A 65,941-nucleotide genomic window follows, 5' to 3' on the forward strand; every position below is an offset into this window, starting at 1 on the left:
TGCATCCGCATTTCATTAAGAGCTTGTCTTTGTTGCAAGCTGCATAAATTAGAGTTTCTACACAATTTTGGTTCTCATTTCATAATTTTGAATATTTTTTTCTGGCCGCATGTGACTTGAACACAACCAGCAACAGGCCACTGTCAGCCGCTATTTGGTGGCAACTTGTTGCTGTGTCAGCTGTCAGGCGGCAACAAAATGAAATTATGGCGCACGCTAAGGCTTCATGCCACTTCGAAAATACACACACTCAAAAATAGATATGTACATACAAAAACTACTGTAATTGCTGTTCTGCGCCAGTGCGACCGTTGCAATTATAAAGTTACGCTTGGCTTTAAGCTCATAGACTTCTTGTCAGCTGACAATTGAATTTTCATTATACTTTATGTATTTCAATTTATTTTTCAGTTTGCATTATGAAATTTGCTGTCTATTTTTTGTAGATTTGTTGTTGTTATCTATGAGCTTCCATTTAATTAAAGCGCAAATTGCTGACGACAAGCTACAAAGAGCTACCAGCAGCCGCCTCGCTGAACAGCAGCAATCAGTAGCGGCATGGCGTGGCAAATGCGCACGCGCCTTCCAATGCGCAGCTCTTCGTTTACCGTTTGTGCTTTTGCACGCGCCTATTATTTACTTATTCTCCCTACTAAGCTAACTATTTAGGCTGCTGCCTAACCTCTGACTCTACCCGGCCTAAGTGGGCGTTTGTGAAAGAACTATTTTCAATTGATAATTATAGGGAAGCTTGTTAGGCATGGCAGGTTGCCATTTGCGCAAGCTCTGGCTTTGTGTTGGTGGCGCATGCGCAGTTACCAGCAGTGCGCTGCTGCATAATTAGACTGAGGTTTAGTAAGTGCTGGCAGTTTTTGTAATAAATTTCGAAAAAGCGTTTATTTTGCGGGGTTATTAGGTGCGGAATTCTATTGTAATTTAGTGGAGATTATAGTTTTGAAAATTAAAAATAAATGAGAGTGCTTATTTTGAATAATGAGTTGATATTCCCTAGAATATCTGGAGCGAACTGATGAACTATTAATTGATGATTTATTGTGGATAAAAAGCTTATTTATTGAAACTGATTTTTCAGGAATCATTTAGAGAAGTACTGGAAGAATATAAAAGGTAAGCCATAAAGCTTTAGGGAAGTACTTGGACTATTAACCAATATCGGTCGAAAAACCCCTAAAAATTGAGTCAACCCCATTTTCAAACCTTTATTAATCATAATTCCATATTGAATCCAAAGATTAATTCCTTAAAAAGGAGAAAGAAAACGATCTCAACAATATGGTAAAAGACTTAAGAAATGAACCCGATCAAGAATGGATATAAAAGACTTAAGCAACGAACTTGATGGCTGTACACAAAGAACCTAAGAAAAAATTTCATCGGAACATAATGTAGGGGAAAAGCAAAAAACGTAAAAGCCTAGGACACGGTCCTCAAATAAGATAAGTTTAAGTAAGAAATCGGATTTGCTTTAAAATATTTGAGAACCTAGCTCTATGAAGGTTAAGTGCAAAAGACTTTGGAAACGAACCTGATCAATAGTCAATTAAAAGACTTAACCCTCTCATGCCCGTATTAAAACGGGCGGAGCTAACATTTTTTTACGAAAGATATATATTAGTCTTAACTCCAATATGAAGTGATAAAAATTTCAAAGTCCTATGTATCCTGGTTCATTAGTTACAGGATGTTGCTTATAGGCACAAATTAAATTATTCTAAATAAACTAAACACTTTTCTCATGATTTTTTTTTTAAATAACTCTCTTATCTTTACTTATTTATATAGTACACTTTGTCTTAAAAGAAAACAAATGTGTTTTACGTTTTTTAACTCTTTTTTTATAACTTCTTTAGTATGACTTTTTCCCGAAACCGATTTTGACAATTCCACTCCGCGGAATTGCCTATAGGCAACATTGGGTATGAAAGGGTTAAGGGGCACACCAATTTTTTTGGTTCATATTTCAGTATATTACACCTTTAAAAATAACATATTAAAATTTCAAATCGATATCTCAAATAGTTTTTGAGTTATAGCAATTTAAAGAGCAGCCGCTCGGTAACAGTGAATACGATCATTTTATTTTTAAACGCGTTTTTCTCGAAACATCATTTTCCGAATTTGCTGCAGTGATTACTCAAAAACAAATGATCCGATCACTATCGAGTTTTTTTTTACATGTTCTTTATATAGTTCTCCGTACAATGACCTATCAATTTTTGATCTGATCAAAAAATCGAATTTTGGCAGGCCAAAAACGACCAAAATTTTGGGTAAAATTCGACTATTTTTTTTTAAAAGCCGCCATATTGTCAATTTTTGATTTTCTTTTTATCGTAGGTCATTGTACAGACAATATTATCTAGTTTAACGAAATTTTTTATTTTTATTTCATCCACGGAGAAGTCCGGAATTACTGCAGCAGTGAAGGACCTTTTTTTCGCGCCGTTGGAGTTCGACTATAACTTAAAAAATATTTAATTTTTTTTTTCAAAAATTTCACTATATATTCTTGAAACATGTATAAATATATTCTTAAAATTTTGAAATAATTGATAAAGTAGTTTTTTTAATAAAAATTCCCAAAAACCACCTTTTTTTAGGCCATTACACTAGGTGTGCCCCTTAAGAAATTCACTTCATCCAAATTTAATTCAAGATTTGAGATATGAGCTAAAGATGAATATAAAGACTTAGGACACGAACCTCGATAAAAAATACTTAAGTAAAGAATCGGATCTTCAGTAAATTTCTTAAGAAACGAACTCTATAGAAGGTGAATATAAAAGTATTTGAAAGCGAACCGATCAAGTGAGAATATGAAAGATTCAAGAAACGAACTTGATAAAAGTTGGAATGAAAAGACTTAAGAAGCAAACCTTATCAGAGAAGGATTAAGATACGAATATAACATGGATATGTACTGCTAGAAAATACTTAAGCTGTAAACTTGTTTCAATAAACTATTTTTTTAGACAAAAAATATTTAAAATTGAACACATAATTTGTTGTGCGTCTTAATAGTAGTAGTAGAAATAAAAAATAGTAATGCTTTGGAAGCTTAATCAAAAATGTTGTTTTATGTAGACACCTTAGATTAATATTCGATTATTAAAAAATTTTCCGCAAAGCATACCTTCATTCATAATTTTATTTTTTTTATGATTTGTCATACGAAACCTCATCGGTAAAGCTTCTCTAACAACTTTGTAATCAACAAAACACTATCTCAGTCCAAATGTATTAAAACAGCCTAAGCTTAAGTCTGAGTTATGTTAACACATATGTAGTTACCTCAGATGTGTTGCCTTTTCTGCGTTATTTGACTGTTTGTTTACATATGCAACAGGTGTAAATAGCTATCTATGTTACTTCGCAAAAATGCTTCTTCTGCACACAAGAAGCAATGCATGTGTGCCTGTGTGTCTTCATGGTCAACGCAATTGTAATAATTGTGGTCAGTGAAGATTAATTATATTTTTACGACTCGCAATTCTTAAGTGACTTGTATTAATGGCGATGAGTTGCCGTTTATACAAAAACAAATATTGTTTTTGCACTTGAATGAATTTAATTTTTAATTTTTTGTGTGAACTTCTGCTTTAAATAAGACATAAATGTTAAGGTGAAGTGACCGAAGTATTTGTTGTCGGCGGTTTGAGGTAATTAAAATTGTAGAATTTTGGTTTAGAATTACAAGCATAGAACTCTGTTTTATAAGTTAATGAAGTTGTTATTATGAATATATTTCCTTGGTGATGCTGAAAAAAGAGGAAATTAAAAAAATGTGTTAAAAAAAATTAAAATAAATAATATTTTTTACAAACATAGTATAAAAAGTTTAAGTCACTAAAGCTGGAAGGTTGCCACGTATTGAACATTTTTAAGTAAATAAAATCGATAAGACAAAAAATACTATAACAAAGATCCAAGTGAGATGAGGAGATCAAGGAAATATTACAGTTAAAAATATTTTTTTAGAAAGGTTGCCACCCGTTTGAAATATATAATTCAATTAAATTCGTAAAAAATATGATATGATTATGGTATTATGATATGAACATTAAACTAAATGTTTTTAATTGGTTTCTAAGTTAAAAAATTTTAAGGAAAGGTTGCCACTTGTTTGAAAAATATTATTATAATAAATTGGTAAGAATAAATAATTGCTATAATATGGATTTCAAACTGAACCTATTTAAAGGATTGCTCAGCTGAAACATCAAAATAAGTTTAAGTGGCTTCCAAGTTGAAAATTTTGAAATGAAATGTTGCCACCTGTTTAATTGTTTTAATTCAAATTTATAAATTAAACGAATTATTACAATATGGATAGTAATTTAAAGTGCTTTTTGAAGGCTTATAATTAAAAATAATTTTGTGTGGAGTTGCCAGATGTTTAAATTTTGTTATTAAAATAAATAAAATAAATAATTATGTTCAATTAAATAACAGTTAGGACACTTGAAATTACAAATTTTATTTAAAAAAAAAGTTGTTGACAAAAGGTTGCCACCTCTTTAATTTTTTTATTAATTTAAATTATTAAATTAATCGAATTACGACAATATGGATATCAAATTAAAGAGTTTTTAGAAGGCTTTCAAATTAAAATAATTTCGCCAGGGTTGCCAAATGCTAAACTTTTTTTATTAAATTAATTAAGTTAATTTATAAGTTAAATGATTATATTCTAAATGCTAAGATTAAATGCATGTACCAGTATGTGGGAGAATGCTCCTCATCTCAGCATGTATGAAATGCTTTGCCCATAAATAATCTCAAGTAAGCACATGAGGACTTAACTCATTCCTATTTTTAACTGTTTCGAAATCAATTCGCTTTCTAAAACTTGTGCATAAATATTACATTAATATGTCCATAAAAAACACGCATAAAACTTATAATTTACAAAGTAATTAATAAAAAAAAATTGCTCATCACTTTTCATGCACCCACACACACACAGACACACATACACCCTCAATTGCTTATATTTATTTCGAAAGCGTGCAATGCAGCGTGTAATTAGAACGTTGCAGGGCAACTGGGCAAATGATTTATTATCCGCAGCAAAGTGCAAATAAATGTAATTAAATGGAACTTAACATAAATACAAATTGCTTACATGCTTACCAAGTTTACATACATTCCAACACTTCAACTGAAGTGTGCTTATGTTTCAAAGATGTTTTTTTGTTGGGAGTATATGCCGAGTAACTTGCATTCGCTACGATTTTTTGTTAATAAAAATGTTGTAATTATTTTATTTATTTTTTGTTGTTTTTCTTTTTTGATTAATTTATCATTTCCACAGCACTTGTGCTTATTCCACATATAAAACTCACAATTTGCTGTAAAACATATAAATTTAAACTAAACAATTACGGAAAAATTACATATCTACATATGTACATATGTATGTGTGTATTCATATGTGCTTCTCTTGTTGAAATGTGTGCGTGTTTCGCTCTGCGCATGCCTGACATGTGTGTGTGTGCGCAACTATTGTACGTATGTGGCCGTGCGACATGGTCAATTAGCGGAGCTTTGTATGGCTGTGCAAAAAAGCTTTTAAAAATTACGCGCCAATAAATTTATTTTAAATTTTTCGGTTTTCCCATTACCATTTTTCGTGTGTTAAGCGGAAAACAATAACGTGTGCTTCGGCATTTGTATGGGTGTGAGATGTTCTTCGTAACTATGCAACAAAAGCAACTAAAAGGAAATATTGTGTTACTTTTAACATTTGACGAAATTTTTTGGTTTTACTAAAAATATGAATTTATAAAAAAATTAAAAAAAAAACTTCAAAAAGACTATGAAAGATATCTCAAGCAAAAGGGATAAAATCAATTCCTACATAGTTTTATCTCGTCCTCAAATTACTTATAAAAAGTGTGTATAATTGTTTCTTAACTGAAAGCTTTCTAGTGTGCATTTCGAAAAGCTCTTTGAACTCATTCCACTGTTGGTAGTAATTTTTTTAAATTAAATTGTAAAAGAAAAAACTCAAGAAATATATTTTATTTATTATATTGCTTGTCGCATTTTTCTTCCTCTTTCTCTTTTTTCATGCATCATTCATTATTACAACTTTTCATTGTTTCAGTCTTCATGAGCTTTTCAATGATGTTCACGTCCTTCCTAAAGCGTTTTTAGACAGCCAAATTTATCAATTTAAATTTTTATTGAGAAGCCCGTTTTTGCCTTTTATACTGCCGGCTACTCGATAACCGATCAGCTGTTATACATTTTTTTTTTGTTTTTCGGTTTAAGTTAGTATGTTTCATTAGCTGATATATATTTTTCAGCAGCGACATCTACCGTAGCTTTTTTATCAAAAAATTAAGCCAATCGCACACACGTACGTCTTTGTCGCAGAGTTGCATTTGATTTTCAAGTCGATTTAAATTCAATTTAAAACAAGAGAAAACGTAAACTTCGGCTGTACCGAAGCTAATATACCCTTCACAGCTGCATTTCTTTTAGTAACTATGTGTTTAAGCAAATCTAAAGACGTAAGAAAAAGTAAGTAAAAAAACAAGCCCTTGATGCCGATCGTTCAGTTTGTATGACAGCTATATGTTGTAGTGAACCGATCTGAACAATTTTTTCGGAGATTAAATTATTTCTATGAGCAATAACTCACACCAAATTTCGTGAAGATATGTAGTAAAATGCGGAAGTTTTCCATACAAGCCCTTGTTTCCAATCGTTCAGTTTGGATGGCAGCTATATGATATAGTGGTCCGATATCGGCAGTTCCGACAAATGAGCAGCTTCTTGAAGAGAAAATAACATCTGCAAAATTTCAAAAAGATATCTTAAAAACTGAAGGACTAGTTCGTATATATACAGACAGACGGACAGACGGACAGACGGACTGACATAGCTAAATCAGCTCAACATACTGATCATTTATATATATACTTTATAGGGCCTCCGACGCTTCCTTCTGGCTGTTACAAACTTCGTGACAAACATAATATACCCTGTTCAGGGTATAATAAATGGAGATTTTATTTTGTATGGAAAATCGATCTTAATAGGCTCCTGTCTAAAAACGCTATTAAATTCTCATAATCCTATGAAGGCATATCTACTAACACAGCTCATTTCAAGTTTATTCTTTCGTTAACTTGTTGTAGTTCAATATCAAGTTTTTCACACTTTGGGCTATAAACAATCGCTGTAAGCATCTCGGACTTCCAAGCAAAGACAAGAACTTCTTAATATTACTACTGATCTTGTGGGCTATATAATTTTGGATTTAAGTAAGTTCGATCCCAATCTTTTGGTTTCACAGTGTACTATAATTGACCAAAAGAGTTGGCGTTCATGTGTTTGCTCGCGTGAAGATACTTGCAGCGCGTTGCCGGGTTGAGGGTCAATGTGTGCGCATGCGCATGAGCGCAACAAAGTCAACGAGCAGCTGCTACATGTTTGCGGCCTAAACGCGAGGACAAGCTGGCGGTCGCTGTGGCAAAGTTGTGGCATAATGAACGGATATGTCAACGCCGAGCGTCAGCTGATGAATGAGGAGAAGCTGCAAGCAGCCAAAGTGAAGAAGAAGAAGACCAAATGATGTTGCCAAAAAATTGGTTGAAGGTGGCAATGAAGTATTGTTGTTTTTGCCACTGCAAAGCAGCTTGCAATAATAATAACAATAACACTAACAACAACAACAATGTAAGAGTGTCTATAGCATAACCACAACAAAAGACGCTGAAATTGTAGCGAGCGCGTGCAATGCTCAATTTGTCGGAAAATATTTGTATTTGTATATGTGTGGGTCGGCGCTTGAGAGCTGGCTTGGAGAAACGCTTAAGCGCTGCTAACGCACTATCCACTGGGCGCGGGGTGCGCTGGCAATTAATTGCACTGCTAGTACAACTGCAGAGAATTCACTAATCAATTTTGCTATTGTTGTTGTTGCTGTTCATAGTAACCATATTTAGGCGTATTGTTGTTGTTGTTGTGGTGGTCGTTTAAACATTTCTGTTGGCTACGGTTTGGTTCAATTGTGCCATTTTATAAGAATAGAATTTGTATTTTCAACATTTTGTAAATGCAACTACAATAACAACAATAGCAACAACAACATAAACCATTGTTACAACAATAAGGAATACTAATTTATGTAAACGCTTTACTTTGGCGCATATAAATAGTTGTGTCTTAGTGCTATGGAGGATTAGTTGTGGCAGAACCACAGTTAACAACAGTAGTCTAGCTCCAACAACAAATCGCTAATAGTGATCCATAGAGCAAGTGTTCGTTAGAAGTGTAGAACGGTGCCCACGAAATCCTTTCCGAAATGCAACGCATTTGCTTAGTGTTGCTCAGTCTGAGCGCAGTCGCCATGGCCGGCTTCCTGGGCGGCGGCGGCGGCAGTGGCTGGAGCTCCGGTGGAGGTGGCGGTAGTCGCGGCTGGAGTTCAGGTGGCGGCGGCGGTGGTTGGAATGCTGGAGGCGGTGGTGGTTGGAGTGGTGGTGGCGGTGGCATCTCCTTATGGCCCGGCAAGTCTTCTTACAGCGGCGGTGGAGGCGGCAGTGGTTGGCGTTCTTCAGGCGGCTGGTCCGGCGGCGGCGGTGGTGGTTGGCCGAGTAAGACCAGCTACAGCAGCGGTTGGTCGAGTGGTGGTGGCGGCGGTGCCGGCTGGGCTCAAGCTCTTTCCGGTTGGAAATCTGGACTCGGGGGTGGCGGCGGCAGCGGCTGGAAGTCAGGTGGTGGCGGCGGTGGTTGGAAGTCCGGCGGCGGTGGTGGTTGGTCCCTAGGCGGTGGAGGCAGCAGTGGTGGTGTTTGGAAGAGCAGTGGCGGTAGCGGTGGTTATGGCGGCGGTTGGCCATCAGGCGGTAGCAGTGGTTGGTCATCGGGCGGTGGTGGCGGCGGTTGGAAGTGGTAAATCCATAATTTGTCACGTGTTGTGTTGTGTATTTTCCCGAAATGTGTATTTAAGTTAATGTGATGAAAGAAATATTAAATTTAAGCATATATATTTTTCACACGCACTTACATACAATACATATGTACATATTTGTAAATAAAGTCAAATGCATTTAAAATCAAAAACTATATTTTCTGAAGAGAGTTAGCTTCTTGGTGGCTTAAAAAAGAAATTTGAAGTCTGGAACCATAATACTTAAGATGGGAAAATATGAGAACAGGAAAAATAGAAAAGAAATGAGAAATCATTGTACTAATGCGAAGTAGAAAGATTCTGGGTACCAGTAATGGAACGCTAAAATCTTCCGATTTGCTTTGCTTTTCAGCTTTAAATTTGATGAGGGGAAATGTTCAAAAGTAAATCATAAATGCCATAGCAAATCTATCGATAATATAAATTTGAAGAGCCGTAATTAAATGAAAATTGAGATACAAGCGTTCTCACGACTGTCTGAAATCCTGTTTTCGACAGAAAAGGTGATGAAATTGTGCATGACTACTAAAATTCTACCTATAGATCTGTATTTCAAAACACTTTTAATTCTTCCAGAAATTTCTCTTGCACGGACGGACAGACGGACGGACAGACAGACATATAATAATATATATAACCCTATAACACCAACAATGTCAGCTTTGAAATCCAACGCAGAATCACTCTTGCCTACAGGTGCTACTTTGGACTGAGTAGGCAATTGAAAAGTAAAGTCCTCTCTCGATGAACAAAAATCAAACTCTACAAGTCGTTCATTATTCCCGTCCTGATGTATGGCGCCGAAGCGTGGACGATGACAACATCCGATGAGACGGCACTTGGAGTTTTCGAGAGGAAGGTTTTGCGGAAGATTTATGGTCCCTTAAGAATTGGAAACGGCGAATACCGCAGACGATGGAATGATGAGCTGTATGTGTTATTCGACGACATAAACATAGTTCAGCGAATAAAAAGACAGCGGCTACGCTGGCTAGGTCATGTTGTTCGAATGGACGAAAGTGCCCCAGCTCTGAAAGTTTTCGATGCAGTACCCGCTACAGTCACCTTAGCCGCATTCAGTTTAGTTTGGGACCGATGCGAGAAGTATTCGGTTATCATAGATCATAATATAATATGACTAAGCATCGGGAGGGTATTTAGCATATGTCAGATATAGAAAAAGGTCTTGCGACTCTACATCTTCACCAAAAATTGGGGGATATTACATGTACAGATAGAAGAGACATATAAGACGTCTCGATAGGCAACCGATTAATAAAATAAAATCAAAATAATTTGTATTGTTAGGAAGTACTTAAATGGAGGACAATAATTTTACCACAGAAATAATAATATTTTGTTTTGAGTAGGGTTGCCACCTTAAAACATTTATAATTTAAATAAATAAATTATATAAAATCATCTCTTGGAACATTAAATAGGAATACAGCTGAAATAATATTTGTAAAGGGTTGTCACATATTTTGTTTTGCTTTTTTTAAATTAAATACAAAAGGAGCAATTATACACATAATAGGAACAAAGAGCTTGAATATATTCAGCTTGCAGGAAACTTTGTAATGTGTTTTGATTTCAAAATAAAATCTTATTGAATTCAATGTCAACATCACCAGGGAAGATTGTTTTGTATTTCTCTCGGTTCTACGATAAAAATTAAACAGAAATTGCAACTAATATAAATTCAACCACCATTAATGAATTACCAGAAAATTTGTTCTTTAAAATGCCATTTTATATTTATAATTTTTTACTTTATTATAAAGTTATAAACCAGCATAGTTATGTGAGTCGAAAGCAAATGTTCTAGCAAAGTTTTAATTTTATGTTTTTTTTTCTTCCTTTTTCAAGACGAGCGAAAGAGTCCAGTTGGTTGAGGCAGAGCATATATCCTTGAAGCAAATCCAGTTCTGTATACCGTTGATGTTTGATGTGGCCGAGTGATGACTTACCACTTTTTACCGCCACCACCACCACCACCATATCCACCGCCGCCGCCACCATGACCACCACCACCGTAGCCACCGCCGCCACCACCTCCTTTGCCGCCACCATAACCGCCTGAACCACCACCGGATTGCCAGCCTCCTCCACCACCACCTTTACCGCCAAAACCACCGCCTCCACCATAGCTGCCACCACCGCCGCCGCCTCGTTTGCCACCACCATAACCACCACCACCGCCGCCACTGTAACCTCCACCGCCACCATAACCGCCTTTGCTGCCACCACCGTATCCACCGCCGCCGCCTCTACCACCACCACCACCGCCTCCTTGCCAGCCGCCACCGCCTGCCACGGCTAAGGCGACCAAGGCCAACAACAATACAATGACGAAAGCGCGCATCTTTCAAATGTCTTTGGTCGCGGTTCGTCGAGGACTTCAAAAATCACGGTTCTGCTTTGCTGGTTCGCTGTTTTGTTGATACTCGTATCTTTGCTGTTCTGCTGTGTATTATCCACCACTGGTGGTTGGCTTCACTGATGCCGCTGACAGTTGCCACATCGCTTTTATACACGCGAGCCCTGTTGCAACTCACACTTGCCGCTTGTCGCTATTTTGTTCCTTTTTTGCGCACTCACGACTTTTTTCTTTTATTACAACAATTTTATTTATATTACAATTTGTTTATTGTTTAATTTTAAGTACAATGTTTTTGTTTTTGTAATGCAGTAATAATTACAAGCATTTTTTTTTTGTTTTGCCGGCAATTAGAGAAGTTCACATCGACGCGCTCATCTCAAGCATAAATTAACGAAATCGGTTTGTTGGCAAATGCATAACAAATCTCAATGAACATATAGACGGATAAACATACATATGTAAGTATGTATGTATTTTTATAAGTACATATGTATATTTCGCAACAAGACAACATTCGAGTTCACACTTGCAGTGTCATGACTTTGGCGTACTGAACCGTAACTTTGTGGCAAAAAAGGCGGGAAAGAACATATTAGAATATTTATGCGCATCACTGTATGTCCGTTTTCAATACACAAAATTCACCCTAAGTGGAAAGGCGAAAGTTTATAAATATCTTTATATATATAAATCTTCTGTACGTGTGTTAGGCATTGAACTCCTCCTAAACGGCTGGACCGATTTCACTAATTCTTTTTCGTGTGTATTCCAGGGGGATTCCATGGGGATTGAGGATGGTTCTTACGGAGAGAAAAATTAAAAAAAAAATGCCTGAAAAAGTCTAAAATTCACATTTTTCTAATCCCCCATAAAAACAATTTGTATTCTATATATATAAAAACGAATTGCTGTTTGTTAGTCTCGCAAAAAGTTGAGAACTGCCACACCGATCTGGCTAATTTTAGTCTTGAAATATTCGAGCATGGCCAAGAAAGGTTTAGAAAGTAAGTAAATATAGAAAAATTGCGCGGAAGATTGCCATAACAGAACTTTATATGAGTTGACAACAAAATTCAAAAAAAAAATAGAAAACAAAAATAATAATATTTTGAAGGTAGTCATTGTTGCTTTGTTAAACAATTTTTGTCATTGTTCAATTGTATAAGGTTGTAACAAGTAAGGAAAGGCTAAGTTTGGGTGCAACCGAACATTTTATACTCTCGGAATTTATTGATGTAATTTTATTAAGATAACACACAATTTGACCTATATATTCATAAAGAAGAATAAGATAACGAAAATCATCATATATTGTATATGAGGACCGTGGTAATTCCTGAACCGATTTCACACATTTTCACCATCAAAGCATAACGGAAATAGGGGCAACTTGGCAACCTGTTTGTAGGCACACAAACTGTACATTCGGCATTGAAATTACTCATAAATTGCAAATCAGCGAAACACCAGTTTGGAAAATCGCCAAAAATAGCGCTACAGCGAAGATTCTCCAGATATGCAAGTTGATAATTTGCAACAAGATCAAACTGCGATTGTTGAAGCAGTTGCTAGATATTGGAATTGGTAAGGTCACAGTTGACACCTCGATGGATTAATAACATTTCAAACAGATTTCGGTCTCTTCTGTCTCTTTCCGGACATAAAACAACAATATAATACCCATAATTGGCTGAGTGAATGACCAATATTGGTCGCGAAAAAAAAGGATGTCGTCGATATCAATGCGACAATTTAGAATTTCGTTACAGGAGAGCTGACACAGATACAAATTAGGATGACGTAGCCAACTATCCCAAAGGATTTTTATAATCATTGTAATTGCCTGGATTATCACCACTTAATTTTATATTTAAAAGTAGTATCAGTTGTCATCATGCTGTATAACATAAATCAACCTCGACTTTGTAATGAACTTTGTATCGTAATCGAAGCCAAGATTGATTGTATAACTTAGCCACAAAACATGTGGACGGGTGGACGGGCAAAACCTTTCTCTCGATAACCCCAAGAATCGTCTCATCTGATGTTACTATCGTCCACGCTTCAGCGCCATACATCAGGACGGGAATATTGAGCGAGTTTGATTTCGGTTCGTCGAGAGAGGACTTTACTTTTCAATTGCCTACTCAGTCCAAAGTAGCACCTGTTGGCAAAAGTGAGTGAGGAAACTTTCTGATTGCCATTCACTTGGCAGTGGCCAGCAATGATTCTTTTGCATATGACTCAAGCAGCTCACGACTTCCGGTTTTAGACCAAGTATTCTCTGGGCGAGCTAAAGTGAGAAGGCGAAGCACGCTTCGGCGGTTGTGCGTAGGGCTTGGAACCCACCACTTAGAAAAACCTCCCCAATGAAAGCGAAAGTATACAAAATAAAATAATAAATAAAATAAATACAAAATATAATAAAATAAATTGAACGTATTTTTTGATATTTTTTGCATATGGTGGCAACTCTATTCAGAAAAGATGACGGTTTAAATTTGTATACGATTATGGGTTTATACTTTTTTGAAGGTTCTGGGGAACTTTTAATAGACAACACACATTATACAGATTATACAGATACAGTTGAACTTACATAACTCGAACCCTTGATTTGGCAATAGATGTCAAATACCGAATTAAAAATTTTAGTATCGAGGCAGAATTTTATAAGAGTTCCTCTATATCGTATGGAGGCGAAACTCGAAGTTTTTTGTGAATTATGGTGATTTGAGTTAGGACAATTCAACTGTATTTATAATTTTTTATTTGTTGAAAATATGTACGTTAATATGGCAACCCTTCATAAAATATATATATATATTTCAAAAAGGTATATTCTTCTAAAATTATTCTTTATGGGACTATTAATCAGTGTTCGTGGAAAAATCAGCATAAAATCATTACACTTAACGGAAAATTAGTTTAGGGATCTACAAAACATACACAATGTATTCAATTCCGTTATAAAAAGTCTAATAAAATTCAAATCGCCTATTATTTGTTAATTATCTCACATTTACACTACAGTTTACAGCTCTATATAGTACTGCTTTCGGGGACTTTTTAATTGTCTTGAGAGAGTTTCAAGCGTGTGAGTAATAACTTCATTCATGAATTTCGCAAAACCAATTGGTAGTACTCATAAAATTTGCATAATTGCAAAATTACTTTACTTACTACTTAGTATGCAGTATTGTAGCACCATAAACGGATTACAAATTAGATAATAAATTGCTTGAAAAAATACACACAAATTCGAAACTTTAACAGAGCTTTTACCAAAGCTGTGCCTCGCTAAAATCAAATTTTTCGCAACGTTCATTAAAGCTTTTTGTGGAGCTTTGGTGATTACGTTTTATATGCGCTCAGAAACTATTTGCGATATTATTCGACGATTTAGACAGTTTCAACCCATTTCGAGCTACTTGAGAAGCAGTAAATAGTTTCAATTATTCGACGAGCTTCAATGAGCTACTGAGACAGATTTTGTAAATATGTAAATTGTAAATGTGGACCTTATTTTATAAAGATTTGAGTATGATTGAGATTCTGAAAAACGTTGTGAACGAGTTCTAATAAGAAGTACGTATAAAATGCAGATTAAATTGTATTCGATTCAGGTAACCTAACATAACATTTGTAAGGGAAAATCTTTCATCTCCCTAAAGCAAGATCAGAATAGGTCAAAGCAAGAAATTGGGACTACGAAATCATGAGATTAAATTTAATAGAAAATGTGATTTATTGATAGTAAAAACCTCTATTTCCTTACCATTTAGGTCATTATGTTAGTGCAAAGCTCTTTGATCTCAGGTGAAGCCACGATCCAAGGGACGAAAACTAATCGATTAATAAGGGTACAAACAAATTTCAATTTCGAAAAATTTCAAAGACACTCATATGTAGGGAGAATATCTATTTTATAAGACCAAAAGTGATGTTTTTTCGCTTAAATCACATTGATTAACTATAGTTCTGCTACAGGTTGATTCATTATTGAATTTTTTAATAATTTGATTAAAACACGCCACAGCCAGAAATTTCGCAGAAATTTTAATTTCACAACACTAACTGTAGCACCATCTCAAATTCAATGTCACAGTCACTGCACTGTGCACAGCAACAACTTTTACTGCTGCCCACCAGCTGTGATGTTCCCTTTTACGAACAGCTTAATACACAAAATGCCAAGTTGCGCTCGTAAATGTCAGAATCAATCGTTAATTTGTAGAAATCTACACTGCTATATACAAAAAAAAAATTTAGCGTAGCGACAAAATACAGTTCCTGCATGCGTTGCATCATCAACCTTCAGCCGAGCGTTGGTAGTCAGTCCGGCAGTCGGCAGGTAGTCGCCGTTTTGACTTTTACTTTGATGAGCACATAAATAAGCGATTTGATTTGTCTGGGCTGCATTCGTTCCGAGCACTTGTTCGGCGTGAGCTGCACTCATCATTCGCCAAGTGCTTGACTGCAGCTTTTATTACATATTGTGGACTTTTGTGTTCTGTGTGAGTGTGTAAATTAATGAGCATTTGAAGTGTTACGTCTCTAAGTCATCTTCTCATAAATTTTGAATTTGCGCATGCGCACATGAACACCATAAATACTCGAGGCTTTTATTTATGTTTATGCATATTAGAACCTATTTATTACTCGACGGTGGGTAAATATTAGCATTTGGGGGTATTGTGAGTGTATTTGTGCGGGGCATTTGTTTGCGAAAAGGGATGTTGTGGGTTCGAAGCTTACGCGAAGATCAAAAAACGTATTTTAGACAGGAATTTTTTACTCCCTCCCTTTACTATTTTTCTAATTATGGCTTCGAAGAGTTCTCCAGAGTTCAATGAATATCGTTTTAAGATTTTCATATAACACCAGCATCATTTTTCAAGAAATATGCACCGATGATTCTACCGGCCCACACACAACATCAAACCCTTATTTTTTCTGGATGAAATGGCAGCTCTTGCATCCCTTCAGGTTGTTCTTCGTCCCAAATGCAGCAATTACGCATGTTTTCATACCCATTGAGTCAGAAATGGGCCTCATGGCTGAACACAATTTGAGCTGATCGAGCTGATCCAATTTTTGCGTTAAATGCACTAAGCCAGTCCATACGTAAGTCCGAGTTGCTGCGAACGGCCCCGGCTCTCTACGGTCTTCGTGTCACAAACTACGGCTGTATTTCTTCATTGCGACCTGAACGTTATCTATTTGGTCGAACATGATCCAATAATGATTTCTGGGTCTCAAGATGGGTGATGGTGTTGCGAATAGTACTCTCGGTAGTCCGATTATGTTGAACAATAATTTGAGCGAATTGTGTGATTTCTTTACAGATCGTGAATTTTCGAAATAAAGATGAACACCGAGTATTCTTCACAGAATTTTTCTGAAAATCTCATTGGTCGTAAAGGGGAATAGATCATATCAAGTCTCCTGTATACACGTATACCCAAACTTTCATTGTTCACCGACGAGCTCTAGTAGTATCTCAAGCTCACAACTCACGAGAACGGAGATAACAATCCTCTTTGAGTGGTACTCCTGTTTACATAGGGTGTTCATGTCTCCGAAACCACTAGTCGCTGTTAATATTAACACAGATGTTAACCTTCTCTCTTTTATTTTATAGACTCAATAAAATTTTTGTGAAAAAATCATCGCTTTTTTCTTCCGAAAAGTTATCAAAATAGACCTTTCACACAATATATTGATAAAATTAAGCATTATACTGTCCAGCAGATTTCGGTATATTGGAAATCGAAAATCTGAACTACCATTTTAATTTTAGCTCTAAAATTGGCTGCTCGCTCAGTAATTGAACCCACAACCCGTGTGAGTGGCGTTCACATAATATCACACAAGGTACTAAATCCCATCAACTTGAAAAAATCTCAAAATTTTTTAGAAAATTAAACATCGTGAACACACAATTCAGTCTTATTTATTTATGATTATATGAGATTATGGCATTTTCAATATTTGCAGTTTCTAAACAAAGTCTTCTCATGCATTTACCAACAAGTAACGCTCATAAACTATTAATCAGAAGCTGCGAAAACAAAAAAAATCTATGCTTTTTAATAATCACTTGAAAGAGGAATAAAAAGCGTTTAATGCATGCGCGAGTACACAACACTTTTATTATGCTCATAAAGCTGTAATTATATTGAAAACAAAACTGAGAAACGCAAAGCATAAATCAAACAAAATTATAGTACAACAACACATACATACATACATATTATTCATTAAATTTATTTGTATTTGTGTATTTATGACCCATGGCTGTGTAGCTTTCCAATTCACACTGACATTAAGGGGATTATGAATGGCAAAATTTGCTTTATAGTTGTAATAAATCACTTATAGATGTTGGTAATGTATATGTGTGAGTATGTAAAGAGACCTTCAGTAAATTTTGAACTTATTTAGAATGAATATAGCTGGCTGTCACATATGAGATCATCTATGTATGTATGTCTGAATAAGGAAGTAATCTAAGATGGTATCTTTGCCTACCGAAATATTTTGAGCTCATGTGAGAGATTCTCTTCGCGCTTCACACATAATGCAAGCTCTCTAAAGTATAAGTCACTTAAGACACCATTGGTATATATTGCACTATAGCAAACCACCGTCAGAACTCCGAATCTCAACCGCCCAGAAAATTCATTAAAGGAAAAATGCATGGCGAAAGGTCTTGACGGGTAGAACGTCGAGAGTTGCAATACTGAGGTCGCCGTAAAGATCTAGAAAATTTAGAACTTCTATTGAGACACATATTACTTTATCAAATTTTATCGAATCTGTAGTGTAAAATAGTGAGTAAATTTAATAAGAGTGGATACACTGAAAGGTTGAAGGATAGGTTGAGTCAAGTTTCTAAAGGTAAAAAGAAATCCGTTGAATACGTCTAGGTTAAGTGAAATCCGGTTATTAACTAATAGCCAGAGACCATGTACATCTTCCTTATTAGTCCAAAGTTCTTCCGCTTATGTAATGTCCACGTGTTGATAAAGAAACCCCAACGAGAATCAATGATAACTTAGAAGAGATCTTCTATAGCAAGATTTGGTTAATACTAAAACCAAATGATGACCTTTCATGACCCACTCCTTGATACTTTTTTGAACTTTTTGAAGAAACAATGCATCAAGGACAGAGTCAATAGCTCTCCTTTTTTATTGGTGCGAGTTAAAAGTCATGTTCTGAAAATATTTGTATTAACAGAAACTCCGTATTCACTTTTTGTGACTCAGTAGTCCTGATCCGTATATAATATGTCTCATTTGAGGTAAAACTCGCTAACAGTCAAACTTGATATAGTTTCAATGTAGACTACTTCTACATTCTCATATTCTAAAACCAGCGACCTCCGTTCTAGTGTTGATGACATGATAGATTCGGATCCACATAATCCGATACGAATATACGATTGAGTTCTAGAACGGCGATCATTTCCTAAAAATACTGATCTGTTCTGCGTAGAATGAATACAACGGAGGACTGAGATATTTCCATATTTATTTCTATGTCATCCGAGATTTAAGTTTTATCCAATGTTATTTTGATTGACATTGCGCTTGAAGCCAGAGTATCATTTGGGATTCACATTCTATCAACACGTCATATTTAAGAGGTCTTTGAGTACGCTTCTGCTTCAATCAAATGAAAATTTCGCGATTTTTAATTTCACATAAAACAAATTTACTTTATTTCGCAGACAAGTACATATATATGCATAAAAAATTTATATACAAAAAAACAAAATCACAACACACGAAATTCGAAAAGATACAGTACAGTACAGGAAGATTGTCCAGACGATAGTATGCACTTTACCACCAACCGCTGCCGCCGCCATAGCCGCTATTCCAGCCACTGCCGCCCCAACCACTGTTGCCACCCCAGCCGCCGCTACCGTGACCACCACTCCAGCCGCTGCCGCCATAGCCACCACCGCCATAACCACCATAACCGCCGCTGCTGCTTCCAAGGGTAATCACTTTGATGACTTTCGGTGATGAATAGCCGCCGGACCAGCCACCGCCGCTATATCCACCACTACCATAACCACCGCTCCCATAACCGCCACCGCCGTAGCCACCCCAGCCGCTGGAGCCGCCGCCCCAACCGCTGCGTATATAACCGGCAGAGGCAACTGCTACAAGAGCGCACAGGACCACGAGGACCTTCATGCTTTTCAAAATTTGGCGATAAGCTGTTTCTGTAAATATAACCGTAACTGAAGTTGCGTACGTTTGCGCTGCGTCTGCGTTAGGATACACGAGTTCTGATAGCCGAATTTGCACTGATATCGAGATGCAAATCGAAGCCGCTATTTATATTCGACAAAATACTTTTTGTTGGCTTTGTTGTAGTCATTCTTTTTGAATGTCTACATGACGTTCTTTACATACACAAATACACACCTACAACAAAAAAAAAAACTACAACACTGTTGTAGCCCGCTTATTAGCTAAGCTGACCAACCCGTCCGAAGATGAGCAGCAGTCGGCATAGCACTTTAAAACGGTGTATGAGTGAATTGCATATTCGCACGTAGCGTACACGTAATGTGTATTTACTATTTTAGCAGTTGTTGTTGTTGTCATATAAAGAACGCTTGAATGTGCTGGTGAACTATTAAACTGCTAACCAAGTGTTTACTAGCGGCGGCGGCTATGAGAGTCCACCACGGTCAACCACTTGGCCGCGCCATCGCGAACTCGCCAAAAGACCGCACCACAAAGCCACACATACGTATACTAACACAGTGGCGTTGCGCATGCGCGACGGCCTGAACTTCTAGAAGAGTAGTGCGTCTACTGCGGCAGCCGACAGCGTTTGCAGCGCTCAGCCGCTCTGGCGGTTGACAATGCGTCGTTAAAGTGTTCTGGTATGTAATGGAAGGTAAACCCTACGTGCTGGTACCCTCTTTTCATGTGCTCTTCGAGGTGTGTGTGCGTGCAGTCTTCAGCACATAAAGTCACATGGTTAATGTCGACACTTACCGCTGACCGCAAAACCGGGCCCAGGCGCTGTGGCAGATGCGGCAAGCAAACCAGTTCTAGCTTTATTTACAACGCAATTTAGAGCTCTGCGTGTTTTGGGTGTGTTTTGGTCGATCGTATGTTATGTTGTGGCAGTTTTATGTGGCAACCACATACGCACGCATGCGAAATCTTGTAATCTCTGAGTCACAGCGTTGGTAGTTGGTTGCCACCCGCCAGCCGGTAGTCACTTCGCGGACAAGCTGGATTTAATTAAATTTAAATTTAGTTGTCGTCGGACCGCTCACTTTTTGGCGCAGTTTCATGGGACCCAGCAGGAAATAGAACTGAAGCAGGGGTAGATCTTCATATGCAGAGATCAGAGAGGCCTTTGGAACGGCAGCGGCCATAGAATCGATAAGTCAGAAGCCTAGCTCTACAGTGAACTCATCATCAAGTAATATGTAGCTCCAGGAAGAGAATTGACTTGCATATCAATAACACTGCGGCAGAGACGCCAGATAACTTGCTCCTCGAAGACTATGAGAATTCCATCTCTGAAGGGATGTATCCGAAATGGATCGCATTCTCTCTTGTTCCAAAGGTTCTTGGCTAGAATTCTTTGTTAGAATTTCGGTAAACACGTTGAGTGGGAATGAAAGATGTGAAGAGCGAATAATATCGTACATATATTGACCCCACACTTCAAAATTCTAGTTCGATGACAGTTCAGAGTGAAAGGATCTGAAGGCAAAATTATTGTAAAACTTTTAACAGATCCTTTTTCATAGTCCAAGTACCATGAATGTAATCATCACGAATTTTTGAATCTGTGATGTTAAAATATTCTCAATAGATTTTTGGATCTATGGTCTTTCAAGAAAGTAAGCATTTAGAGAACCCGATTTACGCCTTATTTATTTCCTACGGGGTCTTTGCTAACTCACACATATTCTTTAGGCTGATATATATGTATATTTCCGTACTTACAAATCTTACAGGTATGCAAGTCTTAAATCATTATCTCACCTTAGGTTACAATCAGGGCCATTTTGGACTGCCCGCAACTCCAAGAGTTGCCGCATAATTAAAAGCGACGCTTCGGTATGGCGATTAAAGACGACGCACTGTGGTTCTTTTTTACTTTTCGTGGTAAGGAGGAGTAGTTATTTCGGAATACAGGTTTGGTGCGTTAAACCTACACATACATTTACTGTTTATTAGGTTTGTAAAGGACTCATTTTTAATATTACTTTTGTGGACGTGTTGGCATGGAATAAATGAATTCAACGTCGGCCTATGTGTTGTATGTGCATAAAAATTGCTCTAAATATATGAGAGAGATCAACTTACAAGAAAAATAAAACTAAATACGCGAATAACTGTCAGAGAAGGAAGGTGTTAAATCTCAAAAAAATATTGGTTTCAAAAAACTATTTTCAATTATTTTCTGTTTCAGTTATTGCCTCCAGCAACCCACTGTGCCGTCGCGTATTAGCGCTCAGTAGCGGATGTGCATGCACATTTATTTTACAATTGTAATCACTTTGTTATTTCGATTTCAAATAGAATTATGTACGCAAATGTAAAGTGTTAAAATTGAGCAATTTTGCGGCTCTAAAGTATGCGCAAACGCCTGACACCTCCCTGCTGCGAATGCGGCCGATTGCAGCATTTTCATGTTGACCAATGCGGCGGCGCCGCTGACGACAGTAGCGAGTTATTAAGTACGCGCACTGGGTGTGCGACACACGTACTATTTGGAGTGAATTGCAACATTTTCAAAGCTGCGACATTCTCACTTGTTAACCAGCGGATAAACGTAAGCTTTAACGCAAATAAAAATATTTATTTTGAACAAATATTGGTTTAGGCGCATACTAGATGGGTGTTGTAACACTGGATTTGATTTTAGAATCTAAAGGAATTTTGTTTGAAAAAGTGCCGATTTTTTCGATAATAGGATACATGGAAAGGCTTCATCCCAATCTGGGATCCATATTATATAGAACTCTCTACATAGAGGGATAAAGAGAAAATAGATGACATATAATTTATGGCGGCGGCCACAGCCACAGGACCGATAAGAATGAGCTCGTGATCTTCAGCGAACCTACGTATCTGCAAGTGGGAGCACCGGACAGAGGATAGGGTATAAGGCAGCATGATTGGCAGTTGACATTCATTTCTGTAACTCATAGACACCAGATCACTTGCTCCTCGAGGATTATGCAAATGTCATCCATGAAGGACTGTATCCGAAATACGCTCTATTTCTCTCTCTCTCTCTCTCTTGTTCCAAAGGATCTTTCAGAATTTTGATAAACATGTTGAGATGCAGTGAAAGAAGTAGGAGCGGATAACATAAATTATGTTTTCTTGAAAGAAGTCTCCTTAAGGGAAAGAAAATAGTTTGAAAACTGATTTAATAAATACGTGGTGTGTTCAAAAAATAACGGGAATTGTTAAATTTAAACCTGATTTGGAGAATTCAATTGTCAAATTTTTATCAATGCCCCAGCCTCCATATTCGCCATACATGACTCCGTGTGACTTTTTCTAAGTTCCAAAAATGGAAAAAACCTTAAAGGACTGTAGTTTTACAAGCGTAAGAGAAATCGATGAAAGAGCCAAAGCCTATACCAAAAATAGAGTCTAAGAAGTGTATCGACGATTGGAAGAAGCGCTGGCACCTAAATAATATTGAATGGGGACCATTTTTGAGACGAATGAAAAAATATAAACTAAAATTCCCGTTATTTTTTGAACACACTTCTTATATTTTAAAAGTTATTTTTTTAATTATCTCTAGCTGTATGCAGAGAATTACGTACATGTTTGATTGTTTAGCTTTAAATGCTTCTTTATACTAACTATAATCTTTGGTGTCAAAAAAAACTTACTAAAAATTTTAATGTTCTGATTAGCATCACATTACATACAATAAGTTCTTTTACACTTTTACAAATGATTCTCTCTTACTGACAATTCTTTACTACCATTACTAAGTAATTTATGTAAATAAAACCTTTATTTAAAGTATCCCATAAAAGAATCTTCTTGATTACATTACATAAATATCTTATATACTTCCTTATATACTCGTGCATGTTTAAATGTGTTCATAAAAGTGCTTCAAATACATGAAAACACTTTTTTCACACTCAAGGTCAGTCATTAAACGCAACAATATAATTAGCCGATTAATTTTCTGTAAGTACCCACATCATAATAAAAATCCGGGTTATGCATTTGTATGTAAGTATCTATGTATATGCAAACATATTGTATGTGGAACGATTTTATTGCTGCGCTGTTCATATGGTACATTTATAAATGTCGATAGAAAGAGATATAATGAAAAAAACTTAAACTAATAATTTTCAATTAAAAATAGTTACTCGTAAATGAAATCATTTTAGTACGTGAGCTATGCTGATTATAGTTTTAAGCTTAGGCTGTAAACAGAGTATGCACAATGATGAGGAAACAGATGGCGCTTTAGCTGCGAAAAGGTTTTTGAAGAAGTAATCTTTATTGTAAGCCAATAAATAATTCATATATAAATATTTTTTAATTATCTTACGAGATTTGGTAGAAAATCTCTTAAATTAGTGTTCCTTATTTCTATTACAAAGAGCCTAAAAATGTTCTTATCTGTTTCTCAGTTATTCCTTCGAGCAAATTTAATCACTATTGTTCAAGAACTAAACTTAAATTTTAACCGCGTTGTATGTTTTTTTCAAGTAGTAGTAGTTCAAGTAGTAGTCAAAATTCAGTTTGAGTGATTACAATTTATTCAGATCCATGTTTCTTTTGGATCAATACCAAATCATCAAAAATATGATATTAAGAAAAGTTATTATATATATAGCTTAACCTCATGATTCAATTATAAAAGGTTTGATAAGTAAACAGCTTTCTTACTCTTTTTGACAACCCTTCTGCGTTAGCAAAACAATAATGTTTTTTTTCGAAAAATCTTGAAAAAGTTGTTCAAAATCTTGTATTTAGTAGCAGATTTTATCAATACAAGGGGTAGTCAAATACTGTTTCATTTATATCTGTTTTTTTTTTTTCGAATATTTTTGATTGACATTTGATTTTTACATTGCGCAAACGGAAAAATTGTTTGATAAAATGAAATGGTTTAGTAAAAAAATCTTTTATCCGCTTCTGTATTATTCTTAGTCAATTGCATATATCGAATTGCTCATCTCTTTATTTGACTTAATGAATTTAAAACATGTCCCATTCCAGATAAACTAATAAAACTAATCTATAGTCCAAAGAAATTCCAGTCGATGGTCCAGGATGGACTCTGATAAAGACCAATGTGACAGCGAGTTAATTTCAAATAGAAGGCAGAAAAGTGATGAATACAAATTTAAGATAGTTAAAAGGGCATATTATAACAAGAACGTGTTTAAAATAGTGTTTGAAGGAGATAACTAATATAGTTAAATAGGCACAAGTCAACTACTAAATTTCCAATCGTACTTCTTTGTTTTCACAATTGTTTATTTCACAGAAGGAAATTGGGACTATATCCTCAACTCTACCTGTTTTTGTAACTCTCTCGATCAAAGAGCATGTAATCAATCAAAGTTATTTATTCATTGTTAGAATCTTCCTAGCGCTTCAATTGAAGCGAAAGCATAATAGTAGGTCAACTTCTGCCATACTAATCTGTTCGTAGCTGTCTGATGATTTATTATAAATTGTTAATACTAATTTCCGAAAATAAAATTAAATGTTTGTTTCATAGAGAACAATTTTAAATATACTATTATCTATGACTATTAATATTAAATAGGTATTAACTCTTTGCACTGGACGTGACTTACCTATACAAAAAATAAAAATTCAAACCATTATTAGAAGAAAATCTGACATATTTTTATACTACTTATTAATTTTGGATCGAGAATAGTAGTATATTTTACACTACTTAAAATATATTTTTAACTATGTTCACAAAAAAAGCGAATAATTTTTTCCCTTTTTTTCTTTCCTTTGCAATTACAACCTTTTGTAACGCAGTGTCAAATTTTCGATGTCACTACTTACCAAACCTTTTATAATTGAATCATGGCTTCACCCTATTACAATCATTCTGATCACAGTGGATCAGAGCATCAGAAAACCGGCGATATCTGTTGAGAGCGCCACCCTTTAAACCTAAGTCGATCAGGAGCTGCAGAATAAAACAATGATTTCGAAAATAGATCCGTTAGCATAAGGCAGAAATTAAAATCCTCTTGAAATCATTTTTTGTTTTTATATAAATCCCTAAAAGATTCCCTGAGGATTCGCGGAATGATTCATGGACAAAGAGATTTTTTTAATGTGTTTATTTTTTTAAAAGAAGACACTTATGAGGAAATCTGTAAAAAATATCATATATATGAATATAAATTTAACATATATCCTGCTCACTTTGTCTACTAAGATTTCAAGAGACATTTTGAGGTAAAGTATACCTTTCCAACAAGCTGGGTTAATTGACTAATTAAGCTAATAATTTTAAGGGTATACTTTTTTATTTGGTGAACATGAGCTTGAAAAATATATACTATGATTAAAGAGATTTCTTTATAATAGACAGTAAAATAAGTATATGCATTTACATTCTTCACTAATTGCCTTAGGTCATGAACTAATTCTGAATTTACATATGAACATCAGGGTGTTCCTTGTTGAAAATTTTAACTTTGCTTCCGCCGTTTTTTTTTTTGTAAATTTAAGAATTTTTTTTATAAAAACGGTTACAAATGTCGATGAGCCTCAGCCGCACTTTTCTTGGAATTAAAAAAGAAAAGCAAAATTTCCCGCAAATGTCGAGAATTCGGCTCAAAAAGTGACATTTTCAGTTGAGAATAAGTTTGGGATGCAAACAGATCTCTACAATTTACAATATTTCTCTACAATATTTTATTGGGTTAATGTTGACACAAATGTCCAAGATCGATATAAAACGATTAAATCTATTTAATCGACCAGTGCTTGACCCTAGAGACATCTATTGGAAAACGGCGGAAGCAAAGTTGTAGACCTAATAGTTTAATTGTAACATCATATCTCTGCTTACTATAATGAAAAAGAAGCAGAAAATAGTTTATTCAGCCTTAAAATCCGTAGAAGAAACTATTTATTGATGATATTCCATACAAAATAACAAAAGTTGCACAATAGCGCCATCTAGAGTAAGATTTAAGTAAAATTCCAATTTTTCTGATGTTCCACAAGTTCACTGACTTCAGCATTTTACGACACCCCTAACTTACTTTTATATAGATATATTTCATTTTCATTTAAATGTCTTCAAAAGAACAACAATACAATATAAAAGCTTAACAGCCTAACCAAAAAAAAATATCGCAAACCGTCTATTAAACATAAAGCTAACAAATAGCAATCGTAAAACTGCAAAAAGAAAATCCAGCTAATCACCAAACTAGTTCAACCAAGTAGGCTTTTCATAATTAGCAAGCGCATACCTGAAAGGTTGCACCCAAACACCTTCACGTCAGCACTCCATATAGATATGAGAAGACGTTAAACTTCGTCCATATTCTTTGCATATAATTAATGAGCGCCCATTTGACACTGTTACAATTTGTCTCAATACCAACAGTAATAAAGTAAAATTTATGCGATCCCACTTGCCGATAATACCGCTATGAGCTTATAAATTGACGACTAGGACGAGTGTCAGTGTCAGAAACGCGCTAATGCTGGTCCACTGCGCATAGAACTTCTATGGAACTTGGTGTTCGTCTACAAAACAAAATGAAATTCTTTCGATTGTTGTTCGTTGTTGTTGTAATAGAGAAGTCGTGCTTCGCAGATGTGATACCGTTAGATGACACACATGCTTTGGATATATCTTTGTTGGATATTTATAGATCGGCACGCGATATCGCAGCTGGACTCGCGCAAGCTTATGGGAATCAATTGACGGCGGACTATTATTTCAGATATATTACGAATATGGTGCTGGGATTTCCATCGCAAATTAGCTCGGCCGCAACGAACGTAATATGTGAGTAGAAGAGCATGATGAAATTTGGCCAGATGGTTAAGAGAAACTACAAAACCCAAGAATGGCAAGTTCATAAATGGGTTCTTTTTAAACTGCGGTTGAAATCAAAGAACTTCATTTGATTAGGGACCCGAGTTTAACATTTTACCTCAAAAAATCTCAAACCACCGGCCGTTGGGACTAATTTCTTCTTCCCATACCGTTACATAATATTTTCTTGCATTACAGGCTCAGCACTGTTGCAAGAGGATGCCATCAGACCGAGACCGAAGGATATACCGGACGTTGAAGACATATCAATACAGGTGCGCACAGCTTGTGATGTAAGACAGTATCCGATAAAAGAACTGCGAAGAGTACTGGACGATCCCGATTTCGACATTAACAAAAAGGTAGTTATCGCGTCATCGGGTTGGCTCACCAATGCCAACACTTCGAATGATGTGCTTGAGGGCGTCGGCAAAGCCTACCATTGTCGTGGCGATACAAATTTCTTGGTAAGCGAAAAGGAATCGTAATATTTTAAATCTGTTCAAACAAAGATACTCCCCAACCCACAGAGCATCGATGTGGGTCGCTACATACAAACGCTCTACTCGTGGTCTGCGCTTAACACGAACCGCATCGGGCAACTACTTGCAATCGCACTGGTGAATTTTACAGAAGTAGTGCCGTTGGAAAATATACATTTGATGGGTCACAGTTTGGGTGCACAAATCGTTGGCGCCACAGCGAGACATTATACACGCCTAACGGGTAGGCGATTACCGCGTGTCACGGGCTTCGATCCGGCTGGAGCGTGCTTTGATTATGGCCAAAGGCTGTCGACGCTTTCGGCCAGTGATGCTGCGTTCGTTGACATCATATACACTAATGCCGGCATTGCCGGTCAGGCCTCGCCGACGGCGCATGCGAATTTCTTCGTTGATGGCCGTTTTCCCATACAGAATGGTTGCTACGATGCCGTTTGCTCGCATCAACGCTCTTGGCAGTATTACTTGGAGTCCGTGTATCCGGGTAATGAGTACAATTTTCTGGCTAGACCTTGCACCTCGCTTTTACGGCTGGAGCAGGGACGTTGTCAGGGTGCGGAATATCCGATGGGCTTTGCGACACCGACAAATATACAGGGCTTATACGTACTGAAGGTAAATGCGGAGGAGCCGTACGGAATGAATGCTACTTCGACTCATACAAGTCCGCAAAAGTCGTGTGGTGCTTGTGAGTCTTCTAAGGCATAATTTAGAAATTTTTCTAGTTTACATTAAATATTTTATTTGAGAATATATATTTTTTTAAGTTATGTGTGCCTTGAATGGGAATATTTTGGTTTCTAATATTAATATGGATCAAGGTAGTCTCAAATATCAGCGAAGCCCTTTGAGCCTTTCTCAAATAAGTTAAGACAGGTAATATCGATTGCAGCTAGTTCTACAGGTTCCTCGAAAATATGACAATTGGTGTCGTTAAAATTGATCGACTGTCTATATACCAGTTGAAAAGTGAACCGTTAAAACCGCTACATTTCTGGATTCTTGAAGCTTACTGAGAGTAAGTAGTTCCATAGACCTCTTGCGTTCTAAATAGTCCCAGAGGGGTCTCGAAACGGTAGAGTTATTGATTGCTGACCAGCACTAACCGAGATCACTCAGCCCATGGGTATTAGACCGCAAGAGAACAGAGGCGAGCCAACTCGTTTCCAGTCTGATGATATTGGAGCGAGAGCGTTCTTTTTCGATATCTGACTTTATGTGACACATTAAGAAACAGGTTTAATTTAAAAAAATCAAGGCTATTTACCCAAATTATTTCGATTTCTTTCGCATATACATTTGATTTCTAATTCTCACTTAGCTTATGCATATTCTTTATTATCTCTTATGTCGTCAAAAGACCTACAACTTTAGCATCAATGACTCTTTCTGGCTACGATTTAATAGCTACTAAACCCCCATGTGGTCTTCATTTTTGCGAATATTACTTAATGTGTGCGAAATATAACAACAAAAAAAAGTATTGCAATCAACGCAGCGGAACCATCATTCATTTATTGATGCAATCGTCGACCAACTTACCCACTTTTCTTGTGGATTTATAGCGATGCAACGAACCGAAGAGCACGTATAAATTTCAATAATGTGTGCACAAATACTTTTATGACGATTACATTTATGTTTAATTACCCCTTATAACGCGCGAAGAAAATAGAAAAAGTGAAAATTATAAGGGTGGGAAGTTTTTGGAGTTTCTTTAATTTACTCGCGATCAAATGCTTATAGAAGAATTTGGGTTCTTTTGAAAGCAAATTAGAGACAAATACGAGATAAGTGTATAATCAGCTGTTGCTCCAATAGATTAAGACAGACAGCATGTAGATGAAGCTGGCAGAGGAGAAAAACAAAGTACGTTATTTAGAAAGAGCTTTTAATATTTGAAAACCTAAAAGGCGTGGCTTTGGTATTTCTCACAATGAGTTTAACGGTCTCAGAACATAACGAGGTCTCACGAAGTTCATATTACAATCAAATAAGAAGCCATTGTGATTCTCAAAAGACATCTACAACTCCAAAATTTTGTTCAAATCAGTTTATTGCTTTGAAAGAAGGAGGAGATCATAGTAGATAAATACTTTTGGCTCTAAATATCGTCCACAAATTTTTTATAGAAAACCATATTTTCCTCTAAATTTCAGGAACACCCTAACAAATAACACTGCCATATCAAGCGTCTGACGAGAGCATAAATTTCATTTGAAACATTTTCTGTGAATTTCTTTTCATTTTCAACAGATTTTCCATGCGTGGCAAAAACGCTCATATAGACAGAAGCGATGCGGTAATACTTAATGATCGACAAGAAATATTGCTCAATTCTATAAAGAAAGCGAAATGAAATGAAATAAAAATAAAATTAATGTAACAAATTCACTTTTGTTGCTTACTGCTTTACATTGATTTTGTTTTTCTTTGGTGCATCTTAGCTTTGCGAATGAATATGCTCTCTTTGTTGTTGCTATTGTTAACATGTGCATGATGAAGTTGCGTACATTGTTGTTGTATGAGGTGTAAACAGCAGAATTCACTTAAACAATTAGTATGCATGCTTGCGGTTGAAAAATAATAGCAACAATAACAAAAACAACTACAATAATAATAACCACAACACTATTTTTTTATTATTTTTTGATATACTCTTTTCATTTTGGGATTCCCGCTCTGTGATATTTATGTTCATTGCTTTGTGGTTTGCGTTATCTGTTTTGCTACGCCATAGTCGATAAGTAGGTGCACCGGGTCTATGTCTTGTTGTACTTTACTTGTTATAGACGTGCACTAATGTGCCAGTAATGGATCGTTGATGCTATGACCGAAGCGCAAGTAGACATGGTCTTCGTTGTTGTTGATTTTTTCTTTGCTTTTGTTTTTGCGCGAATTTTCGTCTGCTTGAAAATATACAGTGGTGTGTATCGAAATGTGAACACCTCGAAGATAAGGTATTTTAATTTGAAGAAAAAAATGTCTCTTCGCTTTCAAAAACTATTTGAAATGTCACAGTATATTCCTGATACGGAAAAGACTTTCTATTAAATTTATGAGTCTATTTTGAATTTTAGCGAAAGGCATATAATTCTGGTGTCGATGCTTAAAGTGAATCGATATCCTTCTCTACTCCGTAACTTCAATCTATTTTCAAAATTCCTTGTCAGTCTTTCAGTCTGAACGTTTTCAAAGATTCTCCGAATTCTTCGGTGATCAAATTCCATATTATTTTTCCACGCAAATTAAAATCTGATATCTATATATACCGGGGGTATTATTATAAAAGTTTTTAAAGGAAATATATAAGATAGTTTAGCATATTCAATTTCATCTCTTAAACTCAGTTTTCTTAGTTTTCTTTCAAGATTCTGAAGACTGTGTTCATAATTTTGTACTATATATTGACTCCTTATTCAATTCCATGAGCACAAGCAATCAGGCGTTTCAAAGTCGATTCAGAAATGAAATCCGAACATATTTTTATTCGAATTCCGATTAAACTATAATGAGGATTACTTTTAAAACCATTCCGAGACCCATTTAATCTCAACATCTCGATGAATTTCAGCATGGTGCTACCAAAGTGTTGGAACCTGCTTCGACAGGTTCTCGTCCCCCAACTTGGTTGCCACGAAGCGGGATAGTACTTCAACCAGTCCGTTATGTACCAGTGAAAATTCTGTATCCATACTCTTTGTATATGTTCGAACTTACTTCCTCAAAAGTTTATATCCAAGGGCCTAGCCTCTTGAAAAAATATAATTTTCTATACAAAAATATTCTGAAAAGTTTTATTGATCTAATGTCTTAAAGCTCGTAGACCTATTCAAAAGGTGGTCTTATTTCAATACCTACCACTGTAGTGTGGCAGAGAAAATTATGAAATTAATACACATTTTAGCGCCCACTACTATTGGGACGAACATAACTGTGCCAAACCATATATGCATTTGCCATATTCCCGACTATATATATTACTTATATATTTCAATATATAGCATATATCCATATGTTTATGCCAATAGGCGCGCATATTACTCGTACATTAGCAACTCTTTGTCGTATGTAGCTACTTGGCTTTGTCGCCTCTACTGGTTTGTGCGAATTCATAACAGTTTGTTCATTGAATCGTGATTGTTGCAACGGCCGCGTGCAATCTTCCGCATCTGTGTACATAATCCACCAAATGAGCATAAACATACATACATACAAACATACAGTTACTCATAAACTACACACTCGAAACGTACAAGGAAGCGCCGCGTATGATGCGGCTGAAGCGTTTGGCGCTTGTGGCGGCCAGACAGGATTTGTGGCAAACAAACACAATTCGTGTTATTGTGTCAACGAGTCGGCTGAGCCGAGCCGCTGGACAGGTGTTTGCCGCGCATTGAATGCTGATGTTTTGTGCTTTGCTTTATTGTATTCGCCTCCATTTGGCTTGATTATCCATTCGATTTGCTACAATTAATATGCCGAATAAAATTTGTTCAGATAACACACACACACATCTTTGTTTGTTGTTGTTGTTATTGAATGAGTTGGGTAATTTAAGGAAATTGTAATGTAATCAGGCTTTCATACTTTCACTTTTCAGTGTGCAAATGGTTGTCCAAGGATATGTTTTGAAGGACTAATGCAGAATTGGGTATTTTACTATTGATAATACTGCTATGTTGCGTCAGACCTATTATATGAACAGTTCCCTTAGTGTGTGGTAATCTCGTGACAGGTCATTAGAATGTCGAAGGTTCATTATTATATTTCAGAAGTTTCAATAGAAATAGTTGCACTAACTCGAGTTTAAGATTTTGAGGTGAAGTACAATTACTAAGCTCATTAGCACATTTAAACATTCTAAAGCTTAATTAAAATTTTAAATTTTATTGTATGGTAAACTCTGTGTTTATGAATAGGGTTTAACGATAAACTCGAGTTTAGGAAATATGAACAATTACGTATAGTTTTCATTGGCCTGTTTAAACATGTTAGAGTTTAATGATAAACTCGAGTTCAAGAGTTTGAGTTTATGAATAATTAAGATATTTTATATTTTTAAACTTTTTTGTATGGTAAAGTTAACTTTATGAGTAGTGTTTAACCATAAACACTAAAAATAAACTCGAGTTCGTAGTGTAATATTGTCATGTGGTCAAATTTTAAAGGAAGTAAAATTGTATTCAGTTGAAATCCAGAAATTAATTTTCATAAACCGCTAACAAAGTGAAGTTCAAGGCAGGTTGTTGAAGAGTTTTCGAGTTAAACTCCAAAATTATATAATTTTAGCTTAGAACTAATTTTTAGCTGTCTCTAGTAGAGATCTTAATATATTTTATGATATCCACTAACTCTCTAAAGACGACTCAAGCTTCACATGTGTATTTTAAACTTGAAAGACATTAAAAAAATAGGAGACACTCCCAGACGCTTTAAAACCTGTACCTCACACTTCCCCAAATCCAAACAACCAAATCACCCATTGTAAATTGTTCATTGAACTCAAGCGAAAGCATCCGCATTACCCAAGAAATATACATAAAAATTCGGTCATATAATACCCAAAAGGCTGCCACAAGAAACAAGTTCAAACCACAATTGTGGAAATAGGTTAAGTTTTCCTGAAAAAGTAATAAATATCCATATACAATGAACATCTATAAAAATAACAGTAAATCAAAATTTTGGTAGAGCAACTATTTGTTTTAAAACCACAACGCACGCTTGAAATGAAACTCTCTGTGTCAAAAGTTCCTCGGAATAAACTTATGAAAAAAGTTATATTTATAAGTAGATCGAGATGGATGTTCCCAGTGTAGATGAAAGTTTCACTAAAGCTGCTACGGATGGTTTGAATTAAGTCCCTCGAATAGAATAATGATGGGATTAAAGAAAGAAGTATATGAAATGATAAGATTCTGGTTCTACTAGATATTCGATCGAATACGATCTTAAAAAACTCAAGATTAAGCATGTCTCTTCTAAAAAGAATACGACCTTACCTTACTTGGACTGGACAAAGGACCGAATTATTCATGCAATAAAGGTTTCCGTCTATGAAAAAAAAAATTTCGTTGAATTGTGTCTTTCAACTAAATTTCGGGTTCCTTTTTAAACAGAGTGTAGATATTCATACGTCCATAGGCGTATTTTGGTATCTCCACAGGCAAATCGACAATGTCTGCATATCCCAAGAAAGAAAAGAAAGACCGGCGCAACAAAAGTGCAAATGCAAAGAAGTTGTACGCTCCCATATCGATTGGCTACTTTATGGCGGCAAAGCAACTCTCCGCTTTCCATACTATATAAACCACGCCGAGTTGGATGTGAGAAATTAGTTGGATAGCAGCATTACAACCGTTAGCAATAATAAAAAGCGAACAAAGAAAGTGTGTGATAAACGGAAAATTTGAAAATTTAACAGCAATAAGAAAACCCGGTTCCATTAAAGAAAACCAAATGTCTTTGCTGCTCGCCAAAATGTTCGGTTGCGCAATTTTGCTGACCATCAGCTGTGCGACCTCTGCCGCCTCTGCCTTACATGTGCCCTACAGCAACGACTTGGAAGTTCAAGGTATCCAATCGGCGATCTACAATGCTGGACCACTGGGCAATCATGCTGGCCTCTTAAGTGCCGCCAAGGCCGTCAGCCAATTGCAGCTGCCCAAATTGAGTGAAACGGTGGAGCAGCATGACTTCAGCAGCGCTGACGGCCACTTGGAGTCGCTGGGCGCGGCTGGCGATCACCTGGACCCGAAAAATTTCCCTGCTGACTATGCGGAGGATCATGGCGCCACCGCTGAGGAGTACGAGGAGGCTGAGGGTGCTGCTTCAGAGCATCACGAAGAGGTCGCACATGTGGCCGACTTTGGTGGTCATGAGTATTTGGATAAGCTGGACTTCCATGGCGATTATCACGATGACTATCATCACCAGCCCGTCGTGGGTATTGATCATGGCAAAGGCGCGTTCAGTTACAGCACTTTGTATGAACACAAGCACGATGAGCAGAAAGGCTTGTATTGAGTTTGTGCTGAGGAATGGGAAAATGGTGAAAGGTTCGAGTGAGTCTTATATGCGTGTGTCCGCGTATTTTTCTAATTTCGGCGAATTTTAATTAAAAAAGCGATCTGTGTGGTGTATTTGGGACAGTATTATTAGCCTTATATTATATGAAATGGAGTTTGTAATAATCGTAGTATGTAAATATATATTTCTTGTTTTTTTTTTAAATAAAAAATATAAAAATTAATAGAGTTTACTTTAACAAGAATGGGTCGATTAAGACACCACTGCTCATTAGAATTCATCTATGATTATTATTGTCTTGAAAGGTCGCTGTCGAAAGTTTAACCTCTATGTTTAGTTTGACCTCCATTGACCTCTAGTTTGACCTCACTTTATCTAAAGATGGATTTTTAACCTTGTTTGACCTTTCACTTGAACACCGTTGATTCAGAGTTTTTTTTTTAAAGAGTTGCCACTTAACTCAGATTTTAATAATATTTTGAAACAAAATTTAATACCAAAATGTAATTTATTAGAAAATATTGCATAGCGTTGCCATATATTTTTTATATGGAATAAAATGCATAGACACATTTTAAAAGCACTCCCCACTTATCTACCATAAGATGTACGGCGAGTAGCCTTGGCTTTCTCCACGCCAACATCACCAAAATCAAGATTATCACTAATATGAGTCACACCTTTACCGCTACTTATGATTTGAGTATGTAACCCAGTCGATAAAGTGGAGCTGGACTCATCGGAGACGCCACTAACACCGGTACCGCCAGCATGCGGTTGAGGAAAGTGATCCTGATGATTGCTTACATCTGGTACGGCAATCAAATGGAAGTCCGGTTGATGATTTGCGGGAAATTCCAGCCAAACAGTTTGCGCGGCAGGCAATTGATAACTACCTGTGATCGGCCAAGGATGCTCAAGCGTGGTCTCATGGTGCTCCAAACCCAGATTACCTAAAGCGGTGCTGCCCTCCATTGACTTCGACAGCTGTAAGACGCTCGAAGTGATTTTTATAGCTGGACCGTAGTCTATAAATATTTAAGTAAAGAGGAATCAAACTCTTTTGGATGTATCTACATTCTAACCCACCATTTGGTGCGCCACCACCTGATCCGTGAGCTCGTTGGTCGCCTGGTTGCGCGCCATTCTCGCGTACCGTGCCAGCTTGTAGCTCAGTGACTAACAAAATTAGCAGCACCAAAAACCGCAATACTTCAAATTTATTCTGCTGTTGTGTCATCATTTTGTCAGTCGTTTCTTTGAAGTTGTTCTGACCGAATAAAGAAGTCTTTCGGAGTTGTCACATTTATATAAGAGCGGCGCTTAAGTGCAAACCTAACCTCAAATGCAATTATCGCAAATATTCTTCATGATCAATTAAATAACGGATGCAATTTGTTGTGCTTCGACGCTTAATGAGTTCTGTGCACCTTGGCGGTTCAGTTGCTTTGATTGTCACATACTGACCTAGGTACACAGAAGCGTGGTAATCAAGGGTATACCATGTGTGGATTAATAAAACTATTAATGTGAGCTGCCGGATATTGTATAAGGTAATTTAGGTTATATTTAAGCAACTAGAACTCCGCCATAGTCGATACCAAGCTCGCGTTGTAAGAGGAAGAGGGATTAAAGTGTCAGAATGTCGTATCGGGATGGAGGATGATGAAAGATTCTGGAGGCTTAGTTCCGCACACGGACGAACAAAAATGTTCGTCAAATCATACTAAAACTGGGAACGGATATCTATTCGAAGGACTTGGAATCGCTTCAGGACCGCTAGATGAGCACCGCGAAAACATCGGTCGGATCGCTGAAACTTTTTCTCAGATCAGTGGAATTCATCTCGAAGGTAATAAAAATCTCCCGAGTCAGGAAAACGACTCCGTACTCCGGAGGTTCCAAAAATCTTGAAGGATAGGCGATCCGTCCCTTCGCATTCACAGACATTAGGTGGGAGTATGTGAACGGAACAACATACACTATTTGAGGCGGCGTTCATTGATGGTAGACCTAGCTTGCCATCAACTCCGTAGAAATTAAGTTTGTGATAAAACTGCGATTCTCAGAATTTGGATCTCCGGAATACCACGGGTTTATTTGAGCAAGCGAACTAAAATTTGAGTACTTATCGAAAATCTGAAAGCCAATCTAAAGCAAATACTATAATATGAGATGACCAGCAGAGAAAAACGAACTATCACTGTTGACATAAGAATTAGTGTTGCTGTTTTCACCGCAGCTGGATCTAACAATGCAAGCTTTAATTAGCGAGTAACTGATAACTAAACCGCCAAATCGATAATGTGAGCCGAAGGTAAGCAAACAAATTCCAAAAAAGACCCATTCTTCGAAAAGAATATCGAACTTTATTCGTAAACAAACAATCTTTAAGCACTTCGAGAACACAAATGTTTGGTATGACACAGGAAAATTGGGTAGACTATATAAAATTAAAAATATGATCGGTTTTTAACTAAAATGCTATTGGCTAACAGCCGAGTTTCTCCCAGATGCCACCGCTCTTGTAACCATTATTCCAACCGCCCGATGAACTGCTGCTGCTCCAGCTGAGTTGTGGAGCTGGTTGTGGTGCAGGCTGTGGCTGTGGTGGTGGTGGACCATAGGTTTGAGCTGGTACGCCATTGAAATCGGCTTGCTGGCTGTTAGCATCCTCGTCGACAATGATGCGGATGGTTTTCACGACTTCTTGTTGTTGAGCGGGTGGAGCAATGGGCTGTGGTGCAGGTGGTTGCAGCACAACCGAGGGTGGCTGATAGACTTGGGCGGGTTGTGGCGCAGGGATTACACGTACGACGGGACGGGGTGCAGGCGCTGGAATGTAAGTGGTTTGTACTGACGCAGGAGCTGGTGGTGCCTGCACTTGAATTGGAACGGGCTGTGGCGCAGATTGTCTGTACTCATAGGATTGTGCAACGTTTGTGGAATACTGAATTGGTTGAGGTGCAGGTGCAGGAGCTGGAGCTGGTGCCACTTGTACGACAGGTTGTGGTGCGGGCGCTGAGTAATAAGTGGTTTGTACGGGCGCTGGTGCTGGCGCAACTGGTACTACACGTGGCGGCGCTGGAATTGGTGTCCAACCACCAGTGGAGTAACCACCTGTGTAACCACTAGCATAATTCGATGAGGAGCCGACATTCTCATTGGGTACAATGACTTTGATGACACGCACGACTTGTTCACCACTGTTGCCGCTGCTGTAACCACCGCCGTTGCTATAACCACCATAATTATAGTTGCCGGCGTAAGACTGACGTCCATAACCATAACCACCGCCGTAACTACCGCCGTAACCGCCACCGTAGCCTCCACCGTAACCACCATTGTAGACGGGACGATTCTGCTGGCCGTAGTAGCCACCATTGTAGTTGCCGCTGCCATAACCACCACCACCGCCACCGCCATTGTTGCCACCACCACCACTGATTAAATTTCTACCCAAACCCAAAAGTGCCAACTTGGCGCCCAAGAGTGCATGTGTGGGTGGCGCCAGTGTGGCCAGGACACAGACCGCAAGTAACAAGCACAATTTCATCGTACCACACTCTTTTATATAATCACTGGAAGTATCGAATTTAAACCGTTTAACGCGAAAAGAAAAGAAAATTAGACGATCAGCTAAATCAGGCAACTGACCGTGTACCAAACTCGTTGTGAACTGTTAAACTCACTTTGAGTGGCGTACAAATTTATAGGCCAATAAGTCTATGCCGCCCATTGCTAAACACATTTGTAACCATTATTTGCTATGTGCTATATTTCCTATACACAAAAAAATATTTCGGAATCTGCATATGCCCATGATGCTCATAAATAGTTTAACTAGCAATTCTTGAGACCCGAAAATTTCCACAGCGCACACACTTCAGCAGCCCTTCGACCTAGCTAGGTGTAGTGTGACAGTGCGTGAATCTCAAACGACAGGTAGTTCGTACATCTCCCTCAGCACACGATCAGACACACACACACAAAACTCGCGGGCTAATATATTTAGGCAAGCGTAGCCTAAAAAGCTATCTTCCGCTGCCAAGTTCAGTAAATGCTCGATCTGTGATCGGTGATCTGCGCTCTAAACTGATGTTTGCTTAATCAATAAAACAAGTACACACGCTGTGGTGTACTTGTATGTGTGTACAGTACTCAGAGGTCTGTACAGTGGTGGCCATTAAATAATATTAAAAAAAATATATCAATTTTCTTATATAATTTTTATTATATTATAGGTGCCAACACGGAATAATATAAATTTTTTACTTTTGAAATTCTAAATGGAAGAAATAACATATTGCGGTCGCATTAGGTGGCAACCCTATAAAATGGTACTAATAAATACTGTTTACATATGTTAAACGTATTAATTTTGAGCACATGACAACAACTTACAAAAAATTATTTAATTTCTATGAGGTGGCAACTCTAAAAAATATTTTGGTAAAATATTAATTTTTCTTTGACAATAATTTGCTTAATTAACATCTCTACTGTTAAATAACAAGCTTTGGGATTAAAACTTGTAATATAATTTCAAATGGAAACTCTATATATTTGTAAGAAATGTTTAAATGGCAACTCTAATAAAAAACGTATTAAACAATATTCTTGTTTATAACATAAATTGAACTCAGTTAGTCCGCTGTGAAATTATCGCAAGCCATTCAATCTAAAAATATATATAGAATATAAATAGAAGTGGCAACTCTGGTAGTGTTAAATATCTAAATTAAGTGTAAATTGTATGAAATTTCATACATAATTTTTGTTTGCGTTTTTGTTGTAACTGGTATGATACTTTTCAATTAATTAAAAAAAAATTGGCAACCCTTTTTACAAAAAAAAATATTTTTAAAATTTTGCAATATTTTTTCATTTTTTTAGCTCACGCAACTTTTTCCTTAAAATTCTTAAAAGAAAAAATTGTAAACGAAATACTTAATTCCTTCACAATTTCGCGCCCATCACTGTATGAAAATTACAAACTATTCACTAAAGCACATATAATTATTTATAAATATACTTATTTGCACAAACTCATACTTTAGCATAAATATGATCATAATATACATACATACATAAGTCCATACAAAATCTATCACAATGTTGATCATGACAAATTTCCCAAGCTTTTCTTTATTGCCTCAACATATTTTCTCTTGTACTATTTGTATGCCGACCAGATTTGGTACCCAGTTCATGAACTTCTTAAGCAATCTTCAGCAAATACATACAAACTTATTTACATATATACATACTCTTATGTATACATAAGAATGTATGTTTACTTTTGCACGCACTGTTTATCTAAAGACGAATCTCTTCGGATGCGTTGCGTTGACAGTTAATCGATTCGCAAATAGAAAATTTGTTGGATTTCAATTTATGATAATTTGGATTAAATAAATATTTAAGACCAAACAAAAGATTTGTCCGACCTGTAATGATGACAATGAAGGTCACAAAACCGGTGACCGTATCCGGGTAATGTCATGAAAACAGAATGTGAGAATACACGACCTAATTGTGGATTAAAGGATTTCGGATTGGTTAGATACTGCGATTCTTTCAAATCTTTAAGGTTTAAGCCCTGGTTATTCTGAGAAATAGATTCCCAACTGAAATTGTATTTACTTCTCTTACGAGTTCTTTTCTAAGCCGAAGAAAAAAGAGTAAATGAAGAACCTAAATCTGAAATAAACTAAACGAACAGTGAACTGAACTGAAGATACCATAACCTGGTTGCATTCAAGGGGAAAATCTTTTTATTTTGCTATAATCTTGCGTCTGCATTGCATTGAAGTCTGGGTCCTTCAAATAGATTACTCTCATCTCAGAAAACATATAAAAAGAGAGAGTTCTTCAAACAAAGCTGGACTGGAACACCACCTGAAGGATCGCATGAACTCTCTCTTCTATTCTATTAGATAATTGAATTCTGTTCACTATATAGAATTTTCAAAGAACTAAAGAATTAAAAGAATTTATGTTTTTTAATAAATTCCCATCTTTGAACCTCTGGGCAGTCATTAGTAGCACTTTCAAGCAAACAAGTAGTTAATCTTTTGTTGCGGATTAATTTGACATGCAGCGCGTGTATATCGACAAATTGCTGTTACTTTTGGTCTATAGTTTGCATTGGTATTGTGTAAAATCTCATGAATATTTAAGACACATCTTATTTACTACTAGGGTGATCGTACTGAATTAATAAAGCCGGTTCCAAATATCCACAGTCACATAAAAACTGATGAGGAATTTAAAAAGTTGGACAGAACCAGGAAATTATATCTAAAATAGTATCGAAGTTAAGTCTGTCAACTATCATGTCCTTGAGCCCAAACGAGATACCGCGAAGCATGCCACTCTTTCGTAATTATCTTCAAAAATGAAATTTCTTCAAATTGGACTACCACAAGACTACCTAAGGTTATTCTCATAGCTGTAGGCAACATTGACTCTTTAGACTAGTTAAAATTAGAAAGTAAGGACCTCACTAGTATCAAACCTTTCATCGGATTGAGCATTAAAAATGTTCACAATATTGTTAGAACATTAGAATTTGTGTAATTTCAGCTGCTGAATTCATTAGGTCTAAAGATCGTAAAGTTTCGTTTCTCGGTAAATTGGATAGAGAAGCATGCCGAATAGGTTTAAAACCATCGGTTGGACTCCACTAGTAGGACAATAGTTCGAAAGAATGATCTAGGTGAGATTAAAGTTGCCCTAAGAATGAATATATCCAAAGATTTAACAAGAAGCAGCAGTAGTAAGAGAGAGACAGAGAGACCACTTTTAGGTCATAAATGGAGTAGGTTTCTTTCTGCACCTTCATTTAGTAGTTGAATAGAGATTCTCCATAATTTTTATGGGCCTTGGAAATATAAGCGTCTTATGACCAACTGGGTAAATAATCGACCACCTTAACCTGTGCTGTTTGAACCCCTACTAACTTTTGTATATTTTCCTATATATTAATGCGCGCATATTTGCATAAATTTTTATATAATCCGAAACGAGTTGAAGGCGAAAAATGCCGGCAAACAATGGCCACTACACCTGTAGCCACGGCGATTGGGGTTTGGCTCGTTAGAGACTTTTTAGCACGTAAATACGAAAAAGGTGAACGCATGCTAGACCAGCTAATTACCAGTGTCAGCAGGCTTGCAGTGGTGGTGAAGTGCCACAGCATCACCAGCATAAATGTTAACATGAATGGGTGTAAATATATATGTAAGCATATAAATGTATCTATTGCGCTGGTTAACATTAAAATGGGCTTCACGTGAAAATTGTTTTTATTTTAGAAGTCGACTCACTCTCGATTTCATCGCTTCATTGATTCATTGTGCTGCAGAGACACGGACTCTTGACGCCTTTTTGTATCCGAAATTGAAGGTCACCATTGTTTAGCCACTTTAAACGAAGTTGGGGTCGGTTGTGTGAGGGTTTTTAGGCGCTGCGCTCTGCCCGCTCTATTGATTTTTATGATTCTCATATTAATAAGGTGTGAAATTTTGGCAGAAAAACATACCGAATCAATCATCGCTGCACCTTCTGTCAGCACACGCACCCACTTACATACAAATAAAGAAATAAAACAGCAAATATACAAATCTATTTGATTGTTAATGCACATAAAGTTGTTGAGATGCATAGAAAATTTGTGCTCAAGTCATGTCTTCGATAAATAGATTAAAACCATATTGCTCAGTCCAAATCAATACTGCCTACTAATGCTGAATTTGCGAAATATTTCGGTATTCGTAAATTATGGGTTGATTTGTTTACAAAATGTTTTCAAGTTGCTTCTTCTATTAATATACGAAATAGTGTCTCATATATATCAAGTCTGTTCAGGCGCTTTGTTGTTAGAAGTCTGCAGGTCCAAGCGAAGTACTCGACAAAAATGTTTTACAATTCACTGTCCGACTTGCATACGCAATGGAAATAGATTCAGATGTACTTATATAGCCAATAACTGTAGGTCGGTTGCAGGTCTACAACAATAAATACTTAAGACTATTCCTTATTTGAGATACATCATATAAATCTATTGGCTTTAAGTTCGAAATTGGTCGTAGACGATTCCTTATTACAGAGCTAGAATCAATGACAGTTGAAAAGAGGACTTTCTTAAGGTCAAAATTCAAAATTTCTACCAGATTCAGAGTCGTAAATTTCCTGCCTCTTTGAAGTGAAATCTATGTTGATAGGACAGAAGTTGAGTTTCCGACGCACATTGAACCCGAATTCAATTTAGCATCCTTTAATCTGACTTTCAGTCCAGATATAGTGGGAATTTCAAAGATATTGCTTGAATAGTTGAAACAGTTATCGACTTTATAGTTTAAGAGCATTGATCTAAAAAGGACCATATCAGAACTTGAGGAAGTAACTGCATGTCGAAAACTTCTACGCAGCTTTTTTGAGCTTTCCAAAAGGCTTTATGAGTGGAAGAAAATCGTAATGGTCTGATTCTGAAAAATAAATATATATTTATTTGGTGAGATGAAAGATAATAAAAGCATTCGTTACATCTGTGGTCCTAACTGACGTTTGCAGGCGCAATCGTGTCGTATATCAACTCCAGAAGGAGAAGAAAAGGACTTAAAATTACATAATTTAATTGAAAAAAAAAAAATATATATTCATGAAAATCTATATCAGGAAGCGCAGAGATGTGTTTTGCTTGAATGGTGCCTGAAAATATCAACATTTCAACTTTTGGTCTCAAAAAATATTATATTTCAAGTGTTGATGACCTCACTTTGGGCGGGTTTTAACACAATTTCTTTTGTTTACATAAGAAATCTATAATTTTTGCTTACACACGACAAATTCTGGGTATTTTATTTCGGTTTGTTTGTCAACTTATATTTTACACATATGTATCTATGTATATCATTTGCTAATAGATGTTACATAAGAGGTTTTTCATATGTACCCAGCAAGTAGATGTGGATGTGTACTTCCAAACACATATGTATTTGAACAGTGCTAAAAGTAGATGCTAATTGTTTGCTCACACAAATATTCCGGGATTCTATTAAGTTTCAGTATGTACATGTGAGTCCCAAAGTCTTTGAATCAGTCTGAAGGTGCAGCGGGAATCGAGAGATTGGATAAATCAATAGTAAAGGTGAATTGAAGTAGATATAAGAATTGAAAATAAAAAAATATTTGCCTACAAGAACTAATCACTAAAAAATAATTTCCATAGCTGGGTTTTTGAGGTTATGATATGATTTTTAAGTTTAGAAATATTCACAAAAACAACAGTAGTTTATTTCAAAATTAACAATATATGTATTATTCGCTTTAATACTGAATTTATCGTTTCAAATACATATATACAATTCTTCAACATAAAATATGCCTCGTCGATTCATCGTTGCCATCAAGAACACAGCCACAGTTCGTCTTAGCACCAGCCATCTGGACCTAGAGGCCCCAAACCACCAATACTGCCACCGCCAATTGCACCACCACCAACAACTCCAGCGTATCCTAGACCAACACCGCCACCATAGCCATAACCGTTGCCGTAGGTGGCACCATATGAGATAGGAGCTGGAACCGGCGTTGCCACAGCAGTCACAACAGGTGTAACCACCGCCGAAGTGGCCACTGTAGGATAGGCAACACCGCCACTTGCATAACCACCGTTGTAAACGCCACCGCCATAACCATAACCACCATAACCACCAGCGCTGTAACCACCAGCATTGTACCCACTACCGTAGCTGCCACCGGGCACCACAGACACCTTTATCACTTTGACGACATTTTCGCGACTGTAAGGTGTAATGCCGTAACCTCCATAACCACCATTATAGCCACCGCCATAACCATAGCTGCCACCGTAACCACTGCCGTAACCGCCACCATAACCAGGACCGTAGCTACCGCCGCCAACTCCACCACTTAAGCTCGAAAGCAGCGCCAATTTACCGAAAGTCGCCTGACCAGGCACGATAAGTGCGATGAGTGCAAATATAACAACAAATGTCTTCATCTTGTCTTTACTAATTATGTAATCCTTTCTTGCGCTTCTAGTTATGCAACCGATGTGTAGAACTCGACTGTTGCTGTCCACTGACCATCCAAGCTCATTTATACACATATGCCACACGCTCTGCGCAGCGGCCGCGTTGTCTCCATGCCAGAAGAGACAAAGCATGTATTGTTCTATATAAATTTGACCATGTAATAATATTTAACAACGGCATCCAACAGTTTAGCGGCGTTTTTAGTAAATGTGTTTAAATTTTCGCAGGCAAACAGAAAAACAAATAAAAATCTTCGTATGCCAATTGTCTTTGCTTTGGTTCTTAGGCGGTGACTTCCTGTTGTTGTTAACAGTTATTTTTGTTGTTGTTGTTATTTTTATTGTTTTTATGATTTTTTGTATGATCATCACTTTTAAATGGAATTAACACTTTCGCTCGCAGCGAATTGTTTAATTTAGAACTTAACGGTTTTTGCATTTATTTGCTGAGTTAAGTGCGATTTCTTTTTGTGCTATATTTTATTTTCACTATTTGCGTTTCTAAACTAATAGTTAATTTGGAAAAACAAAAAAAAAAAAAATATTTTGGTGCGAATTCTCTTTGGTAAATATGTATGTATGTGTTTTTATCAAAAATCAAAGCATTTGCCATTAGTTTTCTAAATTTAGTCCAAATGCAACTCCCGGTGGTTTTTTGTTCAAAATTCTAATATAATATAGTATATCTACTTAATGAGTAGACTCTGACCTCAAACTGTCATTCCTTCACTGTTCTAAAACACTTTAAGTAGTGTTCAGCGACGTTTGCTGAGATAAGATTACATTTGAAAGTCTTCAAATAACTTTCGATTAAAAATAGTGACATTAGAAGAGTACCGGAATCACTTGTAGCTGCTTATAAAACATCTTCAACTATTCTACAATTGTTTCAAATGAAGAAAGCACAAAATTCGTACGCTCGTACATTTGTGTTGATTAATTGATCTTTTGATTAAAGCTGGATCTTTGCTTTCCTAATGCGACTTCAATTTAGTTCTTAATAAAACCAGAACATTTGATACAATGTAGACCAGCTTACTGGGTCGCAAGACTTAAGATGCAGAATGCAGCAGTCAGCTTCGTCTTGTGGCTTTGCTGTAACTATTTCATATAAGCTGGCATATGTTATTCACAGGTTTTAATTTATATTTATGCATCAAAATGGACTTACCACAACGTTGTTTGTTGAAAACTTAGGTAAATTACAATGTATTCCTTTCCAACATCACTTTATTTAGCATCTTTCAGAACAATACAATTTTCTCATGCACTTCTGCTTTCTTGTAGATAATAAACACGAAATAAACAGATTGAAACACAGCCAACACCCAGTTTTCACTAATTTTCACTAAATTTTTCATAATATGCGATAAAAGATAAATTTGCACAAATTTTAATAGAAATTTCACAATTTCCACTTATTTCGACAAATTTATACACGAACTAACGGATATGGAAGAACAAAGAAGGAAATGGCGGCGGAAATTGACAGCACAAGGGTTGCATTTAAATATGAAATTATTTGTTGGTGAAATATAACTTTTAAGCAAATCCGAAAGCAATAAAGTAATTTTGAAGACATTAATTTTATAGTTAATTTTTAATAGATAATCTTCGATATTAAAAAATATATACACTTGAGATTTAAAACAATATTGGTATTTGAAATTATGTTAATTATTAGTCATACACGTTAAGAATTTCATAGAGTTAAGTAGTAGTACCTTTGATTACATATGAGTGAGCTAATTTTTAAATATTTGGCCTGAATTAATAACAAAATGTTGACGAAAGCTATAAAAATTCCATTACATTAGCTGCACGTACACCAAGCAGCTGTTAATGCTCATGAAACAAAGCTTGCGCGCCATCTGTTATGTTTTTCTGCACATCATATTTCAAATACAACACTGCTAGTAGAAACAGCGCAAAGCAAATGAAAGAAAACGTCACAAGAAATCAGCAGAGCAAGAAAAAACATATTTTATCTAATTAGTTTTGATACAGAAACATTAAGAATTTATAAAAATTAAATATTGTGGTTCATTTGAATATTTTTTCGTGCAAATTCAATAGATTTGAAATTCGCGTGTTAACTGTTGAGCAGTATACGGCATTAAAGTAAGTGCAGAACGACCTTCGTGAGGTGAACGCCTTTACAATTTTTTTTTTCTATAATCAGAATTGTGAAAAAGTGTTATTGCGAAAATACGACACAATTTTTTGTGGCTGAAAAGTTAATGCAAAAGTATTGTGTAAGAAAAAAAGACTAGTGTAAACCTGGAGCAATAATTCTTATATATTGGAAATAATTTGAGTGAATATAAAAACAAGCAAAATGTATAATAACAAAGGCAAAGTACATAACACAGCTGGCAGAACAAAATATAAAAAACAGCAAAAGAGCACGGAACACGTATAGAAAATACTATTACAGGTGTCGATTGGGGGATTTGCAGGAGGTGGCGCACATTAATTGACGCAATGGCGTTAGGGTAGTAGTGGTGCTGATACGAGCTTACGTATGTACGTATATGGGTTGGGGGCATGTGATGCGGAAGAACGTAGTGAATAAGCTGAAATGTTAATTATCCCCGATGTGAATTACACGTCAGTGTATCTGGTCAGCAGTTTATTCTATACTAAAGTGTAGAAGTTAAGCTTATAACTTGCGGGAAAGCAGGAATACAGAACAGCAGACACAAACTAGTTATATATTTGGGTAATTGTAAAGATGAAGCTAATATAAAATGCAAACAATACGAAAGTAGCAGAAAACAACAACTAGAAAGAATCATATCAAAGTTGTTATCACGTTTTTATACTTGCTTATTTGATTGCCGAGTATATTTCAAATGAAAAAGTTGGTTCTTATCTCTCAGAGAACATATAAATCTACGTAATACATATGCACAATATCCGTATATATACATTTAGCATTAAGAAACAAATTTGCAAGACAGGTTCTGATAATACGAATATGTTAGCCGCAAAAAGGAAAAAAACATCGGCACAAGTATGCCGCAATAAAGTGTAAACTGGTTTCGCTGAGAAAACCGAAACAATATATTTGCGGAAAGTGAAATCAGAACTTGTTTACTCAAAAGATTTTTCAGGCCGCATATTCATATGGTTTCTTGTCATAAGTCCAATGTTCATACAGCGTTGTGCACGCGTGTGTAATTCTTTTAAGCCTACTAGCCAAACCTTTTAGTGGTGGCAACTAAATAGGTACATATAGTTTTACGTAGCACGAAGCCAAATTGCATTGCAAAAAATCACGTAGTTCACATTCTAGGCGTTTCCACTTGTTGCATGTGATTGTATTTGATAATTGTTATACGCCGAGTGCAAGTGTTAACCGAATTTTGTTATTTACTTTGTTTATAAACAATTTTTTTCCTACAGTTTATTTGGCAGATTTTGAAACACCAAAAATCGTTCGGCATGTCAACAACGCACGCTCCGTCGGCGCCGGAATTGCCCACAACATCGCATGGTGCAGCGACAGCACCGTCTGATGAACCAATGGGCGAATGGACATATTTCGATAACACAACAAGCGATGGCACAGAGAAAACTGAGACATCGGCAAAGCAAACCGCTACAGCAGCAACAACAACAACCGAAACTGTGAACTCCAACGCGGAAAATGTCGCACCGAAACCTACAACTTCCACAACGTATTCGTTTCCAGGCAGCGCACTGGGCAGCGATTCCACCGCGAATATAAACAGCATTAAAACAGAGAGCAGCACTAGTGGTGATGCTAAAAACAAGAACAACGAAGAGGAAAAAGTCGACGATTCCATGTACGAATGTAATATTTGTCTCGATACCGCTAAGGATGCCGTCGTCAGTCTGTGCGGTCATCTGTTTTGCTGGCCATGTTTGCATCAATGGTTGGAGACACGCCCCAATTGCAAATTATGCCCCGTTTGTAAAGCAGCAATTGGCAAGGATAAAGTAATACCGCTATACGGACGCAATAGCACCAAGCAGGAGGATCCCAGGTAAAGTATTTGTATACCAGCAATTAAAAACTATTATTAATATTCATTTTTTTTTACATAGAAATAAGGTGCCACCACGTCCCGCTGGTCAACGTACTGAACCCGAGCCACAACAAGGTTTCCAGGGTTTCGGTTTTGGTGATGGTTTCCACATGTCTTTCGGTATTGGCGCTTTTCCATTCGGCTATTTCGCTTCGTCCTTCAATTTTGGTGAACCTCGTGCAGCAGGTGAGCTAACTGTTTATTTAAAAAATGTTATAAGCACTGTAAATAACGTTTTTGTTTTTGTCTTTACAGCCGCCAATCGTGGCACAGTCCAATATGAAGATGAACAGCAATTATCTAAATTATTCCTGTATTTGGCTATCTTGTGCATTCTTTGGTTATTGTTCGCATAGCAATACTAAATCGATTATGCTTGCCTAACTAAATATATACTTATGCAAAGAGCCCCACTTTTTAATTTGTTGCTCCGTGCTTGCGATTATTAATAAGAAATTCAATTATGTACATGTGTGCAATTGATTAATGAGACATACATACATACATACAAAAAATTGCAAATACTTTTAACACTGTGGAATTATATATTGTCGAAAGAGCGTGGTAGTAATCTTAATGAGTAAAATTATAAAAAAGTGATAACTTCAAAATAAATGTATGTAATGAATTCAAAACAAAAAACAAATAGTGAATTGTTTAAAAGCTTATTCTTGATATGTATAAACAAGTATTTCGTAACATATATTTCATATTGCTGATTTCTGTGCGGGGATAGCATTGATGTCGGCTAAAATTCCTCTATATTAAATTGAAATATTTTTTCGTTTTTTTTTCTTTTATTCTTATGTGATGTTTACTTTATAACAAATTGTACCTAAAATTCTGCGCTAACATATTTGTGATTAAGCGTTAAGTCGTAGCATGCCACTGATTTTACTTTTCCGCGGTTGTTTGTTTATTTCGAAAATAAAATCCTATAAATTTATTATAATTACATGCATTTTATTATAATTTATTTGGGCAAAATTTATGTTGTTTGTCGGTGCACTGTTTTGGTTTTTGGCATATCGGTATTGGTAAAGATTTAGTTACTCTTGAAGTTATAACAAAGGTCAAAGCGGTCGTGGACGTGTCGCTGACCCCCATAGTCATTTGCATAGTATTATAATGTTCTTCACATATTCAACAACTTTGTTGTTTCACAAAATGTGTAAACAAAGTGAATTTATTCGCACCCTTTAAATAGCACAGTATTTAGAATTAAAATTTAATTCAAATTAAAAATATGCACATATTTTGATTTTATTTCTTTTTTCACATTCCTTTACACATCGAAATTCTTTACTGCAGATAGCTGTTTTAGTTGTCAAATTTCCGCCGCCATTTCGCTCGTTAAGCGTTAAATTCCGTTTTGGTGTGTGAAAAAGATGAAAAATGTAATTTTGTTACAAAATATAGCAGCAAAATTATTTTATAGTGTGAAATAATGAAGCTGTGATTGTGTTTTGAGTTGCAATTAACGAAACATTAAGTTTTTAGTGCATTCAATCGTTTAATAACAAATTGCTTGTAAGCAAGTGCGCGACAGCGCCTGCAATGTTTCTGGTATTTGTGTTATTTCCGATTTGGAAATATCGGCGTAAGTTCCATAATAAGTAAGCAGCTTACGCAGATAACCTGTTGAACCTGTGAGAAATGAGGGTATTTGAGTTATTTCCTATTTGGAAATACCTAATCAGTAAAATCTGTGGGGCTAGTCCTACTTGCTAGTAAGCAATCCTGTGCCAGCGACAACAATGTGAAATTTTGTTTTTATTTTTGCTATAAGGGAATGTTAAATGGGAAGTGGTGCTGATTAAAAACCCACAGATTGCGCAGATAAGGTCTCGTGCTAAAATAGACGAATAATAGATAAGGTTAATTTGATTGTTGCTATTTTAGTTGTTGTTGTTGTAGCGGCATAAAACATTCCCCAAATAATTTTGAGGAATGCTGCCGATTTGACAGTCCTTGGCCGGATAAAAATCCGGGTCCGTTCCGGTTACGTAGAACCGACTGTCGTGGGAACGGTTTTGAATGTCACTAAAATGTCGTGCTTAATATTTTTTAACCCACTTTTGCTACTGATTTGAACACGTGACAAGCAGTGAATGTTTTTCTACGCAATATGGAATTACTAATAATAGTACTGATAATTAAAAAACTGAGATATGAGATATTGAGAAAATGATAATAAAAAAGGTTTTAGTACAGAGCAGCTAACTAACTAACTAATTTGTCGTTTTAACTTCTCAAAATAATTAAACAATCGTTAATTAAATTAAAAATTGAATCAAATGAAAGTTAAATAAATAAATTATTGTTTTTGGTTTTTAAATTAATTAAAGATATTGTTCAATTTTGCTATATTCAAATTAGTAGCAAACTTAATGGTTGGGTTTGACTCTCTATGAAACATATTTATGTAGGATTTTATTGCATTATACTTTTGTAATGCTTTTGGCAACAGGTGTAAACGGTAGAAATGGCAAATATACGACAACGATGATTACAAATATAACATTATAGTCACTACTCCTAATTTAAATACTTCACGGTAAATATTAAATGAGCAAAATTCACAAAGGCCGCACACATAACTTTAAATTACATGATAAATGTCACAAAAGTAGGAATAGAAGCTATTTAAGTATATATTAACACAAACAAACACTTAGACAGGTGTTTACTGTTACGCATACATATCTACATATTGTGCATTTATGTACAAAAAAAAAACACAAAAAAAAGTAATAACCGAAAAGGACCATAACAATGGCAAAGAGAAAAAAGTTCAAAAGGGTTAATAGCATTTCGGGTGATATAGCAAAAAAGATGAACAACAACAAAAAATGGCTAACAAAGCCTTGATAAGCACTCGCTTTTGCAGGTATTAACATATTTGTGGCATTTCTGTGTAAATTTGTACCCACTTATTCCCATTGTGGCCATTGTAATGGGAATTTCAATGCGAATTTCGGTTATTTGAGATTTTTTTTTGTAAATTTATGCAACATATTTGGGTTTATTAAGTGAACAACATACGATGGGGTGTTGGAAATACATTGTACGGGTTTGGTATTAAAAGTACTTAAAGTTAAATTGTTTAAATTTTAGCTCTAAATAAAAATTGTTTAAGATTTCAAAGTGCTTTATTAGTGGGATCAATTATTATCAAAAAAATTAAATTCTAAAATTATATGTAGTTGAATTTAAGCAGTAAAGAAGCTTTATTTAACATTCTAGACGGTCGCATGAAATGTGTCTTCACCACCTGTATAAGTGCTAGTACTAAATTAATCATCATTTGACACATGCTAAATCAGGCATGAGTAATTAATTATGCATTAAAGCTGCTTATCTGGCGCTATTGACTCGGTATTTAACTGAAATAATCTGCTATGACAGTTTGAAATTTAATATTTTATTGCTTTTATACCTTTGCTAATTTGTTTTTGCTTGTGTTTTGCGCTTAATTGGCTTATGTAAAGTGAGGCACTCACCACATAAATATGTTTGTATATGTGCCTCATATTGCAGTTAAGTGCCTTTCAAGCGAAAGTGATGAATTGTTTATGCAAATTCTCACTTAGCAGCGCTATGTTGAGCAGCTTTGTACGAGCTTTGCAATTTTTGCATTTTAAAATTTTACTGAATTTTGACATGTGATAAGCTCTGGAATCGTTCGTCGTCACGTTAAAGTTGTTGACATCAATGCATGCCAACAGCTACTTTACTTTCCCACACGCACAGCAATAAGATTTTGCATATTCCTTTTTATAATAGAAATTCTTCTATGCATAATAAATTTTCTTGGTAAATTCATGAATATCAAAAATGAAAATGAAAAAGCGTTTGTGTGTGAGTTATGCTTGAGTGTGTGTTTGATATACATATGACATTAATCTATATGAATTCACAGTGCTGGGGCTAAAGAGGGTTTTGGTTTCCTCCTTGGAAGCACGAATAGTTGCTCAATACCCCCAAACAATTCTACATACATATATGTATACCAGCTACGCCTTGTAAATTCAAATGCTGTTGCTTTTTATCTGCTGTGTATGCCCTTTCTATTGGCTCGTTTGACTTCTCTCTCAGTCGTTGGGGTTGATTGTTATGACATTTGATGTGTGGTAAACAAAATTTTATTATTTCTCTAGCGAAATTTATTATTTCTTGTTGTTGCTTAATAGAATTTGCGTTGACATAGTCGACACCAATTGGAGGTATGAGTCCCCATGTATTGCTGACATGCGTCAAAGAGTTGGAGATTCTTTTATTAAAGGAAAACTTAGTTAGAATTTTATGTTTTTTTTGTAGTTCGAGCTGCCAAATGCGAGTCTCGATAAAATTACTTCGCTAGTTGAAATTATAACGTCATGTAATCGCGTCATTTTGGAGGATATGGATATTTGATATTTTCGTCAATTGTTAGAATATTTATTTCAGAAGACTTCTCAGCCGTCTCACCGGATGTCGTTGTCATTGTTGTTGTAGCGGCATAAAACATTTCTAAAATAATTTTGAGAAACGCTGCCGATTTGAGAGTCTTTCTTCTTCTTCTTGACTGGCGTAGACACCGCTTACGCGGTTATAGCCGAGTCCAAAACAGCGAGCCACGTATCCCTCCTTCTGGTAGTTTGGCGCCAATTGGTTGTACCAAGCGAAGCCAGGTCCCTCTCCACCTGGTCCTTCCATCGGAGTGGAGGTCTCCCTCTTCCTCGGCTTCCACCAGCGGGTACTGCATCGAATACTTTCAGAGCTGGAGCATTTTCATCCATTCGAACAACATGACCTAGCCAGCGTAGCCGCTGTTTTTTTATTCGCTGGACTATGTTATGTCGTCGAATAACACATACAGCTCATCGTTCCATCGTCTGAGCTATTCGCCGTTGCCATTGTTTAATGGACCATAAATCTTCCGCAAAACCTTTCTCTCGAAAACTCCTAGTGCCGTCTCATCGTATGTTGACATCGTCCACGCTTCTGCACCGTAAAGTAGGACGGGAATGATGAGAGACTTGTAGAGTTTGGTTTTAGTTCGTCGAGAGAGGACTTTACTTTTCAATTGCCTACTCAGTCCAAAGTAGCACCTGTTGGCAAGAGTGACGCTGGTTCCCAAGTAGACGAAACTATCTACTACTTCAAAGGTATGACTGTCAACAGTGACGTGGGAGCCAAGACGCGAATGCGCTGACTGTTTGTTTGATGACAGGAGATATTTCGTCTTGTCCTCGTTCACCACCAGACCCATACCCATTGGCGCAAATTGTGGGGTATCCCTTTTTGTGTATTGGGCAGAGTACACTGAGATTACAATCGTCGGGCATGCTTTCTTCCGACCATATTCTGCAAAGAAGCTGATGCAAGCACCTTATCAGCTCTTCGCCGCCGTATTTGAATAGCTCGGCCGGTAATCCATCGGCCCCCGCCGCCTTATTGTTCTTCAAGCGGGTAATTGCTATTCGAATTTCTTCACGGTCGGGCAATGGAACATCTGCTCCATCGCCGTCGATTGGGGAATCGGGTTCGCCATCTCCTGGTGTTGTACTTTCACAGCCATTCAGCAGGCTGGAGAAGTGTTCCCTCCACAAACTCAGTATACTCTGGTCATCAATAACTAAATCACCAATGGGGGTCCTACAGGAGTGTGCTCCGGTCTTGAAGAGTCTTTGCCCTGATAAAAATCGTGGTTCTTACCGGTTACGTAGAACCGACAGTCGTGGGAATGTCGGCTGTTGACTCTTCCACGCTTCTGCGCCATACATCAGGACGGGAATAATGAGCGATGTTGATTTTGGTTCGTCGAGAGAGGACTTTACTTTTCAACTGTCTACTCAGTCCAAAGTAGTACCCGTTGGCCAGACTGGTTCTATGTTGGATTTCGCTGCTTGATAATGAACGCCACTTCATTAAAAATATGATAAAATAACGAAAGGAAAGCATTTGGTTTACACAAGAGACATGGGCTTCTATAATTTTAATTTTTAATAATTTTTTACCAAAAATTCCTCTTTAAAATAAATAAATTCTTAATATTCATAGAATTGAGATCCGGAGGAACGGAACCTGGGAACCTCTCTGAAAACTATATAAACATATTTATATATTCTTCAACATTTGGAATGTTTCTTATCTTAGCGATTCCGTATGCTCTTCCGGGTCAAATATTCTTCAGAATATTTAAGTAATTTCGAGTCCTATATAGTCGAACTGAAAGGAATTCTGAAAATTTATCCGCTCTTAAATAGTTTATTTTTATTTTTTTTAAATACATTGAGAGAAGAGGTCCAATGTAGACTTTCTTTCGACTTAAGTTGATAACAGGTTGTTTATGGTTAATTATTTACTCTACAATGTGTAGTAAAGTTGATGTTCCTATTACAGTAATAATTTAACCACTTCCAAAAAATTATTAAAGGAAATCGAATCAAATTTAAACTCTTCTAAGCTAACTCTATCCGTCTAATCATATATCCCTCCGGCGAGCCTTATTTATTTACAAGTTTGTCCATTGTGTCCAAGCACACAGACAAGCCACTTCCTGCTAAGTTACAGCTCAATTTCCCATGATATGTTGCCAGAGACAAGAGGCTAATAAATCTACAACAAGAAAGAACAACAGGTAATACAAATTTAGATAATAGTTGTCTGGTAACATACATATATGTACATATATATATATATATATATATATATATTTGTATATGAAGATATGCAACCTGTTTATAGTCACAACTCTAACACAACAATAACAACAACTCGTTTACAACTAAAGTGTACACAAAGCCATGCACAATCCGGTAATTGGAGTCAACGCACAAACAGCAACAATAACAACGTCGCTGCCAAAGCTTCATAGTTAATTGTAAAGGATATTTATCCGAAATTTACTCTAAACACTTGCAAAATACACAAGCTTTGTATTATTATATGCGAAGCACATAAGTGCTTGTTACTCATTATTTATGGACTTGTTTATTCAGTTGCCATGTTAATATTGCTCAGCTCAGCTTGTTGATTCATAACATACTCACACAGTCTCCGACATGAGTGTGTGTATGTGTCCATGGAGTATATATAGTATTCACCAAAATCCCTTTGGTGGGCCATTGTAAAGGCGTTCGGTTGTGAATAATTCCATTAGAGAGTCGACAAATACATATTAGGGTGAACCATTTGTGCTTCATATGTTTTTCAAATAATGGCTTGTACAATCTCTGCTTAGTAGTTGTCTACAATGTCATTTTCTCTGCTTTTAATGGTAATTTTTTTAATTAAAAATTTTTAACAGGTGGCAATGCTGATAATTAATATCTGTTGTCTGTGGCGGAACTCCTCACATTTGTAGCCATATTGTTTTTTTTTATTTTTTCATATTTTTTTTAATGCAAACAGGTGGCAACGCTAAAAATATTTTTAAAATAATTTTTTCACTCTTTTAATTTAATACACATAAAACAACGTTTAATTTATATTACAGTTTAACGGAGAATTTTTATACAAGTTTTTGAAATTTTAACCAGGTGGCAACATTTCCAAAAAATGTTTCTAATATTTCCATCGAGCTTCTTAAACATCCTGCGTTAAAGCAAAACTTAATTTTTATTCTTATACGATTTTTTATTATATTTCACAGGTGGCAACCCTTTTCATCGGAAACTATCCGAAACGAATCTTCAAAAAGTACAATCAAAACGGTTTATCTTTCATTTTGGCTTTGCATTCGATTTATTTTACAATATTCCCTACTGAGGATCCATTTTAAAATTTCCATTAAAATGAAGACACCCTAGTAACCCCCTACGTTTGAGTGTTCAAAGGACCACATTAACTCCACGCATTCAAATTTGAAGTATCAACGCCTAACTGCTCGCAGCATTCTCTGCCTCAATTTGCCAGCCTTTACAACAATGTGAAGTGCTACGGAAAAGGTTGACTGCCTCATTAGTTCGTGTAGTTTGTGCTGAAATGTACAGTTACATGTCCTAATCCAGCCACATACATTTATCGCTAAAGGATAAAATGGATTGATTGTTGTTGGCGTTCGTGTGTGTGTGTTTTGTGGTCTCTATTCAATGCTTTGAATGCCCGAACACCTTCGGTTTATGTGGCTTTGATGAATTTGTTTTGGGTTATCGAGAACGAGGACACACACACACACTCCCGTTTTTGAAAGGGTGTACGAAATTTGCAAATTTAAGCATCGTTGCTGATCGATTGGTCTTGTAGCGGTTCATTATTGTGCGGTTTTGATAAATATGTGAAGGCCGTATGAGGGTCTGTGTCGCTTATGCAAAGCTTTTGTGGGTCAAACAAGTGATTTCTATTGAAAATTTTGATATTGAAGTAAATTTCAGCTCAATTGATTTCGAAGTAGATGGATTGATTAATATAATAGTAGAAGTGATTGGAAGGTAGAAGGTAAGAGAGGCCAGCGGAACTCAAAAGTACTACTAATTAAAAGAAAGGGTTTCGAAAGTATTCTGTAAAGCAGGCTATCAGCTATCCAGTACCAAAAGATCCATTGGCTTTAGTGACGGATGTGTTAGTTAGGACGGTCCAATTGATCGGGTTCACCAAAGTTTGTTATCGTCCGACCTTTGCAAACTTTGATATCTTTGTCATTACAAAAAGAGTCGAGTCTTTGGAATAACAAATCCGAGTAAATATCCGCTCATCCGTACATTTGCTATCTCTCCGCATGTATAAACCAAAAACATATTAGAGTGCTGGAACCTGATGAGACACTCTGAAAAGATGAGGGCATAATAGACCATAGGTCAGAGTGAAAATCTGAATTTCCATGTCCTTATCTATCTGTCTTTAGTGGCGTCCGATCTAAGTTCACCAAAGTTCCGTAAAGTTTACAACAGTACCCAGAATGATCAGGGAAGCTCCTACACTATTTCTAGGAACTCTGAAGTTTGATGATTGCATAGGAATGTTCCGACCATAATCTCAAAAATATATAAAAATCAACCCTGATTAAACAAATGACAGTTATCAAAAGACTCATTGGTAGCAGCTAATACATATATTTTTGAGAAATAAGTTCATTTCAGTTCAATACACATATGAATTCGTGATTCGAACGTAGAACAGAATCTATAAACACATAATAACTTCCAATCACATTTCTAAAAACTGAGAAGAGAAGAGGTGTCAAAACTCTCGAGAGTGACGCTGTCATTTGTCAAATCACATTGTTTACAGTTCGCAGGAAAATCATATTATATGGAATGAAATGCGTGGCGTGTTGCAACACAAAGGTGAAACAGTCATTTGGCGTTAGCGCGAATTGTAAACAACAACAACATTGAGGGAAAATGGTGGCAAATTGAAAACTGCGTTTGCTTATTTACTTTTGACAAGCTTCTATGCGAACCGGGAAAAAATATATATTATAATCACTTGCGAATTATACGTGTGTGTGTGTGCATTTGAATAGGTGTTACGTTGTCAAGGACACACATTTGATTTCCTCATACTGTTAATATTGTATAAATCCTTTTATCAAATGCGAATTTTCCGTGTTTCTATTTATTTTGTTGTTGTTTGTTTTTCATAAGTAATTTACAGTTGTTTATTTTTTTTATTTTAGGTAATGGAAGTGCAGAGTTGTTTTTCAGATTAGAATAGAATAAAATATTTGCGGGATGGCTTTAACTTTCTTCTTTAATATTAAGAAGCTTAAGCAAATTGATAATATGAGTACAAAGCTTTAGAAGTTCCTCAATCTCAGTTTTTATAACCCTATCAATCGCTGGATTGTTTTCTCCATTGACTGAAGATTTTCGAAACAAAAAAAACTGTTTATGTAGTTCTAAAGCTTATCTAATGAGTGTTAACTTCATCCACACAATTAAAGCGATCATTTGACAACATTCTAACTCATTTAGTATTATGTTGTCTACCATGAGTAATTCTACTTTTCGATAATTTTTTTTTTACAAAAATCAGATCCTTATTATGTAAATCATGGGTAAAAGTCACGATGGAAGGAAATTCGCTGTTTCTTGTTCGAGCCAAAACTAATTTTTTTTGGTGAAATCCAGATAACGAACAAATTTAAATCATTTCGACCTCCAAAAACTCCGAGACCGCCAAGAATTCCGATGCCATATTCTTTTTTGGGTCGCATATTTTTATAAAAATATTCCCGATACAGCTATGCCGAGAGTTATTGAAGTATCTGCAATCCGATTCCGTCTCGGAACTATTTGGGATTCGAGTCTAGAGAAGCAAAGCTTTATAGTCAAAACTATTTTTGAAAATATTAAAGTGTAGTTACCAGTTTTCGACAAACTACAAGACCAAAGCATGATAAAGCCTGTCAGTTCAACCGATCTGAAAGCGAGATCTCATGATCATTAAATGAACACAAAGGGTACATGTTTCCAGCTATGTCCCACGAAGTTCTGAAGAGGAAATTTAAATATTTTGGTCAATTTATCGAGCGGACTACTCTTTATTATGATTTAAATGACTAACGAGGCTTCTCACTGCAGTGCTAATTGAAATGTTCTAAGCTCATATTAATCCTGTCAATTCGATCGGGATAAAGTTGGGATATATTTTAATTTAGATTGACATAAAGCATGTCGGTTGATAAGGGTGAGTACCGGAAACTCCTGCAAACTTCTTCGAAAGCATTACAGGAGGTAAGGTTCCTTAACGATTGTAGTACTCCCTGCGGTAAGTAACCATATTGTCATAATGTATAATGCAGAAAAGTGATATCTGGGGACAAAAGTCAGGGACTTATAGATATTCTTTAAATCATTTATCACTCAAAAAGATAAATAAGATTATCGCCAGGAAATTTAATGCTACCTTTTTAGTTAGAAATTGACAGCACTTGTACAAGAGGAAATTCCTAAATTACAGCAATTGAAGACAACTTCAAGTCTCGCATGTCTGAGTTGATTTTGGATACCGGAAAGCAAACAAATAGTTTTTTGAGTTTCTATTTAGACTATGCGCTACAAATGAGCGGCAACAGGTTGAACAATGCGAGAAATTAATCTTAATAACGATAAATTAGAAAAAAGAATGTGCGCAAATTATGAGAAAGCTTTTCAACACATGTTAAGAGAGCGCTTGAATGCAAATCACGCGTCCAAAGAGAGCGTGTACTCTTGTAAAATAAATTCACGCGTCCAAAGAGAACGTAAAGTCTTAAAAGGCTACACAAAGGATTGAGAGGCCTCATCCTTCCTTAAAAGTTGGAGCAAAAGCTCAGTTTTCCAAAAGCTCAAAAGCTCCAAACATATGTTTTCTGCAAAGCGAAAAAGCTAAATAAACGAAAAAAATCCACACAACTTGCGGTTGTATTAGTGCACGCACACATTGAAGGAGGCACACCACTACACCGTGACTTTTGTGTTTGCCGCTAAGGTGACCGCAAAAAAATATTTGCTTTGCATTGCTTCAATGGCGCGGCATTTGCTCTGCTCTTTAAGCGCTTTAAGCTTGAGTTCGGCGCTGACTTTTGTTGCTTAGTAATGACTGTGTTGTACGGGTATGTGGCTTTTATTGAGCCAAAGCTGATTGCAACGACTGAACGACTCACGATGCGTTTCTTTTCAACCACCAAAAAATGCTACCAACACTTTTTTTGCGCCTTTGTGTCTGCTTTATTGTGCCCGACTTGTGATGTGGCTAATCCGGCTACGGCATTGATGAATGCGTGTATTTCTCGGCGCGTGTGCCTGTGTGTGTGTTGCTGTGTATTTTCCGTATGCCAAAGTGAGTTGTAAAACATTGTGTTCTGAATGAAATGTCCTTGGTTGTGGTTGTAGTTGTTGTTGTTGTTGCGCATTTCTTTTTTAAATACGCCAGCGCTGTTGTGAGCTGCTGAGCTACTAAGTGGCTCAAAAGGTCAGACCATAAAGGGTTTATGCCGAGAAAATTTAATGAATATTCTTTTTATTTTCAATTTAAGGAAAGCCGCCTTGTTTGAGGTTATGTTGAATATTTGAAGGTGTTTAAGCGTAAATTTTTTGAATTCATATTTTTTTTGTGAACTTTTTGGAAACTAATGAACAGTATTTTTACTTTTTTCTTGATTAAAGACGTCTTATTTCGTAAGATGTATATTTCTTAAAGCTTATTAGCAATTTATGTTACAATTTCAAATTTTTTGAATTCTTTGTAATTTGACGATATTCGAGGTGTGTTCAAAAAATAACGGGAATTTTAGTTTTTTTTTTATAAAAAAAAGTTTATGTATTCGTCTGCATTAATGTTGTCGCTTTCAAAATAGTCTGTCTCCATTCGATACTATGCACTTATGCTAGCGGTAAAAAATTGCCAATAAAGGAATTTTGAAATTCCCATTATTTTTTGAACACACCTCGTATATTCACAACTCTATGGTTTCTATACTCTTTCTATTAGCAATTGCTATTAAATTCATTACAAATTTTCCATTTGCATCATCAGCAACAGCTGCTTCTGAGCCTCAAAACAATAAACAGCTCATATATTTAATCCTTTTTACAAATAGCCTTAGCACTGCTGCTTATTTGAGCTTAAGAAAACAAATAGCAAGGTTTCAATGAAAGGTGAATTCCATGAAAAGACTAATTAAAGTAAACAAATATACTTCAAATAATTAAAAATATGCATCTGATTGACGATAGTGACACATTATTACGAAATTAGGTGATAGAATACAAAAATTTACTAATACTGGGTTCTATTGAGAGGCTAATCTAGGTTTAGCATGTTTAGGTTACTTAAAGTTTTGAGCCATGGAAAAATATGTATAGGCAGCTCATCAATGAAGTGACGTATTGATTGAGTCAGTCACAAATTAAGCGTTCTGAGACTATCTGCCATCCAATATTTTCTCTTTATTTTTTCTATATTCTCTCGACCGGCCAAATTGTTTTTCTTCTTTCACCAATCGATCCTTGGAAAGCAACGCTAAACCTTTAAACATATCTATTTGGACACGATAAAGTTTCTCTTAAAATCCTTCGATTGCACCATTGGAATAGAAGGAGAATCTTGAACAAATATTCAGAGTTTAGCTCATTTGGAGTTCGAGTTTTTCTTTACCCTTATCTTTTTATAACCAAATTTTTTTGCTTTCAGTCAACTATTTTGTGATATATGCCTAATGAAGTTTAAAGATTTATGATAAAGTTAAGTTAATCAATTTGGTTGTGATCATTCAGTAGAAATTGTGTTATGAAAATGGGAATCTCTTGAACTTATTTACTAATCATTACAGGCAAACTGAGAATGTTGGAAGAATATCTTTCTGTCATCAAAAGATTCCTTAAGGTTCAGCCAATCTGACTATTTTATTGCTAGAGAGCTGGGATTACTTCAAAGGGCACACTTCTGTAAAATATGGTAGGCTTGGACTTAAACATTTCAGTTAACCAGCGAGTGTTTTGAAGTTTCCAATTATTGATCATATACAGCTGGTCTCAATATGTCCATACTCAGGAGTTACAGAAAAATTAAATTTAATGGGAAATACTATCATTCGAAAGAACATTATTTGGTATTTATTTTTTAAAGATTATCTCTCTCAAATGTTGGCCGTGGCTACCTCTCATATGGTCTATCCGTTTTCGATGACTCGTTCGAGCATTTCGACAAATGGCAAATATCTATGGTCTGAATCGAAGCGAGATTCTCAGCATAGACTTTACTCTTTACATATCAAAAGTCTAAGCGTGTGATATCAAACGATCTTGGTGGGAAATCGACCGGCCCAAAACGTGAAATTATCTGCTCACTGAAGGGATCTCTCAATAAATTCATTAATTGATGCGATGTGCGAGAAGTCGCGTCGTCTTGTTGAAACCAAATGTCGCCGAGATCACGAGTTTCAATTTCAGGCATAAAATTGTCTGTTTACAATGGCAAGATAACGGTCGCCATTGACGGTTACGTTCTCACCAGCATGATTTTTAAAGAAAAATGAACTGATGATTCCACCGGCCCACAAATCACATTCAACCGATGTTTTTTTCTGGATGAAATGGTCTAATATTATACAATAATGAATACTGGTCCTCAAGATGGGTGATGATGTTTCGAATAGTACACTCAGTAGGCTAATTTTGTTGCCCATAAGTTGAGCGAAGGGCGTGAAACACATACTTTACAGAACGTGAATTTTTGTAATAAAGTTGAACAATTTGTAAACGTTCTTTAGGCGTAAGTCTTTCCATGGCGAAATGCCGAACAACACTGAACAAAAATAATATGACAGCTTGACACGACTCACGCGCGATCTGTCAAAAAACGGCTATTGAAAGAAGTACCTCTAAATACTTGGATCATCCTTTATAACTATTTTACCATCTGCATAAGAAATCGGTATTTCGAAAACTACCGACCGACTATACCGATTTAAATAAAAAAAATATTCTTCCAAGAACCTATTCTGAAACGTTTGTGCTACGATATCTAACTTCTGTTATGAGTCCTTTGCCACCGTTATCTCTTACATTTTCGAGGTTTTAGAAGAAATTCAATTATCTTACGACTTCATATTCTCATATATATCTCTTGTTGTTGTGGAATGCCCCATATATTTACATTTAAACGGTAAAATGTCTATAAACGGAAGGAGATGTGGAAGATTTAAGCTACTCGACGTTCATGAAGATGCTTTATTGCGCAACAAAAACAAATTTTATTACAAAAACAAATTAAGTAAGCCTCACAACCGAGACACAACTTGTTTCGAGGGAGGGCGATTAAAAGCGGAAACAGAAGTGTGATAAACATTAGCAGGAAGTGCAATGTCATGCATTTAATGTACTCGTACGTAAACATGTAGAAGAGGAGGAGCAGGAATATATATTCTATTAAATGTCTGTGTGTCTACTCCAACGGCTAAACCTCCTTAAAAGCGAAGCGTAAATTCGGCTTTCACGAAATTTATGATCTAAAACGCACGAAATGCCGCAATCTCCATCCTGCTAGATAACATAGCGGCCGCAAGTAATAAAAGCAACAATAACAATAAACATATATTGCTGAGTGAATGATGACTACGTGCTGCGCAGGAGCTTGAGGCGCTTCCGACGCCGCCCAAACTAGTAAACAAGATTTTGAATGCATTTTTAAAGAGCGTTTGATATGATGTAAAGAAATAAAGTTTGAGGTTAAGTGCTGCTTTAAAGAAAATTTTATTTTATTTTTTTATAACTGTGAACTTATTATTTTAATATGAAACAAATTAAAATTTAAATGGTTGGCAAGGGAGGGACCTTGAATGAACAAAAAATAAAGCAGCAACAAGAAGAGTCTCTGAGTCCGTTATTAACTAGTTAGTTTCATGCAAATTAGGGAAAATATTAAAGAAGCGTAGTTACTAAAATTTTTGCTAAGCTGCAGCTTCTTTCAAAGCGCCTTGAAGTGTTGAAACTTTTAACAAACACAATCTTTGTTGTTATTGTCACGTCGCGATTTAGTTTGTCTCTGTTTCTCTGAGCTTGCATTTCTCTTGTTGTTTCCTAAATGACCTTACTCGCCTTGTAATTAAGAAAGAAATAGTTAAAAAGGAGAAACAATTAGAAATTATATAATAAATTTTATTTCGCTTTCTGTAAGTTTTGTCGCAAGATCTTCTTCGGATAAGTGTATTAGGGGAGAAGTAAAGCTGTGGAAAACTTTTCAAAAACTGAGAACTAAGAATACTAATTGACACCGACTCACCCACGCGCTGTAGCATTATTCATTCATAGTAGAATAGATCAACAGCAAAACTAGAATAATCGGTGATACTAGGACCCACAATATGCTGCTTGAGGTCTCAGGCATCTCTTAACTTAATGCTTCTGATTAAAAATATGAATTTCGTACCCATAAATAAGAGATTTTTAGAATAAAAAAGAAGGATATATATACAGCTAATTAGGTTCTGAGAGGGACAAAGAGATAGAGATGGAGATAGAGATACAGATAGAGATAGAGATAGAAATAGAGATAGAGATAGAAATAGTAATAGAGATAGATATAGAGATAGATATAGATATAGAGATAGAGATAGAGATAGAGATAGAAATAGAGATAGAAATAGTGATAGAGATAGAGATGGAGATGGAGATAGAGATAGAGATAGAGATAGAGATAGAGATAGAGATAGAGATAGAGATAGAGATAGAGATAGAGATAGAGATAGACATAGACATAGACATAGAGATAGACATAGACATAGAGATAGAGATAGATATAGAGATAGATATAGATATAGAGATAGAGATAGAGATAGAGATAGAGAAAGAGATAGATATAGATATAGAGATAGAGATAGAGATAGATATAGAGGTAAAGATAGGGAGAGAGCTAGATATAGAGATAGGGATAGAGAAAGGAAAAAAAGTCTAAGATAGTAAGAAATAGGAATACATTCCTTTGGGACTTTTTGAATTGTTCAAGTTTCTTGTTCTAGATATTACAATTTGTTTGGCACTAGTTGACATTATAACCTTCATCTTTGTACCTTGTTTTTTTTTCAACATCTCGCTCATATCTTCTCACATAACCTTTGAAGCACCTTTAACAAAGTACACCATATTCTCAAAAGCCACCCACCCACATATAACCAGAACATACTTTTTTGACAGTAATTAATACAGAGCAAAAGCAAATAAACCGAAAATAATTCATTTTTATTTACTTTCTAGTTTTACACCCTCCCTCCGCAACCACTTCATAAAACAAGTGTGTAATAAATTACAACAAACTATCACTGAAACAAGTGCCATGGCTGATATTACAAAACTTTCATTGAGATTTAATTACGACTATATTGTCGAAAACAGTTTTTGGTGAAAAGTTGTGAGTTTTATTGCCCACAGCAACCATGTCGGATGAGAGTGGCAACTTCTGCGTGTTGGACAC

The 65,941-nt window shown here is 36.1% G+C and overlaps 8 protein-coding genes across 10 annotated transcripts; 4 read left to right on the top strand and 4 right to left on the bottom strand.

Moving 5' to 3' along the window:
- Positions 1–8,338: 8,338 nt before the first annotated feature.
- On the top strand, positions 8,339–8,926 carry LOC105213785 (loricrin). The gene has a single exon (XM_011186844.2). It carries the CDS (start codon positions 8,339–8,341, stop codon positions 8,924–8,926), a length of 588 nt encoding a protein of 195 aa, XP_011185146.1.
- Positions 8,927–10,672: 1,746 nt separating this feature from the next.
- Positions 10,673–19,669, bottom strand: LOC105213784 (uncharacterized). Its single transcript, XM_011186843.3, has 2 exons — positions 19,181–19,669; positions 10,673–11,309 (listed from the first exon to the last, which is right to left on the bottom strand). Exons 1-2 carry the CDS (start codon positions 19,535–19,537, stop codon positions 10,908–10,910), a joined length of 759 nt encoding a protein of 252 aa, XP_011185145.2. The 5' UTR covers positions 19,538–19,669; the 3' UTR covers positions 10,673–10,907.
- A 7,078-nt stretch (positions 19,670–26,747) lies between these two features.
- LOC105213852 (vitellogenin-2-like) lies at positions 26,748–28,696 on the top strand. The gene is made up of 3 exons (XM_011186946.3): positions 26,748–27,377; positions 27,606–27,874; positions 27,938–28,696. Exons 1-3 carry the CDS (start codon positions 27,095–27,097, stop codon positions 28,616–28,618), a joined length of 1,233 nt encoding a protein of 410 aa, XP_011185248.2. The 5' UTR covers positions 26,748–27,094; the 3' UTR covers positions 28,619–28,696.
- Positions 28,697–34,262: 5,566 nt separating this feature from the next.
- Positions 34,263–35,165, top strand: LOC105213782 (uncharacterized). Its single transcript, XM_011186837.3, has one exon. The coding sequence runs from the start codon at positions 34,373–34,375 to the stop codon at positions 34,937–34,939; it is 567 nt and encodes a 188-aa protein (XP_011185139.1). The 5' UTR covers positions 34,263–34,372; the 3' UTR covers positions 34,940–35,165.
- Positions 35,166–35,312: 147 nt separating this feature from the next.
- LOC105213851 (uncharacterized) lies at positions 35,313–36,819 on the bottom strand. The gene is made up of 2 exons (XM_011186944.2): positions 36,032–36,819; positions 35,313–35,970 (listed from the first exon to the last, which is right to left on the bottom strand). The coding sequence occupies exons 1-2, from the start codon at positions 36,183–36,185 to the stop codon at positions 35,534–35,536; spliced, it is 591 nt and encodes a 196-aa protein (XP_011185246.1). The 5' UTR covers positions 36,186–36,819; the 3' UTR covers positions 35,313–35,533.
- Positions 36,820–37,288: 469 nt separating this feature from the next.
- Positions 37,289–38,651, bottom strand: LOC105213850 (skin secretory protein xP2). Its single transcript, XM_029041401.2, has one exon. It carries the CDS (start codon positions 38,496–38,498, stop codon positions 37,434–37,436), a length of 1,065 nt encoding a protein of 354 aa, XP_028897234.1. The 5' UTR covers positions 38,499–38,651; the 3' UTR covers positions 37,289–37,433.
- Positions 38,652–44,311: 5,660 nt separating this feature from the next.
- LOC114804184 (shematrin-like protein 2) lies at positions 44,312–45,430 on the bottom strand. The gene has a single exon (XM_029041402.2). The coding sequence runs from the start codon at positions 45,135–45,137 to the stop codon at positions 44,379–44,381; it is 759 nt and encodes a 252-aa protein (XP_028897235.1). The 5' UTR covers positions 45,138–45,430; the 3' UTR covers positions 44,312–44,378.
- A 1,487-nt stretch (positions 45,431–46,917) lies between these two features.
- LOC105213783 (E3 ubiquitin-protein ligase RNF185) lies at positions 46,918–50,012 on the top strand. 3 transcript variants are annotated; one of them, XM_011186838.3, is made up of 4 exons: positions 46,918–47,126; positions 48,414–49,018; positions 49,080–49,246; positions 49,316–50,012. In XM_011186838.3, the coding sequence occupies exons 2-4, from the start codon at positions 48,453–48,455 to the stop codon at positions 49,414–49,416; spliced, it is 834 nt and encodes a 277-aa protein (XP_011185140.1). In that variant the 5' UTR covers positions 46,918–47,126; positions 48,414–48,452; the 3' UTR covers positions 49,417–50,012. The 3 variants fall into 3 exon arrangements, with proteins under 3 accessions (XP_011185140.1, XP_011185142.1, XP_011185141.1); XM_011186840.3 differs by lacking the exon at positions 46,918–47,126 and adding an exon at positions 47,572–47,727; XM_011186839.3 differs by lacking the exon at positions 46,918–47,126 and adding an exon at positions 48,020–48,236.
- Positions 50,013–65,941: the final 15,929 nt, after the last annotated feature.

The sequence above is a fragment of the Zeugodacus cucurbitae genome, chromosome 5 (genome assembly GCF_028554725.1).
Source record: "Zeugodacus cucurbitae isolate PBARC_wt_2022May chromosome 5, idZeuCucr1.2, whole genome shotgun sequence".
NCBI lineage: Eukaryota > Metazoa > Arthropoda > Insecta > Diptera > Tephritidae > Zeugodacus > Zeugodacus cucurbitae.

What these genes read in the sequence shown, in the direction of transcription:
- LOC105213850 (XM_029041401.2), bottom strand. Translation starts at nt 38,498, where the DNA reads ATGAAATTGTGCTTGTTACTTGCGGTCTGTGTCCTGGCCACACTGGCG.
- LOC105213783 (XM_011186838.3), top strand. Translation starts at nt 48,453, where the DNA reads ATGTCAACAACGCACGCTCCGTCGGCGCCGGAATTGCCCACAACATCG. An exon ending in ACCAAGCAGGAGGATCCCAG is followed by an intron (nt 49,019 to 49,079) that starts GTAAAGTATTTG and finishes TTTTTTACATAG; the next exon opens with AAATAAGGTGCCACCACGTC. An exon ending in TGGTGAACCTCGTGCAGCAG is followed by an intron (nt 49,247 to 49,315) that starts GTGAGCTAACTG and finishes TTGTCTTTACAG; the next exon opens with CCGCCAATCGTGGCACAGTC.
- LOC114804184 (XM_029041402.2), bottom strand. Translation starts at nt 45,137, where the DNA reads ATGCTTTGTCTCTTCTGGCATGGAGACAACGCGGCCGCTGCGCAGAGC.
- LOC105213782 (XM_011186837.3), top strand. Translation starts at nt 34,373, where the DNA reads ATGTCTTTGCTGCTCGCCAAAATGTTCGGTTGCGCAATTTTGCTGACC.
- LOC105213851 (XM_011186944.2), bottom strand. Translation starts at nt 36,185, where the DNA reads ATGATGACACAACAGCAGAATAAATTTGAAGTATTGCGGTTTTTGGTG. An exon ending in AGGTGGTGGCGCACCAAATG is followed by an intron (nt 35,971 to 36,031) that starts GTGGGTTAGAAT and finishes AAATATTTATAG; the next exon opens with ACTACGGTCCAGCTATAAAA.
- LOC105213852 (XM_011186946.3), top strand. Translation starts at nt 27,095, where the DNA reads ATGGAACTTGGTGTTCGTCTACAAAACAAAATGAAATTCTTTCGATTG. An exon ending in GGCCGCAACGAACGTAATAT is followed by an intron (nt 27,378 to 27,605) that starts GTGAGTAGAAGA and finishes CTTGCATTACAG; the next exon opens with GCTCAGCACTGTTGCAAGAG. An exon ending in GTGGCGATACAAATTTCTTG is followed by an intron (nt 27,875 to 27,937) that starts GTAAGCGAAAAG and finishes CCCAACCCACAG; the next exon opens with AGCATCGATGTGGGTCGCTA.
- LOC105213785 (XM_011186844.2), top strand. Translation starts at nt 8,339, where the DNA reads ATGCAACGCATTTGCTTAGTGTTGCTCAGTCTGAGCGCAGTCGCCATG.
- LOC105213784 (XM_011186843.3), bottom strand. Translation starts at nt 19,537, where the DNA reads ATGAAGGTCCTCGTGGTCCTGTGCGCTCTTGTAGCAGTTGCCTCTGCC. An exon ending in GCGGCGGCAGCGGTTGGTGG is followed by an intron (nt 11,310 to 19,180) that starts TAAAGTGCATAC and finishes AAAGACATTTGA; the next exon opens with AAGATGCGCGCTTTCGTCAT.